The sequence below is a fragment of the Cucurbita pepo genome, chromosome 9 (genome assembly GCF_057944985.1).
Source record: "Cucurbita pepo subsp. pepo isolate OVF chromosome 9, ASM5794498v1, whole genome shotgun sequence".
Taxonomy (NCBI): Eukaryota; Viridiplantae; Streptophyta; class Magnoliopsida; order Cucurbitales; family Cucurbitaceae; genus Cucurbita; species Cucurbita pepo.
In genome coordinates, this window is record NC_141806.1 from 4,480,084 (window position 1) to 4,552,172 (window position 72,089).

The 72,089-nt window shown below is 39.0% G+C and overlaps 13 non-coding genes across 13 annotated transcripts; 6 read left to right on the forward strand and 7 right to left on the reverse strand.

Moving 5' to 3' along the window:
• Window positions 1-9,598: 9,598 nt before the first annotated feature.
• TRNAK-UUU (transfer RNA lysine (anticodon UUU)) lies at window positions 9,599-9,670 on the reverse strand. The gene has a single exon. It is a non-coding gene; the product is annotated as a tRNA-Lys (tRNA).
• Window positions 9,671-9,841: 171 nt separating this feature from the next.
• TRNAK-UUU (transfer RNA lysine (anticodon UUU)) lies at window positions 9,842-9,913 on the reverse strand. Its single transcript has one exon. It is a non-coding gene; the product is annotated as a tRNA-Lys (tRNA).
• A 1,475-nt stretch (window positions 9,914-11,388) lies between these two features.
• Window positions 11,389-11,460, forward strand: TRNAH-GUG (transfer RNA histidin (anticodon GUG)). Its single transcript has one exon. It is a non-coding gene; the product is annotated as a tRNA-His (tRNA).
• Window positions 11,461-17,454: 5,994 nt separating this feature from the next.
• On the forward strand, window positions 17,455-17,526 carry TRNAH-GUG (transfer RNA histidin (anticodon GUG)). The gene has a single exon. It is a non-coding gene; the product is annotated as a tRNA-His (tRNA).
• Window positions 17,527-34,138: 16,612 nt separating this feature from the next.
• Window positions 34,139-34,210, reverse strand: TRNAK-UUU (transfer RNA lysine (anticodon UUU)). Its single transcript has one exon. It is a non-coding gene; the product is annotated as a tRNA-Lys (tRNA).
• A 282-nt stretch (window positions 34,211-34,492) lies between these two features.
• Window positions 34,493-34,567, reverse strand: TRNAK-UUU (transfer RNA lysine (anticodon UUU)). Its single transcript has one exon. It is a non-coding gene; the product is annotated as a tRNA-Lys (tRNA).
• Window positions 34,568-34,741: 174 nt separating this feature from the next.
• On the reverse strand, window positions 34,742-34,813 carry TRNAK-UUU (transfer RNA lysine (anticodon UUU)). Its single transcript has one exon. It is a non-coding gene; the product is annotated as a tRNA-Lys (tRNA).
• A 7,781-nt stretch (window positions 34,814-42,594) lies between these two features.
• Window positions 42,595-42,666, forward strand: TRNAH-GUG (transfer RNA histidin (anticodon GUG)). The gene has a single exon. It is a non-coding gene; the product is annotated as a tRNA-His (tRNA).
• Window positions 42,667-42,757: 91 nt separating this feature from the next.
• On the forward strand, window positions 42,758-42,829 carry TRNAH-GUG (transfer RNA histidin (anticodon GUG)). Its single transcript has one exon. It is a non-coding gene; the product is annotated as a tRNA-His (tRNA).
• A 21,562-nt stretch (window positions 42,830-64,391) lies between these two features.
• TRNAK-UUU (transfer RNA lysine (anticodon UUU)) lies at window positions 64,392-64,463 on the reverse strand. The gene has a single exon. It is a non-coding gene; the product is annotated as a tRNA-Lys (tRNA).
• Window positions 64,464-64,634: 171 nt separating this feature from the next.
• TRNAK-UUU (transfer RNA lysine (anticodon UUU)) lies at window positions 64,635-64,706 on the reverse strand. Its single transcript has one exon. It is a non-coding gene; the product is annotated as a tRNA-Lys (tRNA).
• A 1,315-nt stretch (window positions 64,707-66,021) lies between these two features.
• On the forward strand, window positions 66,022-66,092 carry TRNAH-GUG (transfer RNA histidin (anticodon GUG)). The gene has a single exon. It is a non-coding gene; the product is annotated as a tRNA-His (tRNA).
• Window positions 66,093-66,181: 89 nt separating this feature from the next.
• On the forward strand, window positions 66,182-66,253 carry TRNAH-GUG (transfer RNA histidin (anticodon GUG)). The gene has a single exon. It is a non-coding gene; the product is annotated as a tRNA-His (tRNA).
• Window positions 66,254-72,089: the final 5,836 nt, after the last annotated feature.

Sequence of the window (72,089 nt, forward strand, 5' to 3'; positions counted from 1 at the left end):
TATAAACATTTAGCCAATATTCCTCGTATTATGTCTCTCTTGTTCGTTGTGATCAAGATCATTTTGTCTCTCTTGTTCTTTGTGTTCATCTTGATAGAGTGTGTGTTATTGTACAATCCTAACAGGCCCATAACCCATAGGTCCCAAAGATCAAAACTTCATTCTAATACCACCCATTGAAAGGAAGGAAAGAAAATCTACTAATTGAAGGAATAAATGAAAATCTCGAGGGATTGGGAGGGTTTTAAGAATTTTATTGAAAGAAACTGATGAGTATGGAGGTGTTATTTGATCACCATCTATGAGTATCGAGTGACTCCAACTTTTTCTTCTAAAAGATTTACCGTAGATCATGAATGCAAGAAAACAATCTACGATCAGGCAAACAATCAGGCGCCATTGAACTTTTATATATAATAAGATTGTCCGTAAAAAATTCATCGACCTTTTAATAGTTTAAATACTCATTCTATTACATTTCGTGTTGGGAAATGCTCAACTTTCCACCAAAGTTTGCTCGGTTTCCACCACAAATTTCTCTAAATTTCTCGAGATGATACGATCATGTTACTATGTAGAAAATGGTAAATGGTTTACTAGCTTATCTTAACCTTAAACCGTTAAGATAGACTCTCATAGTACTTTATTAATATATGATATGGACGATATAACTTGGTGACGGTTAGAGGCTTGCTAGCATATCCTTAATCACGAACCATCAATACGAGATCAACATCGGTATTGAATGATGAGTTGATAGATGAGCCCCAAGAGACTAGATTATGATGAATGATGAACTAAATATCAATTTAGTTGTAGTTTAATGGTGAGAATTTCATGTTGTGGGCATAGAAGCTTGTTGTCTAAAACCTGAGCTCGAATCCCAACAACCACATTTGTTTTTCATTATTTTAACGAACAATATAATGTGGAGATAATTAGAGGTTTGGTAGCTTATCTTTAATATGCTAAATATCAAAGTAGATGCAGTAGTAAAGTAGATGCGGTAGTTTAGTGGTGAAGATTACAAGTTGTGGTCTCAATGAGTTTTTTTATTTTTTATTTTTTATTTATGTTATGATCATGTTACTTTAGAAGGAAACAATAAAGGGTTTGCTAGTTTATGCTTAACCGTTTATCAACCCATTTGCCTTTTGGCTACAAACCATTCAACCATATTAACATAACTCGGCTCTCATGAGCAAACCCGTCAAGAAAATTAGAAGTTTGTTGGTTTATCCTTAATCACGAAAATGATGAATGGTGACTGAATATCCAAGTGGTTGTAGTTCAGTGGTGAGAATTTTACGTTGTGGTCGTGGAGACCTAGGCTCGAATCCCAACCCCATTTGTTTTTTTTAGCTACAAACCATTGAAACATTTAACATAACTCAAAACCACTACGAGCTTTTATGAACAAACTGGTGAAGCAAATTAGATGTTTTTTTGTTTATCTTTAATCATGAAAATGATGTGACGGTTAAATATCCAAGTGGCTGTAGTAGTTTAGTGGTGAGAATTCCACATTGTTGCCATGGAGACTTGGGCTTGAATCCTAGTTTAACGATGAGTTCGAGAGACATTTGACATTTGTTTTCTAATTCTCAATAGTACAAGGATGAAACATAGACATCCGTGTTCCACTTCAAATAGAGTTCACAACCCAATTTTTTTGCTTGGATTAGACACATGCCTTTTTTTTCGCTACAACCGCAAGTAGTACATTTTTAATGGTCCGATATGGTTCGTGTTCCATCTCGAATAGAGTTCATACCCCAACCTTCTATTTTCATGTTTGTATTAGACACATGCCTTTTTAATGATTAGTTGTAGATTATGAAGAATGATGGGTTAAATACCGAAGTGCTTGTAGTTTAGTGATGAGAATTCCACGTTGTGGTTGTGAGACCTGGGCCTAAATCCCAACCGCCACACACATAACATTGTTTTGCTTTTTAGCTACAACACAAGTATGACATTCATAATGGTCTGGTGGTATGGACTACTTCAATCCTAGTGGGCTAAATATCGCGGCTGTAGTTTAGTGGTGAGAATACCACGTTGTTGCGCCCGTGGAGACCTGGGCTTGAATCCATGCACCCATATTTGAGGTTTGTTTTCTAATTTTCAATAACATAAGGATGAAACATAGACACATAAGTTTTAACAAAGCCATCACACATGAAACATTGTTTTTCTTTTAGCTACAACCGATGGTATGACATTCGTAATGGTCCGGTATGGTTCTTGTTCTACCTCGAATAGAGTTCACAACCCAACCCTCTATTTTCTTATTGGATTAGACACATGCGTTTCTAATGATGAGTTGTAAATTATGAAGAATGATTTGCAACCTATCGAAATGGCTGTAGTTTAGTGGTGAGAATTCCACATTGTTGTGGCTGTGGAGACCGGGGCTTGAATCCATGCACCCACATTTGAGATTTATTTTCTAATTCTCAATAACATAAGATGAAACATAGAAACACAAATTTTAATAAAGCGATCAGACATGAAACATTGTTATGCTTTTAGCTACAACCGCTGGTATGACATTCGTAATGGTTCGGTATGGTGCTTGTTTCACCTTGAATAGAGTTCACAACTCAATGATTATCTGTTGTAGATTATGAAGAATGATGGGCAACATATCGAAATGGCTATAGTTTAGTGGTGAGAATTCGACGTCGTGGCTGTAGAGACTTGGGCTCGAATCCGAGCAGCCACATTTGACATTCATAAGTATGACATTGGTAATCATTTAATGTGGTCCTTGTTCCACCTCGAATAGAGTTCACAACCATTAGATTGGACACATGCCAATGAGTTGATAAATGAGCCCCAAGAGTCTATATTATGATGAATGTTTGGTTAAATATCAAAGTGGTCGTAGTTTAGTGGTAAGAATTCCACGTTGTAGCTATGCTGTGAAGACTTGAGCTTGAATCCGAACAGCCACATTTGTTTTTTATGCCCACAAGTTATGAGATGATACAATCATGTTACTATGCAGAAAATAGTAAATGGTTTACTAGCTTATCTTAACCTTAACCGTCAAGATGGGCTCTCATCGTACTCTATTGATATATGATATGAACAATATAATATGGAGACAGTTAGGTGCTTGCTAGCATATCCGTAATTTTGAACCGTTAAAGACGAGATCAACATTGGAATTGAATGACAAGATTGTAAATAAGCCCAAAAAACTAGACTATAATGAATGATTGGCTAAATATCAAACTAGTTGTGACCATGGAAGCTTGGGGTGGACAATTAGTACCCACTTTTGTTTTTAATTCTCAAAAACATTACTTCTACTTCTTTTTGAATTAAATATGTTGCCATTTGAAAGTGAAATTGAGTTTGATGAAATAAATTTTTAAAGCTATTTTCTTAAAAATAACAAATGCCCATGAGTTAGGTGATGATATTGTTAGACGAACACGACTCTCCACAATGGTATGATATTGTCCACTTTGAGCATAAGCTCTCATGGCTTTGCTTTGGGTTTCCCCAAAAGGCCTCATACCAATTGAGTTAGTATTCCTCACTTATAAACCCATGATCATTCCCTAAATTAGTCGATGTGGGACTTCCATCATCCAACACCTCCCCTCGAACAAAGTGCGCCTTCCCTTAATCGAGGCTCGACTCCTTTGGAGTCTTAGTCATTTTTGACTGCCTTCGAGGAGGGGCTTGGCTCCTTTTCTTTAGGAGTTCTTTGTTCGATATTTGAGGATTTGAGGATTTATCAATCTATTGGCACGACTAAGTTTAGGGCATGGCTCTGATACCATGTTAGACGAACACGACTCTCCACAATGGTATGATATTGTCCACTTTGAGCATAAGCTCTCATGGCTTTGCTTTGGGTTTCCCCAAAAGGCCTCATACCAATGGAGTTAGTATTCCTCACTTATAAACCCATGATCATTCCCTAAATTAGTCGATGTGGGACTTCCATCATCCAACAGATATGATTATGTTAGTAGGAAATCATAAAGAGTTCGTTAGTTTATTTTAACCATAAACCATCATATTCTTAAAAATAACACGTATGTATCATGGGAATTTTTTAGCTACAAACTATTCAACCATATTAACATAACTAAAAAGAAACACTAAATTCAAATAAAGTTCACAATTCAACTTTCTATTTTTTGCTTTTTGGATTGGATCAGAATGAGTTACGAGATGATATGAAACTTATGGAAATAATTAGAAGTTTTCTTGTTTATCCCTCAATCATGAGACGTTAAGACGAGATCAACATTGGTACTAAATATTGAAGTGGTTGTAGTTTAGTGGTGAGAATTCCACGTTGTGGTCGTGGAGACTTGGGTTTGTGAGGTATTTTTACGGCAACTCTATTGCCACGTTTGCGACCATGCCCACAACCTTTACTTTCATTTTTGTGGTCGTCATGTCCCTTCGTACCTGAAAATGAAGAATCAACCACATCTTTCTTTTTTGTTCATGCAAAGTCACTCCTCATGTGTGAGTAAGACATGCTTCTCCTCATGGGTGAGTAAGACATGCTTCTCCTCATCTTTATCTTCATAGCCACAAAGTCTCTCCTCATGGACCCTAAGACGACCAATGACCTCCTCAACCAACATGTTCTTAAGGTCGTTAATTTTCTCGATGGAGGTAACAATCTGCATGAATCTCGAGGGAACATCTCGAATGAACTTCTTTAGGATGAAGATCTTTTACACCTTGTCACGTAACGAACGGATGCTAGTGACGATTTTCGTCAATTTCATGGCAAATTCGAACCCTTTTTCTTAAGACACACTTGTTAGAAAACAAGAAAAATAGTCCGTCTATGCGATGATCTTATACGATTTTCTAGATTGCATACATTGAAATGGAACTTATTGGAAAAGGTAAGACAGAAAATTCGAAAGCAGTATCCATTTGAAAAAAATTTGATCCTGTAATTGAGAGTATGAAAAGGGAGGAACTTTGAGTGAAGGAATCCGACTTTCATTAGGATCCTAACTTAGAAGTTAACATACATGTTTATCGACATGTATGTTTATCGGTCCAGTAACAGACTTAGAAGTTAAAAATTGCGCCTAAAGATAAAATTGCGCAATGGCAGAAGTGGCCAACAAGCCAAATCTTGATGGCCAACAACTAAATCTTGGGCCTAAAGATAAAATGGTCGAAGTGGCCAACAAATCTTAATCTTACGCCTAAAGACGACCAACAAACAAATCTTACGCCTAGAGATAAAATTGTAGAAGTGGCCAACAAAAATCTTAATCTTGGCCTAAAGATGGCCAACAAACAAATGTTGGGCCTAGAGATAAAATTAAGCAATGGTAAAGTGGCCAACAAATCTTGACGGCCAACAAACAAACAAAACTGGATTTTTTATCAGGGAGATTATAGCTTCGTTGTCTACATAAAGCATTGGTGGATCGCCCTCTTTTCCGATGAGTTTTTTCAACAGTCGCGCAAGCCAGACCCCTTGTGTTGCGCCGTCGAAGCGGTGATGTACCCTGCCTCGCAAGAAGAAAAAGCAACTAACTTTTGTTAGTTGATTGCCGGAAGATCGCACTGCCTAAGATAAAGTAAATCATCCCAGTGGTGATCTTACGATCATCAACGTCACCCACCATGTTACTATCACTATAGCCGACCAGCTCAAGCTTCTCATTTCCTCTCCCTGCACAGTATTTCACACCCTAGCCTCTGGTTTCAGCCACATAGCGCAGGATGCGCTTGACAACCATAAGATGCTCCTCGTTAGGTGCTTCATAAACCTACTCACGTATCCAACGGAATAAGCGAGGTCAGGGAGTGTGTTTACCAGATAGCGCAGGCTCCCAAAAATACTGCGATAATTGGTGGCGTCGACTGTCATCGTAGTGCCGGCCTTACTTAGCTGGAGCTGGGCCACCATTTGTGTCCTTGTAGGGCTACTGTCTGCTAACCTAGCTGTGTCCAGCAGCTTCTTCGCATACGCACTTTAGCGATGGTGATGCCGACAGTACTCTATTGTACTTCGATGCCGAGGTAGTAGCTGAGCACGTCAAGATCGCTCATCTTCAAATTCTTTGACATCTCCCTCTTGAATCTTCTAAAAACTTCCATGTCACCTCCAATGATTATGAGGTTGTCGACGTACACTCCCACAATCAGCCGCCGCTCGCCGACATGCCATGCTTAGAGGCACAGCTCTTGAACTTCAGCGACAGCAGAGTATTATCGAGCTTTGCGTTCTAGGCTAGTGGTGCTTGCCAAAGCCCGTAGAGTGCCTCGTGCAGGCGCAGTTCCTTGCCGAAGTTGTCCTTGTCTAGGAAGCCAAGTGGTTGTCAGACGTAGACGGTCTCCTTGAGCTATCCGTTGAAGAAAGCGGACTTCATGTCCATGTGATGGACCTCCCAAGAGCAATGTGCCGCGATTGCCAGCAACAGGCGGACGGATTTCAACCTTGCAACTGGCACGAATACCTCTTTGAACTCCACTCCTTGCTTCTGGACATAGCCCTTCGCCACTAGACCGGCCTTATACTTCAACTTCTCCCTCTTCGTTTCGTTTTAGTTTGATACCCACTTTATCCCTATGGCTCGGTGTCCTGATGGGATGTCCTCCAGACTCCACGTCTTGTTCTTAGTGAGAGATGTCATCTCTTCCTTCATTGCCTTCAGCTAGCACGGGTTCCTTCCTGCTTCGGCGAACGAGTTCGGTTCATCCGCGCGAATGGCATGCGGTTTAGCCACTTCTTCTAAGAGCTCGCGCGCCGCCAGTCCCTATGGTTCATCTCCTCCCAGTAGGTCTTCAATCCTTCGGTATCTGGCTGCCAGACCATCATCGTGATTGGCATCCAGCGTCGAGTCCGTAGTACGTGGTGTTAGGAACTCAACTGGTTAAGGGGGCGTAGTAGAAGTTGTGGTAAGTGTAGGTGTAGGCGTGTCCGGTACAACTGTTGTGACGGTGATAATGCCCGACGCTGTGCTCCTCCTTCTCTCAGCTCAATAACGAGGTAATCCATCGTGAATTGATTTGGGTTTTGGTCTGCCTCGGTCACATTGTTCCACCGCTAGAAGGTGTTCTAGTCAAACACGACGTCGCGCGATAAGTGAGCTCACCCCCCGCAGGATCATAGAGCCTGTACGCCTTGCTCCTGGGTTCGTAGCCGATGAAGATGACCTTCAGCCCCCAAGGATCAAGCTTATCGAGGTGGAGACGTGTGATCTTCATATATGTGACGCAGATGAACACTCAGAGATGATGTACCGCTTGCTTCTTGTTGTACCAGGCCTCGTGTGGCGTCTTCCCATCGATCGTATTGGCCACCAATTGAGGAGATAGACCCGTTGCTCTCGCTGGAGTTGTCGTGGAGCTTCAGGCGTGGAAGACATTCCTCCTCAGTTTGTCGTCCTTAAAGCGGATCTCCAAAAACTCCTTCCGCAACTGCTCGATGTTGGACTCCCGCACTCGCTACACACCAACCCGACGAGACTTGATCCCCTCCCAAGCCGATTGCGCAGTGCGCTTGGTGGAGAGAGATGCTAGCCTCTTTGGAGGCATAGAACGTAGTATGGCAGAAAATGCCAAGTAATCCTCCTGATACTCGATCGTTTCTTCTTCCTCAGGCTCGACAGCGTGCCACAACCCTTGTGCCTGTAGGTTAACGTGCATCGGGTACTGCAAAGAGGCGGTCATCTCCTTGATCACTCGCTCGATGACAACTCGACGTCCGTCTTCGCGGTGTCGGCCTCTTGGTGGCGGTGATGGAGACGTCGACACTCGGTGGCGGCATGGAGGAGTGCGACATCACCGCTTGTTTAGTGGTGAGAATTCTACGTTGTGGCCGGCTATGAACCATTGAAGCATATTAACATAACTGCAAACCACAACAAGCTTTTATGAACAAACTGGTGAAGCATATTAGAATTTTTTTGTTTATCCTTAATCATGAAAGTGATGAATGATGACTAAATATTCAAGTGGTTGTAGTTTAGTGGTGAGAATTCCACGTTGTGGCCGTGGAGACCCGGGCTTGAATCCCAGTAATTGATGAATGTTGGCCACATCTATTGTTTTTAGCTACGAACCATTGAGGCATATTAACATCACTCAAAAGTGAAGAAAATTAGAAGTTTTTTTTTGTTTATCCATAATCATGAAATTGATGAATGTTGGCTAAATATCCAAGTGGTTGTTGTAGTTTAGTGGTGAGAATTCCACGTTGTGGTTGTGAAGACCTGGACTCAAATCCCAATAACCACAACTATTTTTTTAGCTGCAAACAATTGAAGCTAATATAACTCAAAACCACTCCAAGCTACAAATTAAGCTAAATATCCAAGTGAGACCTAGACTCAAATACCAATAGTCACATTTGCTTTTTCTAGCTATGAATCATGAACAGACGGGTGAAGCAAATAGAAATTTTTTTGTTTATCCTTAATCATGAAAGTGATGAATGATTGCTAAACATCCAAGTGGTTGTAGTTTAGTGGTGAGAATTCCACGTGGTGGCCATGGAGACTTGGACTCAAGTCCAAGCAGCCACATCTGCCTTTTTTAGTTACAAACTATTGAAGCATATTAACATAACTCAAAACCAGTTCACAACTCAACCCTCTATTTTTCTCCTTGGATTAGACACATGCTTTCTAATGATTAGTTGTAGATTAGGAAGAATGATGGGTGAAGTTTAGTGGTGAGAATTCTAAGTGTGGTTGTGACGACCTGGGCTCAAATCCTAATAGCCACACACACATAACATGGTTTTGATTTAAGCTACAAAACACAAGTATGACATTCGTAATGGTATGGACCACTTCAATCCTAATCCGCTAAATATCGAAGTGGTTGTAGTTTAGTGGTGAGAATAACATGTTGTTGTGATCATGGAGACCTCGGCTTGAATCCATGCACCAACATTTGATTGTATCTTACAGTCTTTCTCATGATTAGTTGTAGATTATGAAGAATGATGAGCAACATATCGAAATGTCTATAGTATAGTTTAGTGGTGAGAACTCCACGTTGTGGCCGTAGAGGCTTGTAAGTAAGACATTTTTAATTGTCACCCAGTATTGTCCTTGTTCCATCTCGAAGTATTGTATTGATGTATGATATGAAAATTATAATGTGGGAATATCCAGGGGCTTGCTAACTTACCCTTAATCATGAACAATCAAAATAAGGTCAACGAGCCCCTTGGTGGTAAGAATTACAGGGTTTGCTAGCTTATCTTAACCATATCCGTCAAAGATGGGCACTGTTTGGTGCCCAGTTAACATGCATGTTTATGGACCATGTTGCAACATACGGGATACATGAACGTTATATTCCCGTCCCTTTTCAAAGTTAAGGGGTGCATAGTTACCCTATTCCCCTCCCTTTTCAAAGTTAAGGGGTGCATAGTTACCCTATTCCCCTCCCTTTTCAAAGTTAAGGGGTGCATAGTTACCCTATTCCCCTCCCTTTTCATGAACGTTATATTCCCCTCCCTTTTCAAAGTTAAGGGGTGCATAGTTACCCTATTCCCCTCCCTTTTCAAAGTTAAGGGGGGTGCATAGTTACACTTTCGAGAGTCAAATAAGTATCTTCTTACTGGGTAATGTTGCACCATCTGTGGGGATCAAACCCACGACCACGTGGTTAAAAGCCACACGCTCTACTACTGAGCTAAGATGGCTTGTCACAGCAAAGGTAGCACATGTTATCCCCACTTGTTAGAGAGAGTTATGAAAGAGTGAGTATTTGCTTATTGGTATGTTATAAAGTATTTGCTTATTGGTATGTTATAAAGACTAGTCATTGAGTTTTTTTTGCAGCTATTTATAATTTATCCAACTAGGTATGGTTGCACTATCTATGGGGATTGAACCCACGACCACATGGTTAAAAGCCACGCGCTCTACCACTGAGCTAAGATGGCTTGTCACAACTATGGTAGCACATGTTATCGTCACATGTTAGAGACAGTTATTTGAGGCTGTAAAAATGTGACGATGAGAGTAAATCGTCGTGTCTCGAGATAAGGAGTCATTAAGTTCTTTTGCAAAAACCCACGACTATGTGGTTAAAAGTCACACGCTCTACCATTGAGCTAAGACGGAGACAATTCTCGAGATAAAGAGTCATTGGGTTCTTTTCACCTATGGGTAGCACATGTTGTGCCCACTTGTTAGAGAGAGTTCGTTGAGGCAGGAAAAAAGTGATGATGAGTAAACCGTGTGTCTTGCTAGGTTAAGGATGTGAGGGCTACAAATGAGTTGAGATTACTGGGTACATTTATGATGTGATGAAGGGCTACAAATGAGTTGAGGTTACTGGGTATATTTATATACTCTATGTCGTACCCATATTTTTATTAGATTGGTATATATTGATATGTCTTCAAGACTATTCTCGAGATAAAGAGTCATTGGGTCCTTTGTATCTATTTAATTTATAGCCGCATTTGTGGGGATCAAACCGGCAACCATGTAGTTAAAAGTTACACGCTTTATCACTGAGCTAAGATGACTTGTCACAACCATGTATGTAAGTCAGAGCATGAGTAACAAGTAGCATCACTTAGTGCCCATGAAATTGATGGCTTGAATATCTTCTTATATTTTGTTCCATCAGTAACTAGTAGCATCACTTAGTGCCCATGAAATCGATGGCTTGAATATCTTCTTATATTTTTTTCCATTAGGATAGATTATGGCTTCAAGCACTAGGAGAGAGACAAAGCATGATTGGGGTTTCGGACGAAGGGCTTAGATAGAGTCTGATCCCACACACGAGTTCTTCATATAGGGAGGAACCAAGAAAGTAGGTGGTCTTATTGTCCACACACTCTGCCATCTCTGATTCATGTTGTTACAACAAATAAGGGAAATTGAAACGACAAAGACAATGTCAGCATGTCAAAAGAGTCTAGATCCTTGAGGGACTTCCGTAAGTATCACCCACTTGGGTTGGATTGAAAGATGACTAACCCCAATGTTGTGGAGGCATTGATTGAGTCAAAGGATAAAATTTTAGGGTACTGGATCAAAAGATCTAGAGAAAGACTATTGATAGGATCTTAACGATACGTGATGAGTCAATCGCTCGGTTGTATCTGAAGGAAGCTTTCGTTTACAAATACAACCAAATGTCAGCCAATATCATCTACTTTTTTTTAGCTACAAACGGGCAAATTTGAAGTTTGTTGGTTTATCCTTAGTCATGAAAGTGATGAATGTCGGCTAAATATCCAAGTGGTTGTAGTTTAGGGGTAGAATTCTACGTTGTGGCCGTGGAGACCTGGGCTTGAATCCCAGCAGCCACATCTACCTTTTATAGCTACCAACGAGTAAATTTGAAGTTTGTTGGTTTATCCTTAATCATGAAAGTGATGAATGTCGGCTAAATATCCAAGTGGCTGTAGTTTAGTGGTGAGAATTCCATGTTGTGGCCGTGGAGACCTGGGCTCGAATCCCAGCAGCCACATCTACTTTTTATAGCTACCAACGAGCAAATTTGAAGTTTGTTGGTTTATCCTTAATCATGAATGTTGGCTAAATATTTTGTTGGTTTATCCTTAATCATGAAAGTGATGAATGTTGGCTAAATATCTAGGTGGCTATAAATATTTTGTTGGTTTATCCTTAATCATGAAAGTGATGAATGATGGCTAAATATCCAAGTGGTTATAGTTTAGTTGTGAGAATTCTACATTGTGGCCGTGGAGACCTAGGCTCGAATCTCGACAGCCACATTTGAGATATTTTTACGGCTCCTCTGTGCCACGTTTGCGACCACGCCCACAACCTTTACTTTCCTTTTTGTGGTTGCCATGTCCCTTCGTACCTAAAAATGAAGAAGCAACCACATTTTTTTTTTGTTCATGCGAGTCACTCCTCGTGTGTGAGTAAGACATGCTTCTCCTCATCTTTATCTTCATAGCCATGAAGTCTCTCCTCATGGACCTTAAGACGACTAACGACCACCTTAACCGACATGTTCTTAAGGTCGTTAATTTTCTCGATGGAGGTAACAATCTGCATGAATCTCGAGAGAACATCTCTAAGGAACTTCTTGACATGAAGATCTTTTCCACTTTGTCACGTAACGAACAGATGCTAGTGATGATTTTCGTCAGCTTCATGGCAAATCGAACATTTTTTCTTAAGACACACTTGTTAGAAAGCAAGCAAAGTAGTCTGTTTATGCGATGATCCTATACGATGTTCTAGATTGCAAACATTGAAATAGAGCTTATTAGAAAAGGTAAGATAGGAAATTCGAAAGCGGTATCCGTTTGAAAAAAATTATGATCCTGTAATTGACAATATGAAAAGGGAGGAACTTTGAGGGAAGGATCCAACTTTCATTAGGATCCTGACTTAGAAGTTAACATACATGTTTATCGATCCTATAACATACTTAGAATTTAACATTTTTTTATCCTGTATGTGCCTATAAGTTAAATCGACCATGTTGCATAGTTACTCTTTGTGAGTAATGGATACATGAGCGTTACTTCCCCTCCCTTTCGAGTGATGTAATGGATTGTATTTCTACTACTAGTACATAATCGTGCTAAATCAGAGGAAAAGAAAATATATATCTACGTTCTAGGTACTTTATGGATATCATCATCCCGTTGAGCATGTATGACTGTATGCATGATTGATTGTACATTGAATCCAAGTGGTTCAATCTCTGATCCTCTCTATAGAGAATAAGTAATAGAAGAAATTTCGGAGGAGAGTGAAAGCATCAATTTGGCTAGACGATGACTTATGATGGAATGTCTCCAGTAGACAGAGTGCATTAGAATTGTGAGATGATCTAAGGATATGGCTCTAGTACTCTTGATCGATCCAAACTCGATGAGTCAAAACAGAGGAACTTCAAAATGTGAATCCATGTTAAGACCGTCAAACCATCATAGAGATGACGAGCAAGTTAACACATGTACAATACCTTTCCGCTCTAGTACAATGTCGTTATGCTCTAGTACGATACCGTTAAGCTAGGCATGAGACTTCTTAAGGATGATGTGTGACTTGATAGTTTAAATGGATTACCCTGTATGGTGGATCCGTCATGTGGAGTCATTGGAGCTCGTACATATAAGGGGTAGCCCCGACCTTGGATAACTACATGTATGGGGATCGAACCCACAACCACATGGTTAAAGACTACACACACCTTACAACTGAGCTAAGATGGCTTGTCACGACCATGGTTGGTTGTACATGTTTGTAAGAGAGTGTCAAATGAGGTATTTTCTTACTGGGTAGGTGGGCCATTTGTGGGGATCGAACCCACAACCACATGGTTAAATGCAACGTGCTCTACCACAGAGATGGGATGGCTTGTCACAACCCTGGTAGCACATGTTTTCTCCACTTGTTAGAGAGAGTTATTTGAGGCAAAAAAAAAAAAAAAAGTGCTAGACGACGAGTAGATCTCAATGTGATAAAAGACTAGTCAATTTATAGTGCAATCTATGGGGATCAAACCCACAACCGCACGGTTAAAAGCCACGCTCTCTACCATTGAGTTAAGATGGCTTGTCACAGCAATGGTAGCACATGTTGTCCCCACTTGTTAGAGAGAGTTATTTGAGGTTGAAAACAAGTGACGATGAGAGTAAATCGTGGTGTCTCAAGATAAGGAGTCATTAAGTTCTTTTCAACTATGGTAGCACATGTTGTGCCCACTTGTTAGAGAGAGTTCGTGAGGCAGAAAAAAATAATGATGAGTAAACTGTTTGTCTTGCTAGGTTAAGGATGTGATGAGCCTACAAATGAGTTTGAGGTTACTAGGTATATTTTATATTCTATATCATACCCATATTTTTTATTAGATTGGTATATGTTGATATGTCTTCCAAACTATTTAATTTATAGCACCATTTGTGGGGATCAAACCTGTGACCATGTCGTTAAAAGTCACATGCTCTATCACTGAGCTAAGATGGCTTTTTACAACTATGTATGTAAGTCGTAGCTTGAGTAACTAGTAGCATCACTTAGTACCCCTGAAATTGATGCATGTTTTTTGTGACGCTAAGATAGCTTGATTGTGCTTTAATATCTTCTTATATTTTGTCCTCCCATATGGTGATGATGTCCATGGAGACCCTATGGTCTCTGATTCATGTTGCTACAACAAATGTGGAGAACTGATACGACAAAAACAATGTTAGCAAGTCAAGAGAGCCTAGGTACCTCAGGGACTTCTGTAAGTATCACCCGCTTGGATTGGATTGAAAGACGACTAACTCCAATGTTCTGGAGGCATCGATTGAGTCGAAGGATACAATTTTAGGAAGAGAAAGGCTACCCACAATATCTTAACGATAGGTGATGAGTCAATCATTCAGTTGTATCTGAAGGAAGCTTTCATCTACAAATACAACCAATTGTCAGCTAATATCAGAACTTATTACAACTCCATTTTTAAGGTTTTAAATCTCAAACCATGACTAAAAGAACAAGGCAATAATAGACAAGACAAACAAAAAAACAAAAAACAAAAAAAAAAAACAAAAAAAAACAAAAAAAACAAAAAAACAAAAAAAAAAAAGTAAAAATTTCACATGAGTTAAAATCATACCACATCATTCTTGAAATAAAAATCCAAAATAAAAAATACAAAAGAGACTTTGTTCACGTTAGTTTACAAACCAAAAATGGGAATGTCATACACAATAGTACAACAACCCATGAAAATATTGGCTAAACTGATGCCCTCGGTTGACATCCCTATGTAAAAGCACGGCTCCTCAACACTCTCCCACCTCGACCGGTAACCTGTGACTACTTGAAAAAAAATATGGGTGAGTATAAAAATACCCAGTAAGCAACAATATCACGGTGTTAATCATGTTTCGTTTCTACACGTAATAAAAATACTCACATTTAGATATCTACCTATGTATTCTCAAGTCATTTTCGAGACCGATTTACAGAATCGCAACTTTAGCCTTGACTTGATTCTACATGCAATAGAAATACTTTGCTTTAAGATAACTACCTGTGTAATCCCAAGTCTCTCTTTAGGACCAACTTATAGAATTGAGGTGTCAGCCATGACTCATTTCTACATGGAATAAAAGAGCTAATTATCTATGTGGTGTCAAGCCCTTACTTAGGACTAGTTTACGAAATTGAGACATCAACCTTGATCCGTCCCTCACACATTAGTAACTCAAATTTCTTTGGAGGTTTTGGTTACATCGTTCATAATACCAATAACCCTATAAGGCTTTCCAAATCAATCTTGCTAAGGAGGCTTACTAGGTTTTTAAGGCGTCTAGATGCTTTAAATATTGTCTATCGTTTTTAGGACATTCAGGACTAACATCATAGGGCTATCCCAACCTCTTGGTGCTCTTATATCTATACTTGTGATTGATGCTCACAATCCTTTGGGGCTTGGTACTCTAGAAGTATATTGTTCTAGGTCAACTAGAAAATCGCTCTAATTCTAGCGCCCTCAACTTAACTAGGAAGATACTCTTATCAATCATATAAAGAACGGAGAATATTTTCAAAATATTCGTTCAACTTTTTATAGAGATATTAATATAAATCACGTAAGGACGAAATATTCATGCAAACTCAACCGGAAAATAACATCTATCAATTGCCCAACGTACATATCACAATATCATATCCTCATTTCAATCACAACAAAAATCATTAAAGTAGGCATGTACCTAAATTCTCATCCCAGGGGCATTTCAGTCATTTTTCATAACATATATAGTGTTCTCATCCAAATAACCCTTCTAGAGTCTTAAACATGCATATTTTGAACACCTAAGGCAAGATATGTTTGTACGATAACACGTTCTAGTGTTCCCTAAAATATTACTTGCCTAAAGAATCTGTGGCTACTTACCAAGATCATACATGCCTTCACTTATTGGAGGCTCCAAATTTCTTGAAAATTCACTCATTGATTCTGATTCAAGTGACATTAAGGTCAAATTGCAACTGGGACGAAAAAATAGTGGATCGGGAGACAAAACGATTGTAAAACAATTCTCAATGTACATTCGAAGTTTACGCGCGCAACAATGCGTGGAGACTCATGTGCGAGCATATGGGCAGCACGCAGTCAACACTCGACTTTGAACCCCAACGAGCGCGACAATTACCCATGAATTTTCTAGTGGCAACATGTAGTGCTCACTAATAGGCGCTCTGATCAGGTCAAATCATGGATCTGGTGGTGGGTACTGAACTGAGTCGCACGCGGGTTGAAGGGTCACAATTTAGGGTCAAATTAGGTTAGGTCTAAGCGATGCGTCTCCCGTGGAAGTCTAATGCATTGTTCCAGTCAAATCATGACACCTGTCCACACGCTTGGCAGACGCATTACTCCTATAGTTCGACATCTTTCCACCGCTAGCTTCGCCGCGTTTCACTGCTCGATGTCTGACGCGTCAATCGAATGTTCCATCTACACAATTAATTTTTAGAATTTGAAGAATTTTATGATTTTTTCCAATTTTCTTTATATTTTCATTACTTTTCATAGCAAACTTGAATCAACTTGGTTCCTCCACCAAAGTATTAGAGTAAATAATCCATTATTACAAAGATGTTTTTCTTGTAGTTTATTTCCAACCATAGAAGAGATATTCTCATTCAAAATTGACCTACATTCTCATTCAAAATTACTGTTTCTCAACAAACACCAGAACTCCTTCTAATTCTATTCGACTCTAATTTTCATCACGAAAAATATGCAAAATACTTTCTAGATCAACCTACTAAATTTTGTAATATGAATCTCCTTGAATCTCCCATCTCTCAAGAAAAACTAAGAATGAAAAACTCAAAAACTTACCTTGAGTTCTTCCTTATTTCTTGATGCTTTTTGACGATTCAAGTGTCTAGACTTAATCTCCACAAGACTCAGACTTAATCTCCACAAGGCTTTAAGTAATATTCGTGGCCAAGGTTTTGTTGGAATCAAAATGGATGGCAATTACTCAAAATGAATGGTTGAATAACATCGTCTTGGGCAAACCAAGTAAGTGACTCCACTATTAGCTTGGTTGGATAAATTGTATTATATATGATGGCTCGTCCTATGGCTCCAGCATATGTCATATGTATGAATGATATGATATGCTATGCTATACTATACTATGTTATTTGATACTATGCTATGTTATGTTATGATAGGTTATACCATGTATAAAAGCTATATATGATGGGATCATGTCAAGATGGGTTAAAAATCCAAGAGGTTGTAGTTTAAGGGTGAGAATTTCATGTTGTGATTGTGATACCTACCTGGGCTTAAATCTCAACAGCCACATTTGATTTTTTTTTTATTTCTATAAACCATTGAAGCATATTAACCTAATTTAAACCACCCGATTGACTTTTATGAACAAATTGGTGAAGCAAATTAGAAGGTTGTTGATTTATCCTTAATCATGAAAGCCATGAATGATGGCTAAATATCCAAGTGGCTGTAGTTTAGTGGTGAGAATTCCACGTTGTGGCCGTGGAGACCTGAGCTCGAATCTCAGCAGCCACATCTACCTTTTATAGCTACCAAAGAGCACAAGTGGCTGTAGTTTAGTGGTGAAAATTCCACGTTGTGGCCGTGGAGACCTAGGCTCGAATCCCAGCAGCCACATCTACTTTTTATAGCTACCAACGAGCAAATTTGAAGTTTGTTGGTTTATCCTTAATCATGAAAGTGATGAATGTCGGCTAAATATCCAAGTGGTTGTAGTTTAGTGGTGAGAATTCCACGTTGTGGCCATGGAGACCTGGGCTCAAATCCCAGCAGCCACATTTGCAAGGAGATGCTACTGAAGGAAAGAATTAGAAGTTTGCTTGTTTATCCCTCGAGACATGGACTTGAATCCCAGCAAAAATCAAATTTAGGAACGTATTCTTAAACATAACTATAAGTGTTCCCACTTGTTTGAGAGGCAAAAAAAAAAAAAAAAAACATGACAATGAGAGTAAACCTTGTAGGCCTTCAAATGATAATTGTGCTTGCTGGGTATAATGTTCTAAAGACTAGTCGTTGAGTTTAATTTATAGCTCCAACTAAAGGGATTGAACACACGGCCACATGGTTAAAAGTCACTCACTCTACCACTGAGCTAAGATGGCTTGTAACAACCCTAATAGCACATGTTGTCCCACTTGTTAGAAAGAGTTATTTGCTTTCTAGCGCTATATGTGGGGATCAATCAAACCCACCACCACGTGGATAAAAGCAACCCGCTCTACCACCAAGCTGAGATGGCTTGTCACAACCATGGTAGCACATGTTTTCCCCACCTGTTAGATAGAGTTATTTGAGGCAGAAAAAAGCGATGATGAGTGTAAACCATGGTGCCTTCGCTAGGCCAATGATGGACAAAGCCACGTGCTCTACCACTGAGCTAAGATTGCTTGTCACAACCTTGCTAGCATGTGTTGTCCCTGTTGGGTTTTATGTCCTAAAACTCATAGTTTGTAAACAAAAACATATTCTATTTTCAATAAAGTTATTATTGTTGTTTATTCAGTAAAGATTGTTATTGAATAAAGTGAACTTTACGATCATTAATCTCAATCCAATAAACTAAGAACACTCTGACTATAGTATGATTACTTGAACTATATGTAGAGACATAAGAGTGGATCAAGTTCAAGTATATAGTCAAAATGATTTATAGTATAAGGATAAGGCTGAGTACCTTATTCTGGGGACACTATGGATGCGGCCCACTTTTGTATATGATATAAACAATGTGATCACTAAATTGTACATGTGGAGGCATGTGAGTGGGGGCATCCTATGCAATGAGTATTGCATAAGATCGAACCATGAAGAAAACCACTCTCACTTTATAATGTCGTTTACTGTTGAGACTGATTTTCTTTTCATTCGATAACCTAGGTAACTCGGTTTTAATCCTGAGCTAACCATGAACTCCTGTTTATTCGGAATTATCCTTAGATTTGCATGGGTGAGAGTGACTCTAGTTCGCCGACTCAATAGGCCTCCCATTTCAGGGGCAAGACTGGGTGAATGGCTGGGGACGTGGGGTGCAAGATGGAATTCACTCCTACCCACTTTTAGGGATAGAAGAAAGGTAGTTCCCTTAAGCACTGACTCCAGGTCTTGAACAAGGGGCCCCACCCTCTCATTGTCCTGAGAGGGATTCGGTTTACTGGTTGGACCACAAACCAATTGTTCATTACAGAATCAGTGAGACATAAGGAACAAGAAGTAACTTTAGGGGTAAAATGGTAAATTGACCCAGCTCTAGTTACGAACAACCTGTGAAGGATCGACTTACTAATCATGGTTATATCAAATGGACAGAAATATATCTATAGTGAGGGGAGTGCAACTACTAGGCTATAGTGGAGTGTCCTAGTAGTTAACGAATGTTGGTTAACAAGGTTGATGAGTTTAGCCGGTTAATCTTGGATCGTTGGAGCCCATGATCTATAGGTCCATTAGGTCCCTTTGCTAGCTCATATCGGACTAAACCATAGAACAGTGTGACGAGTGAGTTCGAAGTCTTCGAATTCAAATTAGGGAATATGCGCTACATATATACGATATATTTAACCGCATTTTTGTTTTATTTACGAATTAAACAAAAGGAGAGAATCTGAGATATTTAAATAAGATTTAAATATCTTAATCAATTATGTGTCGGAATTGATTGGGATTGGCATTTGAATTAATATTAAATATTAATTAAATAGTTTAATTAATCATTTAATGTTACTTTAATTTGAAATTCATTATTCAAATTAATTGTTGAATTAAAATGAAGAAAGTCAAAATGTTGACTTCATTTAATGTAAAAATCCATGTTAGTGGAATTTTGAGGTGTCAAAATTTGGTTTAACCAAACTTGCATGCTTGCTAAATAAACCCCACAAGTTTGAGTGGAATTTTGAGTGTCAAAATTTGGTTAACTCAAACATGCATGCTTGCCACATAATCCCACACATTTGAGTGGAATTTTAAGTGTCAAAATTTGGTGATATCAAATTTGCATGAACATGCAAACATGACTCTTTAAATAGAGTGATCATGGTGCATGGAAGGTCTTCTTCTTATTGGTGAAAAACCTTGAGAAAAACCTCTCACAAACACTCTCTTCATATATACAAAATCCCTCCCAAGTTTAGTCACTCACCGGATTCCACAATCCCGTTCTAAGGTCGGAGGATAGTGGAGAAGACACTAGTGGTGGTTCGAAACCGGTTCGTGAGGAAAAACAAGTTTGAACTACAAAAGATTAGTATTCAAACTCATTAAGTTTTAATACTTATGAACATGCTAGTTATTTACTATAATTGATGTTCTAAAAGTGCCTAAGATCCAAATTGCTTCCGTATGTGTTATATTAACACCATCCGTCCCCACTTGTTAGATAGAGTTATTTAAATGAGTATTGCTTATTGGGTATATTTTTATACCCATATTTTGTATTAGGTTGGTGGTATATATTGATAGTCCTAAAGACTATTCTCGAGACAAAGAGTCGTTGGGTTCTTTGCAGATATTTTTAATTTATATAGCACAATCCGTGGGGATCGAATCCACGACCACGTGGTTAAAATCCACGTGCTCTATCACTGAGCTAAGACTGCTTATCAAAACAATTGTAGCACATGTTGTCCCCACTTGTTAGAGAGAGTTTTTTTAGGCACAACAAAGTAAAGATGAGTAAACCCTAGTGTCTTGCTAGGTCAAGGATGTGATGAAAGCCTACAAATGAGTTGTGCCTACTAGATATATTTATATACTCTATATCATGCCCATAGTTCAAAGATTGGAATTGAAAAGTTTGTTGGATTCGATTTCGGTATTTGGAAGATGCAAATTGAAGATAATTTGTACCAGAAATATCTTCACGAACCCCTATTGGGGGTGAAGTCGGATACCTGACCACGGAACAGTGGAAGTTCAAGAATCGTGAGGCTCCCAGATTGATTTGGTTGACATTGGCCATTCACGTAGCATTCAACATAATCAAGGAAAAGAAAACGTCAAATCTATTGAAGGCACTGTCAAATATGTACGAAAAATCGTCGACTATGAACAAGGTGTATTTGATGCGAAAATTGTTCAATCTTCAAATGTATGAAAGGTGGATCTCTTGCGGATCATATAAATGAATTCAATATGATTGTAAGCCAATTGAGCTTTGTGGAAATTAATTTCGAAAGTGAAATTAAAGCATTGATTTTGATGCCATCTTTACACGAGTCGTGGGATACAGTAGTTGCCGCAATTAGTAGTTCTCGAGGATATGAGAAACTGATGTTCGATGAAATTTGAGATATATTTCTCAGCGAAAGTATTCGAAAACGAGAAATTGAGAATTCATCTGGTGGTGCTCTCAGTGTTGACCAAACGGAAAGAAGTAAATGAAGTGTCAAAAAAATCGATCAAAATCAAAGAACTGGGAAAATTTTTAAAACAGACCAAATGTAACGAGTTGGAGTTATTGTATAAGACCAAAGAGGAAGCATGTTCACAAACTAGAAGATGATGATGATTCTATAAATTCAGCTGAAGACATTAGGGATGCTCTAATCCTCCGCGCGTACAGTCTGATTGAATCCTGAATTTTGGATTTAGGTGCATCTTTTCATTCATCTCCAAATAAAGAGCTCTTTCAAAATTTCAAGTCTGGAAATTTTGAGAAGGTGTATCTTGCGACAACAAAGATTTTGAGATTGAAGGAAAAGGGGATGTCCGCATAAAAACTCTGACAGAAAATCAGTGGACATTAAAGGATGTCAGATATAATTCGTGTCTCACGAAGAATCTGATCTCTATTGGTCAATTGGATAGCACAGGTTATGCAACAGAGTTTGGGAAGAGTTCATGGAAGATTTTGAAGGGTGCTATGGTGGTAGCACGTGGCATAAAATCTGGAAACTTATACACCACTGCAGCGTATATGAACATGGTTGTTGTTGCTAAGAGTGCTTCAAATTCAAGTATATGGAATAATAGACTTGGACATGTGAGCGCCAAAGAAATGAAGATGCTGGTGCGAAAGGAGTTTTAGAAGATCTGAAATTTGTTGATATGGGTTCTTATGAGAACTACATTATGAGCAAACAAAAACGAGCTAGTTTCACAAAAATTACCAGAGAATTAAAGAAAGTATGGTTAGAAATAGTCAATATAGACGTTTGGGAACCATCTCCAGTTTCATCCCTTGGCGGATCAAAGTTCTACATCACCTTGATCAATAATTTCAGCAGTAAGGTGTGCATTTATTTCCTGAAACACAAGTCAGATGTGTTTGCTACATTCTGGAAGTGGAAAGTTGAAGTTGAAAATCAAATCGGCTTGAAGAGTAAATATCTGAAGTCTAACAATAGAGGAGAGTACAACAAGTCATAATTCAAAGCATTTTGTGCAGCTCAAAGAATTAGATTAGCGAAGGCAATTCCCAGTAAAGCAAGACAAATTGATGTTGTTGAAAGAATAAATTGAACATTGAATGAGCGAACAAGGAGTAAGAGAATTCATTCTTGATTGCCAAAGACATTTTGGGCTGATGCCGTAAATATAGCAGTCTACTTGAATAATAGAGGGTCGTCAGTAACCATGGAGTTCAAGTTGCCATAAGAAGTATGGATAGGAAAAGAACTCAAGTACTGTCACTTGAGAACTTTTAGTTGTATTGCGTATGTTCGTATTGATCCAGAGAAGAATGACAAACTTGACGCTGAGGCTGTAAAGTGCTACTTCATAGGCTATGGGCCTTACAAGTTTGAGTACAGGTTTTGGGATGCCAAGAATAGAAAAGTTCTGAGACATTGTGACGTGATCTTTCATGAAATGTCATGTATAAGAACAAAAAGAAGAAAGGTTCTAAGACAACGAAGCAAGTGAGAGTGGAGGTTGAGTTGTTGAAAGATTCACCTAGTGATGAGCAGATACTCAAGAAACTCCTTAGACGGTTGCTGAGGAACCAGAGGTGGAGCAAGTGACAGCAGGTGTTGAAAAGATCATCTAGAACTATCATTTACAAATATATGTATTGTAACGATTCAGATTTTCCATTTTTGCCTTATCTGGTTAAAATTTTATTTTTATTTCTGTAAAGGACAAGATATTATGTTATGCATTTATTCCGGTCGAAAAGATGCAATTTTAAACGAAGAAGTTATTAGAAATTGTAACGGTTTGGGTTTATGGAATAAAATAAAATCAAATAAGGAGAGAATAAATAATTAAATGTAATCTCCCCGTAAATCAAGGGATTTACTGTGAGACTTTTATTACGGAAGAGAAACATTCCTATTTCTTTAAATTTCCTTATCCTAGAAACCCTAGTATCCCTTATTGGTAAATGTCTTGAGATTAGTTTTATATTCCTATGCCCAACCTTTTACATCCCTTGAAAATGATCCTCTCCAAACTTTCCTCCGGAACGTTGGGGTTGCTCTTCGGAGGAAGAATCGAGTAGAAGTAAGGCATTGATGTTGGGATCATTGTGTCAAAGAAGGTTGGCCGTCAGAAATTGGTGTTGAGGACGTTGTGGGATTGTCGGCGCGTCGCTGGAATCGGGGAGGCGGAAACTAGAGTTTCGTCGCTTGTCGGGTAAGGAAGGCAAGGTTTTTGGAATAGGGTCGAGCTGCAAACGCACACCCAGCAGCTTTGGTAGCTTCGCACGCGTACACAGTGCGGGTCGGCTCGCATGTGTACGAAATCGGCTCGGTTCCGTCAATTCCCGCAGCTCGACTTGGCGGCTTAGTTGGCCGGTTCGGTAGCTAGGCTTAGCGGCAAGGTATCACTATAATATATCAATTCCAAGGTTTTTGGCCCTTCCGAAGCTGTTTCTGCCCTTAGTTTTACCATCCGAGGTCAGTATGGTTCCTATACGTTAAAGACAGATAAGGTCGGGGGGTTTATTTTGATAAATAGCATGAGGTTTAGCTAGGGTATGTTATGAAATGTTCCTAAGTTTTTATGTGGTTATCATAGGACGTATTTAACCGCTGGGATTAGCTCGTTGTGAGTGACTTCAACCAAGACCATCGAGGTAAGTGACCTTACTGTTGGAGTTAGCTTACTACGTGTTGTATGATGATGCGTGCCCTGTGGCCCCTGCATGCATCATATTTATGTCATATGATTATGTGATGTATAGATTGTGTATGTTATGTGATGTATGAATTATGTTGACGGTTGACTGTTTATGTTATGTGAAGTCATGAATGAGATGTTAGTATTATATGCCATGAATATGTTGATCGATGCCATAGATAAACGTAGAATTATCGAGTCATATCATGAGATGTTTATGCAACTGGAATGTTTATGTAATATGTCATGTAATGTAAGTCATGTGAGATGCCATGTGATGTAAGAAACGTAAATGCGATGTGAGCACTGCTTATGTAATGCCATGTTAGATACGTTAAGGGACCTCATGCATATATGTATGTCACGTGCATCAGGATTCTTCCCCTTTATGTTACGGAAGAATGAAATACGATATTTAGGTTCGCCATGATATCATGCGGGCCCTTTTCTGTTCTGTGGTGTCCGGCTACGTGTAACACGTTGTGCCCGACCAAGTCAGGCCCAGGGGGTATGTTTACGAGCCCGCCTGGTGGGTCCATGTTCACGTACATGGGCCGTGTGTGAAGGAGTACCACACACCCAACCCTGCCCAGAATAGGAAAGCGCCCAAGGCTATGAAAAGTTTATGAAAAGTTAGGTCCCGCTCATATGTTGCATGTGTTTGCATTCCTAACTCCAACAGTGGGGTGACTTACTGAGTATTTCATAAAATACTCAAGCCATGTACTACCTACTTTTTTTAGAGGCTTGCTAGCATATCCTTAATCACGAACCATCAAGATGAGATCAACAACGGTATTGAATGATGAGTTGATAGATGAGCCCCAAGAGACTAGATTATGATGAATGATGAACTAAATATCTATTTAGTTGTAGTTTAATGGTGAGAATTTCATGTTGTGGGCATGGAAGCTTGTGTTGTCTAAAACCTGAGCTTGAATCCCAACAACCACATTTGTTTTTCATTATTTTAACGAACAAGCTTATCTTTAATCTGCTAAATATCAAAGTAGATGTAGTAGTTTAGTGGTGAAGATTACACGTTGTGGTCTCAATGAGTTTTTTATTTTTTTATTTTTATTTTTTTTTTTAATGTTATGATCATGTTACTTTAGAAGGAAACAATAAAGGGTTTGCTAGTTTATGCTTAACCGTTTATCAACCCATTTGCTTTTTGGCTACAAACCATTCAACCATATTAACATAACTCGGCTCCCATGATCAAACCCGTCAAGAACATTAGAAGTTTGTTCGTTTATCCTTAATCACGAAAATGAAGAATGGTGACTAAATATCCAAATGGTTGTAGTTTAGTGTTGAGAATTTTACGTTGTGGTCGTGGAGACCTAGGCTCGAATCCCAACCCCATTTGTTTTTTTCAGCTACAAACCATTGAAACATTTAACAGAACTCAAAACCACTACGAGCTTTTATGAACAAATTGGTGAAGCAAATTAGACGTTTTTTTGTTTATCCTGAATCATGAAAATGATGTGACGGTTACATATCTAAGTGGCTGTTGTAGTTTAGTGGTGAGAATTCCACATTCTTGCCATGGAGACTTGGGCTTGAATCCTAGTTTAACGATGAGTTCGAGAGACATTTGACATTTGTTTTCTAATTCTCAATAGCACAAGGATGAAACGTAGACATCCGTGTTCCACCTCAAATAGAGTTCACAACCCAATTTTTTTGCTTGGATTAGACACATGCCTTTCTTTTCGCTACAACCGCAAGTAGTACATTTTTAATGGTCCGATATGGTTCGTGTTCCATCTCGAATAGAGTTCATACCCTAACCTTCTATTTTCATGTTTGTATTAGACACATCCTTTTTAATGATTAGTTGTAGATTATGAAGAATGATGGGTTAAATACCGAAGTGCTTGTAGTTTAGTGATGAGAATTCCACGTTGTGGTTGTGAGACCTGGGCCTAAATCCCAACCGCCACACACATAACATTGTTTTGCTTTTTAGCTACAACACAAGTATGAAATTCATAATGGTCTGGTGGTATGGACTACTTCAACCCTAGTGGGCTAAATATCGCAGCTGTAGTTTAGTGGTGAGAATACCACGTTGTTGCGCCCGTGGAGACCTGGGCTTGAATCCATGCGAATCCATGCACCCACATTTGAGATTTGTTTTCTAATTTTCAATAACATAAGGATGAAATATATTGAGTTTGACGAAATAAATTTTTAAAGCTATTTTCTTAAAAATAAAACATGCCCATGAGTTAGGAGATGATATGATTATGTTAATAGGAAACCGGAAAGGGTAGGGTTCGTTAGTTTATTTTAACCATAAACCATCATATTCTTAAAAATAACACGTATATATCATGGGAATTTTTTAGCTACAAACTGTTCAACCATATTAACATAACTCAAAAGAAACACTAAATTCAAATAGAGTTCACAATCCAACTCTCTATTTTTTGCTTTTTGGATTGGATCAAAATGAGTTAGGAGATGATACGAAACTTAAGGAAATAATTAGAAGTTTTTGTGTTTATCCCTCAATCATGAGACGTTAAGAAGAGATCAACATTGGTACTAAATATTGAAGTGGTTGTAGTTTAGTGGTGAGAATTCCACGTTGTGGTCGTGGAGACTTGGTTTGTGAGGTATTTTTACGGCTCCTCTATTGCCACGTTTGCGACCATGCCCACAACCTTTACTTTCCTTTTTGTGGTCGTCATGTCCCTTCGTACCTGAAAATGAAGAATCAACCACATCTTTCTTTTTTGTTCATGCAAGTAACTCCTCATGTGTGGGTAAGACATGTTTCTCCTCATCTCTATCTTCATAGCCACAAAGTCTCTCCTCATGGACCCTAAGACGACCAACGACCTCCTCAACCGACATGTTCTTAAGGTCGTTAATTTTCTCGATGGAGGTAACAATCTGCATGAATCTCGAAGGAACATCTCGAATGAACTTCTTTAGGATGTTGTCCCCACTTATTAGAGAGAGTTTTTTTAGGCACAAAAAAGTGATGATGAGTAAACCCTGGTGTCTTGCTAGGTCAAGGATGTGATGAAAGCCTACAAATGAGTTGTGCCTACTAGATATATTTATATACTCTATATCATGCCCATAGTTCAAAGATTAGAATTGAAAAGTTTGCTGGATTCGATTTCGGTATTTGGAAGATGCAAATTGAAGATAATTTGTACCAGAAATATCTTCACGAACCCCCATTGGGGGTGAAGTCGGATACCTGACCACGGAACAGTTGAAGCTCAAGAATCATGAGGCTCCGAGATTGATTTGGTTGACATTGGCCATTCACGTAGCATTCAACATAATCAAGGAAAAGAAAACGTCAAATCTATTGAAGGCACTATCAAATATGTACGAAAAATCGTCGACTATTAACAAGGTGTATTTGATGCGAAAATTGTTCAATCTTCAAATGTATGAAAGGTGGATCTCTTGCGGATCATATAAATGAATTCAATATGATTGTAAGCCAATTGAGTTTTGTGGAAATTAATTTCGAAAGTGAAATTAAAGCATTGATTTTGATGCCATCTTTACACGAGTCGTGGGATACAGTAGTTGCCGCAATTAGTAGTTCTCGAGGATATGAGAAAATGATGTTCGATGAAATTTGAGATATATTTCTCAGCGAAAGTATTCGAAAACGAGAAATTGAGAATTCATCTGGTGGTGCTCTCAGTGTTGACCAAACGAAAAGAAGTAAATGAAGTGTCAAAAAAATCGATCAAAATCAAAGAACTGGGAAAAATTTTAAAACAGACCAAATGTAATGTGTTGGAGTTGTGGAGAAAAATGTCACTTTCAGACAATTGTATAAGACCAAAGAGGAAGCATGATCACAAACCAGAAGATGATGATGATTCTATAAATTCAGCTGAAGACATTAGGGATGCTCTAATCCTCAGCGCGTACAGTCTGATTGAATCCTGGATTTTGGATTTAGGTGCATCTTTTCATTCATCTCCAAATAAAGAGCTCTTTTGAAATTTCAAGTCTGGAAATTTTGAGAAGGTGTATCTTGTGACAACAAAGATTTTGAGATTGAAGGAAAAGGGGATGTCAGCATAAAAACTCCGATAGAAAATCAGTGGGACATTAAAGAATGTCAGATATAATTCGTGCCTCACGAAGCACCTGATCTCTATTGGTCAATTGGATAGCAGAGGTTATGCAACAGAGTTTGGGAAGAGTTCATGGAAGATTTTGAAGGGTGCTATGGTGGTAGCACGTGGCATAAAATCTGGAAACTTATACACCACTGCAGGGTATATGAACATGTTTTTTGTTGCTAATATTGAGTTTGATGAAATACATTTTTAAAGCTATTTTCTTAAAAATAAAACATGCCCATGAGTTAGGAGATGATATGATTATGTTAGTAGGAAACCGTAAAGGGTAGGGTTCGTTAGTTTATTTTAACCATAAACCATCATATTCTTAAAAATAACACGTATGTATCATGGGAATTTTTTAGCTACAGACTGTTCAACCATATTAACATAACTCAAAAGAAACACTAAATTCAAATAGAGTTCACAATCCAACTCTCTATTTTTTGCTTTTTGGATTGGATCAAAATGAGTTACGAGATGATACGAAACTTAAGGAAATAATTAGACGTTTTTGTGTTTATCCCTCAATCATGAGACGTTAAGAAGAGATCAACATTGGTACTAAATATTGAAGTGGTTGTAGTTTAGTGGTGAGAATTCCACGTTGTGGTCGTGGAGACTTGGGTTTGTGAGGTATTTTTACGGCTCCTCTATTGCCACGTTTGCGACCATGCCCACAACCTTTACTTTCCTTTTTGTGGTCGTCATGTCCCTTCGTACCTGAAAATGAAGAATCAACCACATCTTTCTTTTTTGTTCATGCAAGTCACTCCTCATGTGTGAGTAAGACATGTTTCTCCTCATCTCTATCTTCATAGCCACAAAGTCTCTCCTCATGGACCCTAAGACGACCAACGACCTCCTCAACTGACATGTTCTTAAGGTCGTTAATTTTCTCGATGGAGGTAACAATCTGCATGAATCTTGAGGGAACATCTCGAATGAACTTCTTTAGGATGAATATCTTTTACACCTTGTCACGTAACGAATGGATGCTAGTGACGATTTTCGTCAATTTCATGGTAAATTCGAACCCTTTTTCTTAAGACACACTTGTTAGAAAACAAGAAAAAGAGTCCGTCTATGCGATGATCCTATACGATTTTCTAGATTGCATACATTGAAATGGAACTTATTGGAAAAGGTAAGACAGAAAATTCGAAAGCAGTATCCATTTGAAAAAAATTTGATCCTGTAATTGAGAGTATGAAAAGGGAGGAACTCTGAGGGAAGGAATCCGACTTTCATTAGGATCCTGACTTAGAAGTTAACATACATGTTTATCGACATGTATGTTTATCGGTCCTGTAACAGACTTAGAAGTTAAAAATTGCGCCTAAAGATAAAATTGCGCAATGGCAAGAGTGGCCAACAAGCCAAATCTTGATGGCCAACAACCAAATCTTGGGCCTAAAGATAAAATGGTCGAAGTGGCCAACAAATCTTAATCTTACGCCTAAAGACGACCAACAAACAAATTTTACGCCTAGAGATAAAATTGTCGAAGTGGCCAACAAAAATCTTAATCTTGGCCTAAAGATGGCCAACAAACAAATCTTGTGCCTAGAGATAAAATTAAGCAATGGCCAAAGTGGCCAACAAATCTTGACGGCCAACAAACAAACAAAACTGGATTTTTGATCAGGGAGATTATAGCTTCGTTGTCCACGTAAAGCATTGGTGGATCGCCCTCTATGAGTTTTTCCAACAGTCGCGCAAGCCAGACCCCTTGTGTTGCACCGTCGAAGCGGTGATGTACCCTGCCTCGCAAGAAGAAAAATCAACTAACTTTTGTTTAGTTGATTGCCGGCAGATCGCGCTACCTAAGATAAAGTAAATCATCCCAGTGGTGATCTTACGATCAGCAACGTCACCCACCATATTACTATCACTGTAGCCGACAAGCTCAAGCTTCTCATTTCCTCTCCCTGCACAGTATTTCACACCCTAGCCTCTGGTTTCAGCCACATAGCGCAGGATGCGCTTGACAACCACAAGATGCTCCTCGTTAGGTGCTTCATAAACCTACTCACGTATCCAACGGAATAAGCGAGGTCAGGGCGTGTGTTTACTAGATAGCGCAGGCTCCCAAAAATACTGCGATAATTGGTGGCGTCGACTATCATCATAGTGCCGGCCTTACTCAGCTGGAGCTGGGCCACCATTTGTGTCCTTGTAGGGCTACTTTCCGCTAACCCAGCTGTGTCCAGCAGCTTCTTCGCATACGCATTTTGGCGATGTTGATGCTGACAGTACTCTATTGTACTTCGATGCCGAGGTAGTAGCTGAGCATGTCGAGATCGCTCATCTTCATATTCTTTGACATCTCCCTCTTGAATCTTCCAAAAACTTCCATGTCGCCTCCAATGATTATGAGGTTGTCGACGTACACTCCCACAATCAGCCGCCGCTCGCTGACATGCCATGCTTAGAGGCACAACTCTTGAACTTCAGCGACAACAGAGTATTGGCGAGCTTTGCGTTCTAGGCTAGTGGTGCTTGCCAAAGCCCATAGAGTGCCTTGTGCAAGCGTAGTTCCTTGCCGAAGTTGTCCTTGTCTAGGAAGCCAAGTGGTTGTCAGACGTAGACGGTCTCCTTGAGCTATCCGTTGAAGAAAGCGGACTTCATGTCCATGTGTTGGACCTCCCAAGAGCAATGTGCCGCGATTGCCAGCAATAGGCGGACGGATTTCAACCTTGCAACTGGCACGAATACCTCTTTGAAGTCCACTCCTTGCTTCTGGACATAGCCCTTCGCCACTAGACCGGCCTTATACTTCAACTTCTCCCTCTTCGTTTCGCTTTAGTTTGATACCCATTTTAGCCCTATGGCTCGGTGTCCTGATGGGATGTCCTCCAGACTCCACGTCTTCCTTCATTGCCTTCAGCTAGCACGGGTTCCTTCTTGCTTCGGCGAAGGAGTTCGATTCATCCGCGCGAATGGCATGCGGTTTAGCCACTTCTTCTAAGAGCTCGCGCGCCGCTAGTCCCTATGGTTCACCTCCTCCCAGTAGGTCTTCAATCCTTCGGTATCTGGCTGCCAGACCATCATCGTGATTGGCATCCAGCGTCGAGTCCGTAGTACGTGGTGTTACGAACTCAACTGGTTAAGGGGGCGTAGCAGGAATTGTGGTAAGTGTAGGCGTAGGCGTGTCCGGTACAGCTGTTGTGACGGTGATAATGCCCAATGCTGTGCTCCTCCTTCTCCCAGCTCAATAACGAGGTAATCCATCGTGAATTGATTTGGGTTTTGGTCTACCTCGGTCACATTGTTCCACCACTAGAAGGTGTTTTAGTCAAACACGACGTCGCGCGATAAGTGAGCTCGCCCCCCCGTAGGATCATAGAGCCTGTACGCCTTGCTCCTGGGTTCGTAGCCGATGAAGACGACCTTCAGCCCCCAAGGATCAAGCTTATCGAGGTGGAGACGTGTGATCTTCATATATGCGATGCAGATGAACACTCAGAGATGATGTACCGCTTGCTTCTTGTTGTACCAGGCCTCGTGTGGCGTCTTCTCGTCGAGGCTTCGCATTGGCGACCGATTGAGGAGATAGACCCGTTGCTCTCGATAGAGTTGTCGTGGAGCTTCAGGCGTGGAAGACATTCCTCCTCAGTTTGTCGTCCTTAAAGCGGATCTCCAAAAACTCCTTCCGCAACTGCTCGATGTTGGACTCCCGCACTCGCTACACACCAACCCGGCGAGACTTGATCCCCTCCCAAGCTGATTGCGCGGTGCGCTTGGTGGAGAGAGATGCTAGCATCTTTGGAGGCACAGAACGTAGTATGGCAGCAAATGCCAAGTAATCCTCCTGATACTCGATCGTTTCTTCTTCCTCCGGCTCGACAGCGTGCCACAACCCTTGCGCCTATAGGTTGACGTGCATCGGGTACTGCAAAGAGGCGGTCATCTCCTTGATCACTCGCTCGATGACAACTCGACGTCCGTCTTGCGGTGCCGGCCTCTTGGTGGCGGTGATGGAGACGTCGACACTCGGTGGCGGCATGGAGGAGTGCGACATCACTGCTTGTTTAGTGGTGAGAATTCTACGTTGTGGCCGGCTATGAACCATTGAAGCATATTAACATAACTGCAAACCACAACGAGCTTTTATGAACAAACTGGTGAAGCATATTAGAATTTTTTTGTTTATCCTTAATCATGAAAGTGATGAATGATGACTAAATATTCAAGTGGTTGTAGTTTAGTGGTGAGAATTCCACGTTGTGGCCGTGGAGACCTAGGCTCGAATCCCAACAGCCACATCTATTATTTTTAGCTACGAACCAATTAAGGCATATTAACATAACTCAAAAGTGAAGAAAATTAGAAGTTTTTTTGTTTATCCTTAATCATGAAAGTGATGAATGTTGGCTAAATATACAAGAGGCTGTTGTAGTTTAGTGGTGAGAATTCCACATTGTGGATGTGGGAATTTGGACTCGAATCCTAGTAGCCACAACTACTTTTTTTAGCTGCAAACAATTGAAGCATATTAATATAACTCAAAACCACTACTAGCTACAAATTAAGCTAAATATCCAAGTGAGACCTAGACTCAAATACCATTAGTCACATTTGCTTTTTCTAGCTATGAACCATGAACAAACGGGTGAAGCAAATAGAAATTTTTTTGTTTATCCTTAATCATGAAAGTGATGAATGATTGCTAAACATCCAAGTGGTTGTAGTTTAGTGGTGAGAATTCCCGTGGTGGCCATGGAGACCTGGACTCAAGTCCAAGCAGCCACATCTGCCTTTTTTAGTTACAAACTATTGAAGCATATTAACATAACTCAAAACCAGTTCACAACTCAACCCTCTATTTTTCTCCTTGTATTAGACACATGCTTTCTAATGATTAGTTGTAGATTAGGAAGAATGATGGGTGAAGTTTAGTGGTGAGAATTCTAAGTGTGGTTGTGACGACCTGGGCTCAAATCCTAATAGCCACACACACATAACATGGTTTTGATTTAAGCTACAAAACACAAGTATGACATTCGTAATGGTATGGACCACTTCAATCCTAATCCGCTAAATATCGAAGTGGTTGTAGTTTAGTGGTGAGAATAACATGTTGTGATCATGGAGACCTCGGCTTGAATCCATGCACCAACATAGTTTAGTGGTGAGAATAACATGTTGTGATCATGGAGACCTCGGCTTGAATCCATGCACCAACATTTGATTGTATCTTACAGTCATTCTCATGATTAGTTGTAGATTATGAAGAATGATGAGCAACATATCGAAATGTCTATAGTATAGTTTAGTGGTGAGAACTCCACGTTGTGGCCGTAGAGACTTAGGCTCGAATTCAACCCTAATCCGCTAAATATTGAAGTGGTTGTAGTTTAGTGGTGAGAATAACATGTTGTTGTGATCATGGAGACCTCGGCTTGAATCCATGCACCAACATTTGATTGTATCTTACACGTCTTTCTCATGATTAGTTGTAGATTATGAAGAATGATGAGCAACATATCGAAAGGTCTATAGTATAGTTTAGTGGTGAGAACTCCACGTTGTGGCCGTAGAGACTTAGGCTCGAATTCGAGCAGCCACATTTGACATTCGTAAGTAAGACATTTTTAATCGTCATCCAATATTGTCCTTGTTCCATCTCGAAGTATTGTATTGATGTATGATATGAAAATTATAATGTGGGAATATCCAGGGGTTTGCTAACTTACCCTTAATCATGAACAATCAAAATAAGGTCAACGAGCCCCTTGGTGGTAAGAATTATAGGGTTTGTTAGCTTATCTTAACCATATCCGTCAAGATGGGCACTGTTTGGTGCCCAGTTAACATGCATGTTTATGGACCATGTTGCAACATACGGGATACATGAACGTTATATTCCCCTCCCTTTCCAAAGTTAAGGGATGCATAGTTACCCTTTCGAGAGTCAAATAAGTATCTTCTTACTGGGTATGTTGCGCCATCTGTGGGGTTCAAACCTACGACCACGTGGTTAAAAGCCACACGCTCTACTACTGAGTTAAGATGGCTTGTCACAGCAAAGGTAGCACATGTTATCCCCACTTGTTAGAGAGATATGAAAGAGTGAGTATTTGCTTATTGGTATGTTATAAAGACTAGTCATTGAGTTTTTTTTTGCAGCTATTTATAATTTATAACTTGCCATTTGTGGGCATAGAACCGCTTTGTCACATATGGAAGCACATGTTGTCCCCACGTGGAAGAGAGAGTTGAGGCTAGTATGGTTGCACCATCTCGCTATCACATATGTTGTCCCCACGTGCAAGAGAGAGTTAAAAACTAGGTATGGTTGCACCCATCTGTGGGGATTGAACCCACGACCACATGGTTAAAAGCCACATGCTCTGCCACTGAGGTAAGATGACTTGTCACAACTATGGTAGTACATATTCCCACTTGTTAGGGGGAGTTATTTGAGGCAAAAAAAAAAAAAAAAAAAAAATGACGGTGAGAGTAGATATCAAGCCTTCACAAAAAAAAAGAGTATTTACGAAGACTAGTCTCATTGAGTTGTTTGGAAGCTATTTATATAATTTAAGCGCCATCTATGGGGATCGAACCCACGACCACGTGGTTAAAAGTCACATGCTCTACCACTGAGCTAAGATGACTTGTCACAACAATGGTAGCACATGTTACCATCACATGTTAGAGACAGTTATTTGAGGCTGAAAAAAATGTGACGATGAGAGTAAATCGTCGTGTCTCGAGATAAGGAGCCATTAAGTTCTTTTGCAAAAACCCACGACGCTCTACCATTGAGCTAAGACGGAGACAATTCTCAAATAAAGAGTCATTGGGTTCTTTTCAGCTATGGTAGTACATGTTGTGCCCACTTGTTAGAGAGAGTTCGTGGAGGCTGGAAAAAAGTGATGATGAGTAAACCGTGTGTCTTGCTAGGTTAAGGATGTGATAAAGGGCTACAAATGAGTTGAGATTACTGGGTACATTTATGATGTGATGAAGGGCTACAAATGAGTTGAGGTTACTGGGTATATTTATATACTCTATGTCGTACCCATATTTTTATTAGATTGGTATATATTGATATGTCTTCAAGACTATTCTCGAGATAAAGAGTCATTGGGTCCTTTGTATCTATTTAATTTATAGCCGCATTTGTAGGGATCAAACCCGCAACCATGTGGTTAAAAGTCACACGCTTTATCACTGAGCTAAGATGACTTGTCACAACCATGTATGTAAGTCACAGCATGAGTAACAAGTAGCATCACTTAGTGCCCATGAAATTGATGCATGTTTTTTTGTGATGCTAAGATACCTTGATTGTGCTTGAATATCTTCTTATATTTTGTTCCATTATGATAGATTATGGCTTCAAGCACTAGGAGAGAGACAAAGCATGATTGGGGTTTCGGACGAAGGGCTTAGATAGAGTCTGATCCCACACACGAGTTCTTCATATAGGGAGGAACCTAGAAAGTAGGTGGTCTTATTGTCCACACACCCTGCCATCTTTGATTCATGTTGTTACAACAAATAAGGGAAATTGAAACGACAAAGACAATGTCAGCATGTCAAGAGAGTCTAGATCCTTGAGGGACTTCCGTAAGTATCACCCACTTGGGTTGGATTGAAAGATGACTAACCCCAATGTTGTGGAGGCATTGATTGAGTCAAAGGATAAAATTTTAGGGTACTGGATCAAAAGATCTGGAGAAAGACTATTGATAGCATCTTAACAATACGTGATGAGTCAATCGCTCGGTTGTATCTGAAGGAAGCTTTCGTTTACAAATACAACCAAATGTCAGCCAATATCATCTACTTTTTTTAGCTACAAACGGGCAAATTTGAAGTTTGTTGGTTTATCCTTAGTCATGAAAGTGATGAATGTCAGCTAAATATCCAAGTGGTTGTAGTTTAGCGGTGAGAATTCCACATTGTGGCCGTGGAGACCTGGGCTCAAATCCCAGCAGCCACATCTACCTTTTATAGCTACCAACGAGCAAATTTGAAGTTTGTTAGTTTAGTGGTGAGAATTCCACGTTGTGGCCGTGGAGACCTCGGCTTGAATCCCAGCAACCACATCTACCTTTTTTATAGCTACCAACGAGCAAATTTGAAGTTTGTTGGTTTATCCTTAATCATGAAACATATAAACATGAATCAAACACAAAACATTGATCTCCTTAGATTAGAATGAGAAACTTGGAAAGAATTAGAAGTAAACATGAATCAAACACAAAACATTGATCTCCTTAGATTAGAATGAGAAACTTGGAAAGAATTAGAAGTAAACATGAATCAAACACAAAACATTGATCTCCTTAGATTAGAATGAGAAACTTGGAAAGAATTAGAAGTAAACATGAATCAAACACAAAACATTGATCTCCTTAGATTAGAATGAGAAACTTGGAAAGAATTAGAAGTAAACATGAATCAAACACAAAACATTGATCTCCTTAGATTAGAATGAGAAACTTGGAAAGAATTAGAAGTAAACATGAATCAAACACAAAACATTGATCTCCTTAGATTAGAATGAGAAACTTGGAAAGAATTAGAAGTTTGCTTGTTTATTCCTCAAACATGAGTCGTCAAGACGAGACCCACCTTGGCGTTCACTTTGTCTTCTCCATCTACGAACAGGTTCCTCCTCACTGCACTTCTTGTTGCAGTATTCTAACTCATATACTTATATTTTTTACCAGAGTAATACTTAATCATGCTCTTATTCTTCTAGTGAATCATATCGTCATGGGTTTGTGAGATATTTTTACGGCTCCTCTGTGCCACGTTTGCGACCACGCCCACAACCTTTACTTTCCTTTTTGTGGTTGCCATGTCCCTTCGTACCTAAAAATGAAGAAGCAACCACATTTTTTTTTTGTTCGTGCGAGTCACTCCTCGTGTGTGAGTAAGACATGCTTCTCCTCATCTTTATCTTCATAGCCATGAAGTCTCTCCTCATGGACATTAAGACGACTAACGACCACCTTAACCGACATGTTCTTAAGGTCGTTAATTTTCTCAATGGAGGTAACAATCGGCATGAATCTCGAGAGAACATCTCTAAGGAACTTCTTGACATGAAGATCTTTTTCACTTTGTCACGTAACGAACAGATGCTAGTGATGATTTTCGTCAGCTTCATGGCAAATCGAACATTTTTTCTTAAGACACACTTGTTAGAAAGCAAGCAAAGTAGTCTGTTTATGCGATGATCCTATACGATGTTCTAGATTGCAAACATTGAAATAGAGCTTATTAGAAAAGGTAAGATAGGAAATTCGAAAGCGGTATCCGTTTGAAAAAAATTATGATCCTGTAATTGACAATATGAAAAGGTAGGAACTTTGAGGGAAGGATCCAACTTTCATTAGGATCCTGACTTAGAAGTTAACATACATGTTTATCGATCCTATAACATACTTAGAATTTAACATTTTTTCATCCTGTATGTGCCTATAAGTTAAATCGACCATGTTGCATAGTTACTCTTTGTGAGTAATGGATACATGAGCGTTACTTCCCCTCCCTTTCGAGTGATGTAATGGATTGTATTTCTACTACTAGTACATAATCGTGCTAAATCAGAGGATAAGAAAATATATATCTACGTTCTAGGTACTTTATGGATATCATCATCCCGTTGAGCATGTATGACTGTATGCATGATTGATTGTACATTGAATCCAAGTGGTTCAATCTCTGATCCTCTCTATAGAGAATAAGTAATAGAAGAAATTTCGGAGGAGAGTGAAAGCATCAATTTGGCTAGACGATGACTTATGATGGAATGTCTCCAGTAGACAGAGTGCATTAGAATTGTGAGATGATCTAAGGATATGGCTATAGTACTCTTGATCGATCCAAACTCGATGAGTCAAAACAGAGGAACTTCAAAATGTGAATCCATGTTAAGACCGTCAAACCATCATAGAGATGACGAGCAAGTTAACACATGTACAATACCTTTTCGCTCTAGTACAATGTCGTTATGCTCTAGTACGATACAGTTAAGCTAGGCATGAGACTTCTTAAGGATGATGTGTGACTTGATAGTTTAAATGGATTACCCTGCATGGTGGATCCGTCCTGTAGATGGGTGTTAATCATGTGGATAGTCATTGGAGCTGGTACATATAAGGGGTGGGGCGATGGGTGTTAATCATGTGGATAGTCATTGGAGCTGGTACATATAAGGGGTAGCCCCAGCCCCGACCTTGGACAACTACATGGCCAACGGGATTGAGGCAGAAAAAAGTGATGATGAGTAAGCCATACCCATATATGTTGTATTAGGTTGGGTATATACTGGGTATGTTAGGTACGTTCTAAAGACTAGTCATGTACATGGTTGTACATGTTTGTAAGAGAGTGTCAAATGAGGTATTTTCTTACTGGATATGTGCGCCATTTGTGGGGATCGAGAACCCACAACCACGTGGTTAAATGCCACGTGCTCTACCACTGAGTTGGGATGGCTTGTCACAACCCTAGTAGCACATGTTTTCTCCACTTGTTAGAGAGAGTTATTTGAGGCAAAAAAAAAAAAAAAAAAAAAAAAAAAAGTGCCAAACGACAAGTAGATCTCAATGTTCTAAAAGACTAGTCAATTTATAGTGCAATCTATGGGGATCAAACGCACAACCACACGGTTAAAAGCCACGCTCTCTACCATTGAGCTAAGATGGCTTGTCGCAACAATGGTAGCACATGTTGTCCCCACTTGTTAGAGAGAGTTATTTGAGGTTGAAAACAAGTGACGATGAGAGTAAATCGTGGTGTCTCAAGATAAGGAGTCATTAAGTTCTTTTCAACTATGGTAGCACATGTTGTGCCCACTTGTTAGATTGGTATATGTTGATGTGTCTTCCAGACTATTTAATTTATAGCACCATTTGTGGGGATCAAACCTGTGACCATGTCGTTAAAAGTCACACGCTCTATCACTGAGCTAAGATGGCTTTTTACAACTATGTATGTAAGTCATAGCTTGAATAACTAGTAGCATCACTTAGTACCCCTGAAATTGATGCATGTTTTTTGTGACGCTAAGATAGCTTGATTGTGCTTTAATATCTTCTTATATTTTGTCCTCCCATATGGTGATGATGTCCATGGAGACCCTACGGTCTCTGATTCATGTTGCTACAACAAATGTGGAGAACTGATACGACAAAAACAATGTTAGCAAGTCAAGAGAGCCTAGGTACCTCAGGGACTTCTGTAAGTATCACCCGCTTGGATTGATTGAAAGACGACTAACCCCAATGTTCTGGAGGCATCGATTGAGTCGAAGGATACAATTTTATGAAGAGAAAGACTACCCACAATATCTTAACGATAGGTGATGAGTCAATCACTCAGTTGTATCTGAAGGAAGCTTTCATCTACAAATACAACCAATTGTCAGCTAATATGAGAACCTATTACAACTCCATTTTTAAGGTTTTAAATCTCAAACCATGACTAAAAGAACAAGGCAATAATAGACAAGACAAACAAAAAAACAAAAAACAAAAAAAAAAAACAAAAAAAAAAACAAAAAAAAAAAAAAAAAAAAAAAAGAGTAAAAATTTCACGAGTTAAAATCATACAACATCATTCTTGAAATAAAAATCCAAAATAAAAAATACAAAACAAACTTTGTTCACGTTAGTTTACAAACCAAAAATGGGAATGGCATACACAATAGTACAACAACCCATGAAAATATTGGCTAAACTGATGCCCTCGGTTGACATCCCTATGTAAAAACACGGCTCCTCAACACTCTCCCACCTCGACCGGTAACCTGTGACCACTTGAAAAAAAATATGGGTGAGTATAAAAATACCCAGTAAGCAACAATATCACGGTGTTAATCATGTTTCGTTTCTACACGTAATAGAAATACTCACATTTAGATATCTACCTATGTATTCTCAAGTCATTTTCGAGACCGATTTACAGAATCGCAACTTTAGCCTTGACTTGTTTCTACATGCAATAGAAATACTTTGCTTTAAGATAACTACCTGTGTAATCCCAAGTCTCTCTTTAGGACTAGTTTACGAAATTGAGACATCAACCTTGATCCATCCCTCACACATTAGTAACTCAAATTTCTTTGGAGGTTTTGGTTACATCGTTCATAATACCAATAACCCTATAAGGCTTTCCAAATCAATCTTGCTAAGGAGGCTTACTAGGTTTTTAGGGCGTCTAGACGCTTTAAATATTGTCTATCGTTTTTAGGACGTTCAGGACTAACATCATAGGGCTATCCCAACCTCTTGGTGCTCTTATATCTATACTTGTGATTGATGCTCACAATCCTTTGGGGCTTGGTACTCTAGAAGTATATTGTTCTAGGTCAACTAGAAAATCGCTCTAATTCTAGCGCCCTCAACTTAACTAGGAAGATACTCTTATCAATCACATAAAGAACGGAGAATATTTTCAAAACATTCGTTCAACTTTTTATAGAGATATTAATATCAATCACGTAAGGACGAAATATTCATGCAAACTCAACCGGAAAATAACATCTATCAATTGCCCAAGGTACATATCACAATATCATATCCTCATTTCAATCACAACAAAAATCATTAAAGTAGGCATGTACCTAAATTCTCATCCCAGGGGCATTTCAATCATTTTTCATAACATATATAGTGTTCTCATCCAAATAGCCCTTCTAGAGTCTTAAACATGCATATTTTAAACACCTAAGGCAAGATATGTTTGTACGATAACACGTTCTAGTGTTCCCTGAAATATTACTTGCCTAAAGAATCTGTGGCTACTTACCAAGATCATACATGCCTTCACTTATTGGAGGCTCCAAATTTCTTGAAAATTCACTCATTGATTCTGATTCAAGTGACATTAAGGTCAAATTGCAACTGGGACGAAAAAATAGTGGATCGGGAGACAAAACGATTGTAAAACAATTCTCAATGTACATTCGAAGTTTACGCGCGCAACAATGCATGGAGACTCATGTGCGGGCATATGGGCAGCACGCAGTCAACACTCGACTTTGAACCCCAACGAGCGCGACAATTACCCATGAATTTTCTAGTGGCAGCATGTACTGCTCACTACTAGGCGCTCTGATCAGGTCGAATCATGGATCTGGTGGTGGGTACTGAACTGAGTCGCACGCGGGTTGAAGGGTCACAATTTAGGGTCAAATTAGGTTAGGTCTAAGCGATGCGTCTCCCGTGGAAGTCTAATGCATTGTTCCAGTCAAACCATGACACATTTCCACACGCTTGGCAGACGCATTACTCCTATAGTTCGACATCTTTCCACCGCTAGCTTCGCTGCGTTTCACTGCTCGATGTCTGACGCGTCAATCGAATGTTCCATCTGCACAATTAATTTTTAGAATTCGAAGAATTTTATGGTTTTTTCCAATTTTCTTTATATTTTCATTACTTTTCATAGCAAACTTGAATCAACTTGGTTCCTCCACCAAAGTATTAGAGTAAATAATCCATTATTACAAAGATGTTTTTCTTGTAGTTTATTTTCAACCATAGAAGAGATATTCTCATTCAAAATTGACCTACATTCTCATTCAAAATTACTGTTTCTCAACAAACACCAGAACTCCTTCTAATTCGATTCGATTCTAATTTTCATCACGAAAAATATGCAAAATACTTTCTAGATCAACCTACTAAATTTTGTAATATGAATCTCCTTGAATCTCCCATCTCTCAAGAAAAACTAAGAATGAAAAACTCAAAAACTTACCTTGAGTTCTTCCTTATTTCTCGATGCTTTTTGACGATTCAAGTGTCTAGACTTAATCTCCACAAGGCTCAGACTTAATCTCCACAAGGCTCTAAGTAATATTCGTGGCCAAGGTTTTGTTGGAATCAAAAAAGATGGCAATTACTCAAAATGGATGGTTGAGTAACATCATCTTGGACAAACCAAGTAAGTGACTCCACTATTAGCTTGGTTGGATAAATTGTATTATATATGATGGCGCGTCCTATGGCCCCAGCATATGTCATATGTATGAATGATATGATATGCTATGCTATACTATACTATGTTATTTGATACTATGCTATGTTATTTGATACTATGCTATGTTATTTGATACTATGCTATGTTATGTTATGATATGTTATACCATGTATAAAAGCTATATATGATGGGATCATGTCAAGATGGGTTAAAAATCCAAGAGGTTGTAGTTGAAGGGCGAGAATTTCATGTTGTGATTGTGGATACCTACCTGAGCTTAAATCCCAACCGCCACATTTGATTTTTTTTATTTCTATAAACCATTGAAGCATATTAACCTAATTCAAACCACGCGATTGACTTTTATGAACAAATTTGTGAAGCAAATTAGAAGTTTGTTTATTTTATCCTTAATCATGAAAGCCATGAATGATGGCTAAATATCCAAGTGGCTGTAGTTTAGTGGTTAGAATTCCACGTTGTGGCCGTGGAGACCTGGGCTCGAATCCCAGCAGCCACATCTACTTTTTTTATAGCTACCAACGAGCAAATTTGAAGTTTGTTTGTTTATCCTTAATCATGAAAGTGATGAATGTTGGCTAAATATCTAAGTGGCTGTAGTTTAGTGGTGAGAATTCCACGTTGTGGCCGTGGAGACCTGGGCTCGAATCCCAGCAGCCACATCTACTTTTTATAGCTACCAACGAGTTTGTTGGTTTATCCTTAATCAAGAAAGTGATGAATGTCGGCTAAATATCCAAGTGGAAGGAGATGCGGAGATGCTACTGAAGGAAAGAATTAGAAGTTTGCTTGTTTATCCCTCAATCATGAGAAGTTTGCTTGTTTATCCCTCAATCATGAGACGTCAAGAACAGATCAACGTTGGTACTAAACATTGAAGTCGTTTTAGGTTTAGTAGTGAGAATTCCATGTGGGTGCCCTCGAGACAATGTTGTCCCCACTTGTTAGAGAAGACTTATTTGAGGCAAAAAACAAAAAAAAAAAAAAAAAAACATAACAATGAGAGTAAATCTTGTAGGCCTTCAAATGATAATTGCTTGCTGTGGGTATATTGTTCTAAAGAGACTAGTCATAATTGCTTGCTGTGGGTATATTGTTCTAAAGACTAGTCATTGGAGTTTAATTTATAGCGCCAACTAAAGGGATTGAACACACGGCCACATGGTTAAAAGTTACTCACTCTACCACTAAGCTAAGATGGCTTGTAACAACCTTAATAGCACATGTTGTCCCACTTGTTAGAAAGAGTTATGTTGTCCCACTTGTTAGAAAGAGTTATTTGAGGCAGAAAAAAAGTGACACATGAGAGTAAATTGGGGTGTATTTGCTAGAAAAATGATGCAAGAGCCTACACAATGAGTATTTGTAGTTGTTTAATTTCTAGCGCTATATGTAGTTGTTTAATTGCTATCTCCAAGAAATTACTACGAGGATCGTCCTCCAAAAATAAGTCTGGACCTTCAACTTCTAAAAGTGTTTTGATGAAGAAGAAGGGTAAAGGGAAAAATAAGATTCCTACTAACCGCAAACACAAGGTTTAAAAAGCAGATAAAGGAAAATAACCGCAAACACAAGGTTCAAAAAGCAGATAAAGGAAAATAACCGCAAACACAAGGTTCAAAAAGCAGATAAAGGAAAATGTTTCCATTGCAACGAAAACGGGCACTGGAAGAGAAACTGCCCAAAATACCTTGCAAAGAAGAAAGCCGAAAAGACACAACAAGGTAAATATGATTTACTCGTTGTAGAAATATGTTTAGTAGAGTATGACAACTCAACTTGGATACTAGATTCAGGGGCGACTAATCATATTTGTTCTTTTTACCAGGAAACTAACCCCTTTTGAATGCTTGCGGACGGCGAGATAACACTCAAGGTTGGAACAGGAGAGGTTGTCTCAGCAAGATTAGTAGGAAATTTAAAGTTGTTTTTTGGAGATAGATTCATTATATTAGATAATGTACTTTTTGTTCCTGAAATAAAAAGAAATCTAATATCTATCTCTTGTTTGTTAGAACAATTGTATAAAGTATCTTTTGAAATCAATGAAGTGTTCATTTGCAAAAAAGTTATTCATATTTGTTCTGCAAAACTAGAAAACAACTTATATATGGTAAAACTGAGCGAAACAAAAGCTATTTTAAACACCAACATGTTTAAAACAGCTGAAACTCAAAATAAACGACAAAAGATTTCTCCTAATACCTATCTTTGGCACTTAAGACTATGCCACATTAATCTCAATAGGATTAAGAGATTGGTTAAAAGAGAACTTCTAAATGAGTTAGAAGACAACTCTTTACCTCCATGTGAGTCTTGTCTTTAGGGTAAAATGACTAAACGATCATTTTCCGAAAAAGGTTATAGAGCCAAATAAACCTTAGAACTCGTACATACAGATCTCTATGGTCCAATGAATGTCAAAGCACGAGGAGGGTATGAATATTTCATCAGTTTTATTGATGATTATTCAAGGCATGGCTATCTTTACCTAACGCATCACAAGTTCAAAGCTCTTGAAAAATTCAGAGAGTATAAGACTGAGGTTGAGAATCTATTAGGTAAAACTATTAAAACACTTCGATCAGATCGAGGAGGAGAGTACATGGACTTAAGATTTTAGAACTATATGATAGAACATGGAATAAGGTCTCAACTCTCAGCCCCTAGTACGCCTCAACAAAATGGTTTATCAGAAAGGAGAAATAGAACTCTATTAGACATAGTTCGGTCTATGATGAGTTTCGCTCAATTACTCGATCCGTTTTGGGGATATGCAGTGGAGACTGCTACATACATTTTGAACATGGTTCCTACTAAGAGTGTTTCAGAAACACCTTATGAGTTATGGAAAGGGCATAAAGGTAGTTTACGTCACTTCAGAATTTGGGGATGTCCAGCACATGTGTTGTTGCAAAACCCCAAGAAATTAGAACGTCGTTCAAAATTATGTCTATTCGTAGGATACCCCAAAGAGACGAAAGGTGGTTTGTTTTATGACCCTCAAGAAAATAGAGTGTTTGTATCAAAAAACGCTACATTCTTAGAGGAAGACCACGTAAGAAATCATCAATCTCGTAGAAAACTAGTATTAAGTGAGATTTCTAAAGAAGCTACTGATAAAACAACAAGAGTTGTTGATCAAGCTGGTCCTTCAACAAGAGTTGTTGATGGAGCTGACACTTCTGGTCAATCACATCCTTCTCAAGATTTGAGAATGCCTCGACGTAGTGGGAGGGTTATAACTCAACCCGATCGTTACTTGGGTTTGGCAGAAACTCAAGTCATCATACCTGATGATGGCGTTGAGGATCCATTGACCTATAAACAGGCAATGAATGATGAAGATAGAGATCAGTGGATTAAAGCCATGAATCTTGAAATGGAGTCAATGTACTTCAATTCAGTCTGGGAACTTGTAGATCAACCAGATGGGGTAAAACCTATTGGTTGCAAATGGATCTATAAGAAGAAACGAGACCAAACCGGTAAGGTACAGACCTTTAAAGCTCGACTAGTAGCAAAGGGTTATACCCAAAGAGAGGGGGTGGACTATGAAGAAACCTTCTCTTCTGTTGCTATGCTTAAATCGATTAGAATACTCTTGTCTATTGCCACATTTTATGATTATGAAATTTGACAAATGGATGTTAAGACAGCCTTTCTAAACGGCAATCTTGAAGAGAGTATCTATATGGCTCAACCAGAGGGGTTCATTGAACAGGATCACGAGCAAAGGGTTTGCAAGCTTAAAAGATCCATTTATGGGTTGAAGCAAGCATCTCGATCCTGGAATATAAAGTTTGGTACTTCGATCAAATCTTATGGCTTTAAACAGAACGTTGACGAACCTTGTGTTTATAAAAGAATAGTCAACTCTACAGTAGCTTTCCTGGTGTTGTACGTTGACGATATCCTACTCATTGGAAATGATGTGGGATTTCTGACTGACATTAAGCATTGGCTAGCGACACAATTCCAAATGAAAGATTTGGGAGAGGCTCAGTTTGTTCTTGGAATTCAAATTGTTCGGAATCGCAAGAACAAAATACTAGCATTGTCTCAGGCATCGTACATCGACAAAATGATTCGATATAAGATGCAGGACTCCAAGAAAGGATTATTACCTTTCAGGCATGGAGTTCATTTGTCGAAGGAACAAAGTCCTAAGACACCTCAAGAAGTTGAGGATATGAGACACATTCCCTATGCATCAGCGGTCGGTAGTCTGATGTATGTCATGCTATGTACCCGACCCGACATATGCTATGCTGTGGGAATTGTCAACAGATATCAGTCCAATCCGGGACGTGCTCATTGAACTGCCATTAAGAATATCCTCAAGTATCTTATGAGAACGAGGGACTATATGCTAATGTACGGTGCTAAGGATCTGATCCTTACAGGGTACACTGACTCAGATTTTCAGACCGATGTAGATTCGAGGAAATCGACATCAGGATCTATCTTCACTCTGAACGGAGGAGCAATAATATGGAGAAGCATAAAGAAAGGTTGCATTGCTGATTCCACCTTGGAGGCTGAGTATGTTGCTGCTTGTGAAGCAGCGAAAGAATCTGTATGGCTTCGGAAGTTCTTAACTGATTTGGAAGTCGTTCCAAATATGCATCTTCCCATCACTCTTTATTGTGATAACAGTGGAGCAGTTGCAAATTCAAAAGAACAAAGAAGCCATAAGCGAGGAAAACATATTGAGCGCAAATATCATCTCATAAAGGAGATTGTGCAACGATGAGATGTGATCGTCACACAGATAGCTTCAGAGCACAACATTGCTGATCCATTTACAAAGCCCCTCACGGCTAAAGTGTTTGAAGGGCACCTAGTGAGTCTAGGACTACGAGTTATGTAATCTAGGGCAAGTGGGAGAAATGGCATGAGTATGTGATGCCCTAGTTTATTGTATTTCTCTCTACTCAACGTTATAAAACTTCACTAGAGTTTTAGTCCAAGTGGGAGTTTGTTAGGTTTTATGTCCTAAAACTCATAGTTTGTAAACAAAAACATATTCTATTTTCAATAAAGTTATTATTGTTGTTTATTCAGTAAGGATTGTTATTGAATAAAGTGAACTTTACGATCATTAATCTAAATCCAATAAACTAAGAACACTCTAGCTATAGTATGATTACTTGAACTATATGTAGAGACATAAGAGTGGATCAAGTTCAAGTATATAGTCAAAATGATCTATAGTATAAGGACAAGGCTGAGTACCTTATTCTGGGGACACTATGGATGCGACCCACTTTTGTATATGATATAAACAATGTGATCACTAAATTGTACATGTGGAGGCATGTGAGTGGGGGCATCCTATGCAATGAGTATTGCATAAGATCGGACCATGAAGAAAACCACTCACTTTATAATGTCGTTTACTGTTGAGACTGATTTTCTTTTCATTCGATAACCTAGGTAACTCGGTTTTAATCCTAAGCTAACCATGAACTCCTGTTTATTCGGAATTATCCTTAGATTTGCATGGGTGAGAGTGGCTCTAGTTCGCCGACTCAATAGGCCTCCCATTTCAGGGGTAAGACCGGGTGAATGGCTGGGGACGTGGGGTGCAAGATGGAATTCACTCCTACCCACTTTTAGAGGTAGAAGAAAGGTAATTCCCTTAAGCACTGACTCCAGGTCTTGAACAAGGGGCCCCACCCTCTCATTGGCCTGAGATGGATTCGGTTTACTGGTTGGACCACAAACCAATTGTTCATTAGAGGATCAGTGAGACATAAGGAACAAGAAGTAACTTTAGGGGTAAAACGGTAAATTGACCCAGCTCTAGTTACGAACAACCTATGAAGGATCGACTTACTAATCATGGTTATATCAAATGGACAGAAATATATCTATAGTGAGGGGAGTGCAACTACGAGGCTATAGTGGAGTGTCCTAGTAGTTAACGAATGTTGGTTAACAAGGTTAATGAGTTTAGCCGGTTAATCTTGGATCGTTGGAGCCCATGATCTATAGGTCCATTAGGTCCCTCTGCTAGCTCATATAGGACTAAACCATAAAACAGTGTGACGAGTGAGTTCGAAGTGTTCGAATTCAAATTAGGGAATATGCGCTACATATATACGATATATTTAACCGCATTTTTGTTTTATTTACGAATTAAACAAAAGGAGAGAATCTGAGATATTTAAATAAGATTTAAATATCTTAATCAATTATGTGTCGGAATTGATTGGGATTGACATTTGAATTAATATTAAATATTAATTAAATAGTTTAATTAATCATTTAATGTTACTTTAATTTGAAATTCATTATTCAAATTAATTGTTGAATTAAAATGAAGAAAGTCAAAATGTTGACTTCATTTAATGGAAAAATCCATGTTAGTGGAATTTTGAGGTGTCAAAATTTGGTTTAACCAAACTTGCATGCTTGCCAAATAAACCCCACAAGTTTGAGTGGTATTTTGAGTGTCAAAATTTGGTTAACTCAAACATGCATGCTTGCCACATAATCCCAAACATTTGAGTGGAATTTTAAGTGTCAAAATTTGGTGATCTCAAATTTGCATGAACATGCAAACATGACTCTTTAAATAGAGTGATCATGGTGCATGGAAGGTCTTCTTCTTCTTGATGAAAAACCTTGAGAAAAACCTCTCACAAACACTCTCTTCATATATACAAAATTCCTCCCAAGTTTAGTCACTCACCGGATTCCACAATCCCGTTCTAAGGTCGGAGGATAATGGAGAAGACACTAGTGGTGGTTCGAAACCGGTTCGTGAGAAAAAGGAAGTTTGAACTACAAAAGGTTAGTATTCAAACTCATTAAGTTTTAATACTTATGAACATGCTAGTTATTTACTATAATTGATGTTCTAGAAGTGCCTAAGATCCAAATTGCTTCCGCATGTGTTATATTAACACCATCAGTCCCCACTTGTTGTTAGATAGAGTTATTTAAATGAGTGTTGCTTATTGGGTATATTTTTATACCCATATTTTGTATTAGGTTGGTGGTATATATTGATAGTCCTAAAGACTATTCTCGAGACAAAGAGTCGTTGGGTTCTTTGCAGATATTTTTAATTTATATAGCACAATCCGTGGGGATCGAATCCACGACCACGTGGTTAAAAGCCACGCGCTCTATCACAGAGCTAAGACTGCTTATCAAAACAATTGTAGCACATGTTGTCCCCACTTGTTAGAGAGAGTTTTTTTACGCACAAAAAAGTGATGATGAGTAAACCCTGGTGTCTTGCTAGGTCAAGGATGTGATGAAAGCCTACAAATGAGTTGTGCCTACTAGATATATTTATATACTCTATATCTTGCCCAAAGTTCAAAGATTGGAATTGAAAAGTTTGCTGGATTCGATTTCGGTATTTGGAAGATGCAAATTGAAGATAATTTGTACCATAAATATCTTCACGAACCCCTATTGGGGGTGAAGTCGGATACCTGACCACGGAACAGTTGAAGCTCAAGAATCGTGAGGCTCCCAGATTGATTTGGTTGACATTGGCCATTCACGTAGCATTCAACATAATCAAGGAAAAGAAAACGTCAAATCTATTGAAGGCACTATCAAATATGTACGAAAAATTGTCGACTATTAACAAGGTGTATTTGATGCGAAAATTGTTCAATCTTCAAATGTATGAAAGGTGGATCTCTTGCGGATCATATAAATGAATTCAATATGATTGTAAGCCAATTGAGTTTTGTGGAAATTAATTTCGAAAGTGAAATTAAAGCATTGATTTTTATGCCATCTTTACACGAGTCGTGGGATACAGTAGTTGCCGCAATTAGTAGTTCTCGAGGATATGAGAAAATGATGTTCGATGAAATTTGAGATATATTTCTCAGCGAAAGTATTCGAAAACGAGAAATTGAGAATTCATCTGGTGGTGCTCTCAGTGTTGACCAAACGGAAAGAAGTAAATGAAGTGTCAAAAAAATCGATCAAAATCGAAGAACTGGGAAAAATTTTAAAACAGACCAAATGTAATGTGTTGGAGTTGTGGAGAAAAATATCACTTTCAGACAATTGTATAAGACCAAAGAGGAAGCATGATCACAAACCAGAACATGATGATGATTCTATAAATTCAGCTGAAGACATTAGGGATGCTCTAATCATCAGCGCGTACAGTCTGATTGAATCCTGGATTTTGGATTTAGGTGCATCTTTTTATTCATCTCCAAATAAAGAGCTCTTTTGAAATTTCAAGTCTGGAAATTTTGAGAAGGTGTATCTTGTGACAACAAAGATTTTGAGATTGAAGGAAAAGGGGATGTCCGCATAACTTCGACAGAAAATCAGTGGGACATTAAAGAATGTCAGATATAATTCGTGTCTCACGAAGCACCTGATCTCTATTGGTCAATTGGATAGTAGAGATTATGCAACAAAGTTTGGGAAGAGTTCATGGAAGATTTTGAAGGGTGCTATGGTGGTAGCACGTGGCATAAAATCTGGAAACTTATACACCACTGCAGGGTATATGAACATGGTTGTTGTTGCTAAGAGTGCTTCAAATTCAAGTATATGGAATAATAGACTTGGACATGTGAGCGCCAAAAAAATGAAGATGCTTGTGCGAAATGAGTTTTAGAAGGTCTGAAATTTGTTGATATGGGTTCTTATGAGAACTACATTATGAGCAAACAAAAACGAGCTAGTTTCACAAAGATTACTAGAGAATTGAAGATAGTATGGTTAGAAATAGTCAATATAGACGTTTGGAAACCATCTCTAGTTTCATCCCTTGGCGGATCAAAGTTCTACGTCACCTTGATCAATAATTTCAGCAGTAAGGTGTGCATTTATTTCCTGAAACACAAGTCTGATGTGTTTGCTACATTCTGGAAGTGAAAAGTTGAAGTTGAAAATAAAATCGGCTTGAAGAGTAAATGTCTGAAGTCTAACAATAGAGGAGAGTACAACAAGTCATAATTCAAAGCATTTTGTGCAGCTCAAAGAATTAGATTAACGAAGGCAATTCCCAGTAAAGCAAGACAAATTGATGTTGTTGAAAGAATAAATTGAACATTGAATGAGCGAACAAGGAGTAAGAGAATTCATTCTTGATTGCCAAAGACATTTTGGGTTAATGTCGTAAATATAGCAGTCTACTTGAATAATAGAGGGTCGTCAGTAACCTTGGAGTTCAAGTTGCCAGAAGAAGTATGGATAGGAAAAGAACTCAAGTACTATCACTTGAGAACTTTTAGTTGTATTGCGTATGTTCGTATTGATCCAGAGAAGAATGACAAACTTGACGCTGAGGCTGTGAAGTGCTACTTCATAGGCTAGAACAATGACAAACTTGACGCTGAGGCTGTGAAGTGCTACTTCATAGGCTATGGGCCTTACATGTTTGAGTACAGGTTTTGGGATGCCAAGAATAGAAATGTTCTGAGACATTGTGACGTGACCCTTCATGAAATGTCATGTATAAGAACAAAAAGAAGAAAGGTTCTAAGACAACGAAGCAAGTGAGAGTTGAGGTTGAGTTGTTGAAAGATTCACCTAGTGATGAGCAGATACTCAAGAAACTCCTTAGACGGTTGCTGAGGAACCAGAGGTGGAGCAAGTGACAGCAGGTGTTGAAAAGATCATCTAGAACTATCATTTACGAAGATATGTATTGTAACGATTCAGATTTTCCATTTTTGCCTTATCTAGTTAAGATTTTATTTTTATTTCTGTAAAGGACAAGATATTATGTTATGCATTTATTCCCATCGAAAAGGTGTAATTTTAAACGAAGAAGTTATTAGAAATTGTAACGGTTTGGGTTTATGGAATAAAATAAAATCAAATAAGGAAAGAATAAATAATTAAATGTAATCTTCCCGTAAATCGAGAGATTTACTGCGAGACTTTTATTACATAAGAGAAACATTCATATTTCTCTAAATTTCTTTATCCTAGAAACCTAGTATGCCTTATTGGTAATGTCTTGAGATTAGTTTTATATTCCTATGTCCAACCTTTTACATCTCTTGAAAAGGATCCTCTCCAAACTTTCCTCTGGAAACGTTGGGGTTGCTCTTCGGAGGAAGAATCGAGTAGTAGTAAGGCATTGATGTTGGGATCATTGTGTCAAAGAAGGTTGGCCGTCTCGGTGTTGAGGACGTTGTGGGATTGTCGGCGCGTCGCTGGAATCGGGAAGGCGGAAACTAGAGTTTCGTCGCTTGTCGGGTAAGGAAGGCAAGGTTTTTGGAATAGGGTCGAGCTGCAGACGCGCACCTAGCAACTTCGGCAGCTTCGCATGCGTACACAGTGCGGGTCGGCTCGCACGTGTACGAAATCGGCTCGGTTCCATCAATTCCCGCAGCTCGACTTGGCGGTTTAGTTGGCCAGTTCTGTAGCTAGGCTTAGCAGCAAGGTATCACTATAATATATCGATTCCAAGGTTTTTGGCCCTTTCGAAGCTGTTTCTGCCCTTAGTTTTACCATCCGAGGTCAGTATGGTTCCTATACGTTAAAGACAGATTAGGTCGGGGGGTTTATTTTTTATAAATAGCATGAGGTTTAGCTAGGGTATGTTATGAAAGGTTTCTAAGTTTTTATGTGGTTTTCATAGGACGTATTTAACCGCCGGGATTAGCTCGTTGTGAGTGACTTCAACCAAGACCATCGAGGTAAGTGACCTTACTGTTGGAGTTAGCTTACTACGTGTTGTATGATGGTGCGTGCCCTGTGGCCCCTGCATGCACCATATTTATGTCATATGATTATGTGATGTATAGATTGTGTATGTTATGTGATGTATGAATTATGTTGACGGTTGACTGTTTATGTTATGTGAAGTCATGAGATGTTAGTATTATATGCCATGAATATGTTGATCGATGCCATAGATAAACGTAGAATTATCGAGTCATATCATGAGATGTTTATGCAACTGGAATGTTTATGTAATATGTCATGTAATGTAAGTCATGTGAGATGCCATGTGATGTAAGAAACGTAAATGCGATGTTAGCACTGCTTATGTAATGCCATGTTAGATACGTTAAGGGACCTCATGCATATATGTATGTCACGTGCATCAGGATTCTTCCCCTTTATGTTACGGAAGAATGAAATACGATATTTAGGTTCGCCATGATATCATGCGGGCCCTTTTCTGTTCTGTGGTGTCCGGCTACGTGTAACACATTGTGTCCGACCAAGTCAGGCCCAGGGGGTATGTTTACGAGCCCGCCTGGTGGGTCCATGTACACGTACATGGGCCGTGTGTGAAGGAGTACCACACACCCAACCCTGCCTAGAATAGGAAAGCGCCCAAGGCTATGAAAAGTTTATGAAAAGTTAGGTCCCGCTCATATGTTGAATGTGTTTGCATTCCTAACCCCAACAGTGGGGTGACTTACTGAGTATTTCATAAAATACTCAAGCCATGTGCTACCAATATTTTTCAGGTAAAGGAAAGGCGTCAATGTACGGTTGACAGCGGAGCTGAGGCCACCATGGAAGTTGGAGACATGATATTTTTAGGAGTTTACTTTTATTAGACTGTTTTAAGTTATAGCATTGAGTATTGTTTTAGTTGGATTTATTTTGAATTCAGTATTGAAGGTTTATTTTCGGAGTTTAGGTTTTATTTTGGATTCATGAATATTTATGAAAGACTCTTTCAAGGTTATTTATGATGAGCTTCCGCTTAATGAGATATGTATGCATGGGTGACGTCACTAATTAGGTTATAGAGAATTAGGGGCGTTACATGTATTCACCTTCATTACATTATCTGTTGCTGGCTGATGAAGAGGAATCAGAGTCCCTTGGTGATGCCCTACAGTTGGAGGATACAACAAAGTGAGAGCAAGTCATGGATGATGAGATGTCTAAGCTTCAGAAATGTGTTGCTCTTACATCTAATGAGGCTGAGAAGGTGGCAATAGCTGAAGCTGTAAAGGAGATGATATGGATAACAGAGTATTTAGAAGAATTGGACAAGAAGCAGCACGAGAAAATTATTTATATAGATAGTTAAAGTGTCATACAGTTGGTGAGGAACCCGGTCTATCATTCAAAGACAAAATACAGAACGCAATATCATTTCACTCGCAGGTTAGTGGAAGATGATATGTGTTTGGAGAAGATAAGGAGTGAAAAGAATCTAACAAACATGTTGGCAAAATGTGTTGACGTTGGAACATGGAGGTTGTGCAAAGCCTCAATTGGTATGGTGCAGTGAAAACGTCGTTTGAGAATGAAATTCTTGGTTGACTGGATCAGTCTCCGGAGAATTTTTGGATGTAGAGCCTGCTGCCATATATAAATTATTCAATTGTCATAGTTAGTAAAACTATACGTGGAAAATACAGAGTAAACGACTATTTCTACTAAAAAGCTGGTAAAGAAATATAGAGTAGATATTTATATACAGTAGGTGGTTATATCCGTTAAACTATATATATATAGTAAACGACAACCATATATATACCCATGAGACAGTGCTTAACTTGTATTCTCTATTGGTGTACATACCTAAAGTTATCAATATAAACATTTAGCCAATATTCCTCGTATTATGTCTCTCTTGTTCGTTGTGATCAAGATCATTTTGTCTCTCTTGTTCTTTGTGTTCATCTTGATAGAGTGTGTGTTATTGTACAATCCTAACAGGCCCATAACCCATAGGTCCCAAAGATCAAAACTTCATTCTAATACCACCCATTGAAAGGAAGGAAAGAAAATCTACTAATTGAAGGAATAAATGAAAATCTCGAGCGATTGGGAGGGTTTTAAGAATTTTATTGAAAGAAACTGATGAGTATGGAGGTGTTATTTGATCACCATCTATGAGTATCGAGTGACTCCAACTTTTTCTTCTAAAAGATTTACCGTAGATCATGAATGCAAGAAAACAATCTACGATCAGGCAAACAATCAGGCGCCATTGAACTTTTATATATAATAAGATTGTCCGTAAAAAATTCATCGACCTTTTAATAGTTTAAATACTCATTCTATTACATTTCGTGTTGGGAAATGCTCAACTTTCCACCAAAGTTTGCTCGGTTTCCACCACAAATTTCTCTAAATTTCTCGAGATGATACGATCATGTTACTATGTAGAAAATGGTAAATGGTTTACTAGCTTATCTTAACCTTAAACCGTTAAGATAGACTCTCATAGTACTTTATTAATATATGATATGGACGATATAACTTGGTGACGGTTAGAGGCTTGCTAGCATATCCTTAATCACGAACCATCAATACGAGATCAACATCGGTATTGAATGATGAGTTGATAGATGAGCCCCAAGAGACTAGATTATGATGAATGATGAACTAAATATCAATTTAGTTGTAGTTTAATGGTGAGAATTTCATGTTGTGGGCATGGAAGCTTGTTGTCTAAAACCTGAGCTCGAATCCCAACAACCACATTTGTTTTTCATTATTTTAACGAACAATATAATGTGGAGATAATTAGAGGTTTGGTAGCTTATCTTTAATATGCTAAATATCAAAGTAGATGCAGTAGTAAAGTAGATGCGGTAGTTTAGTGGTGAAGATTACAAGTTGTGGTCTCAATGAGTTTTTTTATTTTTTATTTTTTATTTATGTTATGATCATGTTACTTTAGAAGGAAACAATAAAGGGTTTGCTAGTTTATGCTTAACCGTTTATCAACCCATTTGCCTTTTGGCTACAAACCATTCAACCATATTAACATAACTCGGCTCTCATGAGCAAACCCGTCAAGAAAATTAGAAGTTTGTTGGTTTATCCTTAATCACGAAAATGATGAATGGTGACTGAATATCCAAGTGGTTGTAGTTCAGTGGTGAGAATTTTACGTTGTGGTCGTGGAGACCTAGGCTCGAATCCCAACCCCATTTGTTTTTTTTAGCTACAAACCATTGAAACATTTAACATAACTCAAAACCACTACGAGCTTTTATGAACAAACTGGTGAAGCAAATTAGATGTTTTTTTGTTTATCTTTAATCATGAAAATGATGTGACGGTTAAATATCCAAGTGGCTGTAGTAGTTTAGTGGTGAGAATTCCACATTGTTGCCATGGAGACTTGGGCTTGAATCCTAGTTTAACGATGAGTTCGAGAGACATTTGACATTTGTTTTCTAATTCTCAATAGTACAAGGATGAAACATAGACATCCGTGTTCCACTTCAAATAGAGTTCACAACCCAATTTTTTTGCTTGGATTAGACACATGCCTTTTTTTTCGCTACAACCGCAAGTAGTACATTTTTAATGGTCCGATATGGTTCGTGTTCCATCTCGAATAGAGTTCATACCCCAACCTTCTATTTTCATGTTTGTATTAGACACATGCCTTTTTAATGATTAGTTGTAGATTATGAAGAATGATGGGTTAAATACCGAAGTGCTTGTAGTTTAGTGATGAGAATTCCACGTTGTGGTTGTGAGACCTGGGCCTAAATCCCAACCGCCACACACATAACATTGTTTTGCTTTTTAGCTACAACACAAGTATGACATTCATAATGGTCTGGTGGTATGGACTACTTCAATCCTAGTGGGCTAAATATCGCGGCTGTAGTTTAGTGGTGAGAATACCACGTTGTTGCGCCCGTGGAGACCTGGGCTTGAATCCATGCACCCATATTTGAGGTTTGTTTTCTAATTTTCAATAACATAAGGATGAAACATAGACACATAAGTTTTAACAAAGCCATCACACATGAAACATTGTTTTTCTTTTAGCTACAACCGATGGTATGACATTCGTAATGGTCCGGTATGGTTCTTGTTCTACCTCGAATAGAGTTCACAACCCAACCCTCTATTTTCTTATTGGATTAGACACATGCGTTTCTAATGATGAGTTGTAAATTATGAAGAATGATTTGCAACCTATCGAAATGGCTGTAGTTTAGTGGTGAGAATTCCACATTGTTGTGGCTGTGGAGACCGGGGCTTGAATCCATGCACCCACATTTGAGATTTATTTTCTAATTCTCAATAACATAAGATGAAACATAGAAACACAAATTTTAATAAAGCGATCAGACATGAAACATTGTTATGCTTTTAGCTACAACCGCTGGTATGACATTCGTAATGGTTCGGTATGGTCCTTGTTTCACCTTGAATAGAGTTCACAACTCAATGATTATCTGTTGTAGATTATGAAGAATGATGGGCAACATATCGAAATGGCTATAGTTTAGTGGTGAGAATTCGACGTCGTGGCTGTAGAGACTTGGGCTCGAATCCGAGCAGCCACATTTGACTTCATAAGTATGACATTGGTAATCATTTAAGGAGTTCCTTGTTCCACCTCGAATAGAGTTCACAACCATTAGATTGGACACATGCCAATGAGTTGATAAATGAGCCCCAAGAGTCTATATTATGATGAATGTTTGGTTAAATATCAAAGTGGTCGTAGTTTAGTGGTAAGAATTCCACGTTGTAGCTATGCTGTGAAGACTTGAGCTTGAATCCGAACAGCCACATTTGTTTTTTATGCCCACAAGTTATGAGATGATACAATCATGTTACTATGCAGAAAATAGTAAATGGTTTACTAGCTTATCTTAACCTTAACCGTCAAGATGGGCTCTCATCGTACTCTATTGATATATGATATGAACAATATAATATGGAGACAGTTAGGTGCTTGCTAGCATATCCGTAATTTTGAACCGTTAAAGACGAGATCAACATTGGAATTGAATGACAAGATTGTAAATAAGCCCAAAAAACTAGACTATAATGAATGATTGGCTAAATATCAAACTAGTTGTGACCATGGAAGCTTGGGGTGGACAATTAGTACCCACTTTTGTTTTTAATTCTCAAAAACATTACTTCTACTTCTTTTTGAATTAAATATGTTGCCATTTGAAAGTGAAATTGAGTTTGATGAAATAAATTTTTAAAGCTATTTTCTTAAAAATAACAAATGCCCATGAGTTAGGTGATGATATGTTAGACGAACACGACTCTCCACAATGGTATGATATTGTCCACTTTGAGCATAAGCTCTCATGGCTTTGCTTTGGGTTTCCCCAAAAGGCCTCATACCAATGGAGTTAGTATTCCTCACTTATAAACCCATGATCATTCCCTAAATTAGTCGATGTGGGACTTCCATCATCCAACACCTCCCCTCGAACAAAGTGCGCCTTCCCTTAATCGAGGCTCGACTCCTTTGGAGTCTTAGTCATTTTTGACTGCCTTCGAGGAGGGGCTTGGCTCCTTTTCTTTAGGAGTTCTTTGTTCGATATTTGAGGATTTGAGGATTTATCAATCTATTGGCACGAGGATTTATCAATCTATTGGCACGACTAAGTTTAGGGCATGGCTCTGATACCATGTTAGACGAACACGACTCTCCACAATGGTATGATATTGTCCACTTTGAGCATAAGCTCTCATGGCTTTGCTTTGGGTTTCCCCAAAAGGCCTCATACCAATGGAGTTAGTATTCCTCACTTATAAACCCATGATCATTCCCTAAATTAGTCGATGTGGGACTTCCATCATCCAACATATATGATTATGTTAGTAGGAAATCATAAAGAGTTCGTTAGTTTATTTTAACCATAAACCATCATATTCTTAAAAATAACACGTATGTATCATGGGAATTTTTTAGCTACAAACTATTCAACCATATTAACATAACTAAAAAGAAACACTAAATTCAAATAAAGTTCACAATTCAACTTTCTATTTTTTGCTTTTTGGATTGGATCAGAATGAGTTACGAGATGATATGAAACTTATGGAAATAATTAGAAGTTTTCTTGTTTATCCCTCAATCATGAGACGTTAAGACGAGATCAACATTGGTACTAAATATTGAAGTGGTTGTAGTTTAGTGGTGAGAATTCCACGTTGTGGCCGTGGAGACTTGGGTTTGTGAGGTATTTTTACGGCTCCTCTATTGCCACGTTTGCGACCATGCCCACAACCTTTACTTTCATTTTTGTGGTCGTCATGTCCCTTCGTACCTGAAAATGAAGAATCAACCACATCTTTCTTTTTTGTTCATGCAAAGTCACTCCTCATGTGTGAGTAAGACATGCTTCTCCTCATGGGTGAGTAAGACATGCTTCTCCTCATCTTTATCTTCATAGCCACAAAGTCTCTCCTCATGGACCCTAAGACGACCAATGACCTCCTCAACCAACATGTTCTTAAGGTCGTTAATTTTCTCGATGGAGGTAACAATCTGCATGAATCTCGAGGGAACATCTCGAATGAACTTCTTTAGGATGAAGATCTTTTACACCTTGTCACGTAACGAACGGATGCTAGTGACGATTTTCGTCAATTTCATGGCAAATTCGAACCCTTTTTCTTAAGACACACTTGTTAGAAAACAAGAAAAATAGTCCGTCTATGCGATGATCTTATACGATTTTCTAGATTGCATACATTGAAATGGAACTTATTGGAAAAGGTAAGACAGAAAATTCGAAAGCAGTATCCATTTGAAAAAAATTTGATCCTGTAATTGAGAGTATGAAAAGGGAGGAACTTTGAGTGAAGGAATCCGACTTTCATTAGGATCCTAACTTAGAAGTTAACATACATGTTTATCGACATGTATGTTTATCAGTCCAGTAACAGACTTAGAAGTTAAAAATTGCGCCTAAAGATAAAATTGCGCAATGGCAGAAGTGGCCAACAAGCCAAATCTTGATGGCCAACAACTAAATCTTGGGCCTAAAGATAAAATGGTCGAAGTGGCCAACAAATCTTAATCTTACGCCTAAAGACGACCAACAAACAAATCTTACGCCTAGAGATAAAATTGTAGAAGTGGCCAACAAAAATCTTAATCTTGGCCTAAAGATGGCCAACAAACAAATGTTGGGCCTAGAGATAAAATTAAGCAATGGTAAAGTGGCCAACAAATCTTGACGGCCAACAAACAAACAAAATTGGATTTTTTATCAGGGAGATTATAGCTTCGTTGTCCACATAAAGCATTGGTGGATCGCCCTCTTTTCCGATGAGTTTTTTCAACAGTCGCGCAAGCCAAACCCCTTGTGTTGCGCCGTCGAAGCGGTGATGTACCCTGCCTCGCAAGAAGAAAAAGCAACTAACTTTTGTTAGTTGATTGCCGGAAGATCGCACTGCCTAAGATAAAGTAAATCATCCCAGTGGTGATCTTACGATCATCAACGTCACCCACCATGTTACTATCACTATAGCCGACCAGCTCAAGCTTCTCATTTCCTCTCCCTGCACAGTATTTCACACCCTAGCCTCTGGTTTCAGCCACATAGCGTAGGATGCGCTTGACAACCATAAGATGCTCCTCGTTAGGTGCTTCATAAACCTACTCACGTATCCAACGGAATAAGCGAGGTCAGGGAGTGTGTTTACCAGATAGCGCAGGCTCCCAAAAATACTGCGATAATTGGTGGCGTCGACTGTCATCGTAGTGCCGGCCTTACTTAGCTGGAGCTGGGCCACCATTTGTGTCCTTGTAGGGCTACTGTCTGCTAACCTAGCTGTGTCCAGCAGCTTCTTCGCATACGCACTTTAGCGATGGTGATGCCGACAGTACTCTATTGTACTTCGATGCCGAGGTAGTAGCTGAGCACGTCAAGATCGCTCATCTTCAAATTCTTTGACATCTCCCTCTTGAATCTTCTAAAAACTTCCATGTCACCTCCAATGATTATGAGGTTGTCGACGTACACTCCCACAATCAGCCGCCGCTCGCCGACATGCCATGCTTAGAGGCACAGCTCTTGAACTTCAGCGACAGCAGAGTATTATCGAGCTTTGCGTTCTAGGCTAGTGGTGCTTGCCAAAGCCCGTAGAGTGCCTCGTGCAGGCGCAGTTCCTTGCCGAAGTTGTCCTTGTCTAGGAAGCCAAGTGGTTGTCAGACGTAGACGGTCTCCTTGAGCTATCCGTTGAAGAAAGCGGACTTCATGTCCATGTGCTGGACCTCCCAAGAGCAATGTGCCGCGATTGCCAGCAACAGGCGGACGGATTTCAACCTTGCAACTGGCACGAATACCTCTTTGAACTCCACTCCTTGCTTCTGGACATAGCCCTTCGCCACTAGACCGGCCTTATACTTCAACTTCTCCCTCTTCGTTTCGTTTTAGTTTGATACCCACTTTATCCCTATGGCTCGGTGTCCTGATGGGATGTCCTCCAGACTCCACGTCTTGTTCTTAGTGAGAGATGTCATCTCTTCCTTCATTGCCTTCAGCTAGCACGGGTTCCTTCCTGCTTCGGCGAACGAGTTCGGTTCATCCGCGCGAATGGCATGCGGTTTAGCCACTTCTTCTAAGAGCTCGCGCGCCGCCAGTCCCTATGGTTCACCTCCTCCCAGTAGGTCTTCAATCCTTCGGTATCTGGCTGCCAGACCATCATCGTGATTGGCATCCAGCGTCGAGTCCGTAGTACGTGGTGTTAGGAACTCAACTGGTTAAGGGGGCGTAGTAGAAGTTGTGGTAAGTGTAGGTGTAGGCGTGTCCGGTACAACTGTTGTGACGGTGATAATGCCCGACGCTGTGCTCCTCCTTCTCTCAGCTCAATAACGAGGTAATCCATCGTGAATTGATTTGGGTTTTGGTCTGCCTCGGTCACATTGTTCCACCGCTAGAAGGTGTTCTAGTCAAACACGACGTCGCGCGATAAGTGAGCTCACCCCCCGCAGGATCATAGAGCCTGTACGCCTTGCTCCTGGGTTCGTAGCCGATGAAGATGACCTTCAGCCCCCAAGGATCAAGCTTATCGAGGTGGAGACGTGTGATCTTCATATATGTGACGCAGATGAACACTCAGAGATGATGTACCGCTTGCTTCTTGTTGTACCAGGCCTCGTGTGGCGTCTTCCCATCGATCGTATTGGCCACCAATTGAGGAGATAGACCCGTTGCTCTCGCTGGAGTTGTCGTGGAGCTTCAGGCGTGGAAGACATTCCTCCTCAGTTTGTCGTCCTTAAAGCGGATCTCCAAAAACTCCTTCCGCAACTGCTCGATGTTGGACTCCCGCACTCGCTACACACCAACCCGGCGAGACTTGATCCCCTCCCAAGCCGATTGCGCAGTGCGCTTGGTGGAGAGAGATGCTAGCCTCTTTGGAGGCATAGAACGTAGTATGGCAGAAAATGCCAAGTAATCCTCCTGATACTCGATCGTTTCTTCTTCCTCAGGCTCGACAGCGTGCCACAACCCTTGTGCCTGTAGGTTAACGTGCATCGGGTACTGCAAAGAGGCGGTCATCTCCTTGATCACTCGCTCGATGACAACTCGACGTCCGTCTTCGCGGTGTCGGCCTCTTGGTGGCGGTGATGGAGACGTCGACACTCGGTGGCGGCATGGAGGAGTGCGACATCACCGCTTGTTTAGTGGTGAGAATTCTACGTTGTGGCCGGCTATGAACCATTGAAGCATATTAACATAACTGCAAACCACAACAAGCTTTTATGAACAAACTGGTGAAGCATATTAGAATTTTTTTGTTTATCCTTAATCATGAAAGTGATGAATGATGACTAAATATTCAAGTGGTTGTAGTTTAGTGGTGAGAATTCCACGTTGTGGCCGTGGAGACCCGGGCTTGAATCCCAGTAATTGATGAATGTTGGCCACATCTATTGTTTTTAGCTACGAACCATTGAGGCATATTAACATCACTCAAAAGTGAAGAAAATTAGAAGTTTTTTTTTGTTTATCCATAATCATGAAATTGATGAATGTTGGCTAAATATCCAAGTGGTTGTTGTAGTTTAGTGGTGAGAATTCCACGTTGTGGTTGTGAAGACCTGGACTCAAATCCCAATAACCACAACTATTTTTTTAGCTGCAAACAATTGAAGCTAATATAACTCAAAACCACTCCAAGCTACAAATTAAGCTAAATATCCAAGTGAGACCTAGACTCAAATACCAATAGTCACATTTGCTTTTTCTAGCTATGAATCATGAACAGACGGGTGAAGCAAATAGAAATTTTTTTGTTTATCCTTAATCATGAAAGTGATGAATGATTGCTAAACATCCAAGTGGTTGTAGTTTAGTGGTGAGAATTCCACGTGGTGGCCATGGAGACTTGGACTCAAGTCCAAGCAGCCACATCTGCCTTTTTTAGTTACAAACTATTGAAGCATATTAACATAACTCAAAACCAGTTCACAACTCAACCCTCTATTTTTCTCCTTGGATTAGACACATGCTTTCTAATGATTAGTTGTAGATTAGGAAGAATGATGGGTGAAGTTTAGTGGTGAGAATTCTAAGTGTGGTTGTGACGACCTGGGCTCAAATCCTAATAGCCACACACACATAACATGGTTTTGATTTAAGCTACAAAACACAAGTATGACATTCGTAATGGTATGGGACCACTTCAATCCTAATCCGCTAAATATCGAAGTGGTTGTAGTTTAGTGGTGAGAATAACATGTTGTTGTGATCATGGAGACCTCGGCTTGAATCCATGCACCAACATTTGATTGTATCTTACAGTCTTTCTCATGATTAGTTGTAGATTATGAAGAATGATGAGCAACATATCGAAATGTCTATAGTATAGTTTAGTGGTGAGAACTCCACGTTGTGGCCGTAGAGGCTTGTAAGTAAGACATTTTTAATTGTCACCCAGTATTGTCCTTGTTCCATCTCGAAGTATTGTATTGATGTATGATATGAAAATTATAATGTGGGAATATCTAGGGGCTTGCTAACTTACCCTTAATCATGAACAATCAAAATAAGGTCAACGAGCCCCTTGGTGGTAAGAATTACAGGGTTTGCTAGCTTATCTTAACCATATCCGTCAAAGATGGGCACTGTTTGGTGCCCAGTTAACATGCATGTTTATGGACCATGTTGCAACATACGGGATACATGAACGTTATATTCCCCTCCCTTTTCAAAGTTAAGGGGTGCATAGTTACCCTATTCCCCTCCCTTTTCAAAGTTAAGGGGTGCATAGTTACACTTTCGAGAGTCAAATAAGTATCTTCTTACTGGGTAATGTTGCCAGGGTTTGCTAGCTTATCTTAACCATATCCGTCAAAGATGGGCACTGTTTGGTGCCCAGTTAACATGCATGTTTATGGACCATGTTGCAACATACGGGATACATGAACGTTATATTCCCCTCCCTTTTCAAAGTTAAGGGGTGCATAGTTACCCTATTCCCCTCCCTTTTCAAAGTTAAGGGGGGTGCATAGTTACACTTTCGAGAGTCAAATAAGTATCTTCTTACTGGGTAATGTTGCACCATCTGTGGGGATCAAACCCACGACCACGTGGTTAAAAGCCACACGCTCTACTACTGAGCTAAGATGGCTTGTCACAGCAAAGGTAGCACATGTTATCCCCACTTGTTAGAGAGAGTTATGAAAGAGTGAGTATTTACTTATTGGTATGTTATAAAGTATTTGCTTATTGGTATGTTATAAAGACTAGTCATTGAGTTTTTTTTGCAGCAATTTATAATTTATCCAACTAGGTATGGTTGCACTATCTATGGGGATTGAACCCACGACCACATGGTTAAAAGCCACGCGCTCTACCACTGAGCTAAGATGGCTTGTCACAACTATGGTAGCACATGTTATCGTCACATGTTAGAGACAGTTATTTGAGGCTGTAAAAATGTGACGATGAGAGTAAATCGTCGTGTCTCGAGATAAGGAGTCATTAAGTTCTTTTGCAAAAACCCACGACTATGTGGTTAAAAGTCACACGCTCTACCATTGAGCTAAGACGGAGACAATTCTCGAGATAAAGAGTCATTGGGTTCTTTTCACCTATGGGTAGCACATGTTGTGCCCACTTGTTAGAGAGAGTTCGTTGAGGCAGGAAAAAAGTGATGATGAGTAAACCGTGTGTCTTGCTAGGTTAAGGATGTGAGGGCTACAAATGAGTTGAGATTACTGGGTACATTTATGATGTGATGAAGGGCTACAAATGAGTTGAGGTTACTGGGTATATTTATATACTCTATGTCGTACCCATATTTTTATTAGATTGGTATATATTGATATGTCTTCAAGACTATTCTCGAGATAAAGAGTCATTGGGTCCTTTGTATCTATTTAATTTATAGCCGCATTTGTGGGGATCAAACCGGCAACCATGTAGTTAAAAGTTACACGCTTTATCACTGAGCTAAGATGACTTGTCACAACCATGTATGTAAGTCAGAGCATGAGTAACAAGTAGCATCACTTAGTGCCCATGAAATTGATGGCTTGAATATCTTCTTATATTTTGTTCCATCAGTAACTAGTAGCATCACTTAGTGCCCATGAAATCGATGGCTTGAATATCTTCTTATATTTTTTTCCATTAGGATAGATTATGGCTTCAAGCACTAGGAGAGAGACAAAGCATGATTGGGGTTTCGGACGAAGGGCTTAGATAGAGTCTGATCCCACACACGAGTTCTTCATATAGGGAGGAACCAAGAAAGTAGGTGGTCTTATTGTCCACACACTCTGCCATCTCTGATTCATGTTGTTACAACAAATAAGGGAAATTGAAACGACAAAGACAATGTCAGCATGTCAAGAGAGTCTAGATCCTTGAGGGACTTCCGTAAGTATCACCCACTTGGGTTGGATTGAAAGATGACTAACCCCAATGTTGTGGAGGCATTGATTGAGTCAAAGGATAAAATTTTAGGGTACTGGATCAAAAGATCTAGAGAAAGACTATTGATAGGATCTTAACGATACGTGATGAGTCAATCGCTCGGTTGTATCTGAAGGAAGCTTTCGTTTACAAATACAACCAAATGTCAGCCAATATCATCTACTTTTTTTTAGCTACAAACGGGCAAATTTGAAGTTTGTTGGTTTATCCTTAGTCATGAAAGTGATGAATGTCGGCTAAATATCCAAGTGGTTGTAGTTTAGGGGTAGAATTCCACGTTGTGGCCGTGGAGACCTGGGCTCGAATCCCAGCAGCCACATCTACCTTTTATAGCTACCAACGAGTAAATTTGAAGTTTGTTGGTTTATCCTTAATCATGAAAGTGATGAATGTCGGCTAAATATCCAAGTGGCTGTAGTTTAGTGGTGAGAATTCCATGTTGTGGCCGTGGAGACCTGGGCTCGAATCCCAGCAGCCACATCTACTTTTTATAGCTACCAACGAGCAAATTTGAAATTTGTTGGTTTATCCTTAATCATGAATGTTGGCTAAATATTTTGTTGGTTTATCCTTAATCATGAAAGTGATGAATGTTGGCTAAATATCTAGGTGGCTATAAATATTTTGTTGGTTTATCCTTAATCATGAAAGTGATGAATGATGGCTAAATATCCAAGTGGTTGTAGTTTAGTTGTGAGAATTCTACATTGTGGCCGTGGAGACCTAGGCTCGAATCTCGACAGCCACATTTGAGATATTTTTACGGCTCCTCTGTGCCACGTTTGCGACCACGCCCACAACCTTTACTTTCCTTTTTGTGGTTGCCATGTCCCTTCGTACCTAAAAATGAAGAAGCAACCACATTTTTTTTTTGTTCATGCGAGTCACTCCTCGTGTGTGAGTAAGACATGCTTCTCCTCATCTTTATCTTCATAGCCATGAAGTCTCTCCTCATGGACCTTAAGACGACTAACGACCACCTTAACCGACATGTTCTTAAGGTCGTTAATTTTCTCGATGGAGGTAACAATCTGCATGAATCTCGAGAGAACATCTCTAAGGAACTTCTTGACATGAAGATCTTTTCCACTTTGTCACGTAACGAACAGATGCTAGTGATGATTTTCGTCAGCTTCATGGCAAATCGAACATTTTTTCTTAAGACACACTTGTTAGAAAGCAAGCAAAGTAGTCTGTTTATGCGATGATCCTATACGATGTTCTAGATTGCAAACATTGAAATAGAGCTTATTAAAAAAGGTAAGATAGGAAATTCGAAAGCGGTATCCGTTTGAAAAAAATTATGATCCTGTAATTGACAATATGAAAAGGGAGGAACTTTGAGGGAAGGATCCAACTTTCATTAGGATCCTGACTTAGAAGTTAACATACATGTTTATCGATCCTATAACATACTTAGAATTTAACATTTTTTTATCCTGTATGTGCCTATAAGTTAAATCGACCATGTTGCATAGTTACTCTTTGTGAGTAATGGATACATGAGCGTTACTTCCCCTCCCTTTCGAGTGATGTAATGGATTGTATTTCTACTACTAGTACATAATCGTGCTAAATCAGAGGAAAAGAAAATATATATCTACGTTCTAGGTACTTTATGGATATCATCATCCCGTTGAGCATGTATGACTGTATGCATGATTGATTGTACATTGAATCCAAGTGGTTCAATCTCTGATCCTCTCTATAGAGAATAAGTAATAGAAGAAATTTCGGAGGAGAGTGAAAGCATCAATTTGGCTAGACGATGACTTATGATGGAATGTCTCCAGTAGACAGAGTGCATTAGAATTGTGAGATGATCTAAGGATATGGCTCTAGTACTCTTGATCGATCCAAACTCGATGAGTCAAAACAGAGGAACTTCAAAATGTGAATCCATGTTAAGACCGTCAAACCATCATAGAGATGACGAGCAAGTTAACACATGTACAATACCTTTCCGCTCTAGTACGATACCGTTAAGCTAGGCATGAGACTTCTTAAGGATGATGTGTGACTTGATAGTTTAAATGGATTACCCTGCATGGTGGATCCGTCATGTGGATAGTCATTGGAGCTCGTACATATAAGGGGTAGCCCCGACCTTGGATAACTACATGTATGGGGATCGAACCCACAACCACATGGTTAAAGACTACACACACCTTACAACTGAGCTAAGATGGCTTGTCACGACCATGGTTGGTTGTACATGTTTGTAAGAGAGTGTCAAATGAGGTATTTTCTTACTGGGTAGGTGGGCCATTTGTGGGGATCGAACCCACAACCACATGGTTAAATGCAACGTGCTCTACCACAGAGATGGGATGGCTTGTCACAACCCTGGTAGCACATGTTTTCTCCACTTGTTAGAGAGAGTTATTTGAGGCAAAAAAAAAAAAAAAAAGTGCTAGACGACGAGTAGATCTCAATGTGATAAAAGACTAGTCAATTTATAGTGCAATCTATGGGGATCAAACCCACAACCGCACGGTTAAAAGCCACGCTCTCTACCATTGAGTTAAGATGGCTTGTCACAGCAATGGTAGCACATGTTGTCCCCACTTGTTAGAGAGAGTTATTTGAGGTTGAAAACAAGTGACGATGAGAGTAAATCGTGGTGTCTCAAGATAAGGAGTCATTAAGTTCTTTTCAACTATGGTAGCACATGTTGTGCCCACTTGTTAGAGAGAGTTCGTGAGGCAGAAAAAAATAATGATGAGTAAACTGTTTGTCTTGCTAGGTTAAGGATGTGATGAGCCTACAAATGAGTTTGAGGTTACTAGGTATATTTTATATTCTATATCATACCCATATTTTTTATTAGATTGGTATATGTTGATATGTCTTCCAAACTATTTAATTTATAGCACCATTTGTGGGGATCAAACCTGTGACCATGTCGTTAAAAGTCACATGCTCTATCACTGAGCTAAGATGGCTTTTTACAACTATGTATGTAAGTCATAGCTTGAGTAACTAGTAGCATCACTTAGTACCCCTGAAATTGATGCATGTTTTTTGTGACGCTAAGATAGCTTGATTGTGCTTTAATATCTTCTTATATTTTGTCCTCCCATATGGTGATGATGTCCATGGAGACCCTATGGTCTCTGATTCATGTTGCTACAACAAATGTGGAGAACTGATACGACAAAAACAATGTTAGCAAGTCAAGAGAGCCTAGGTACCTCAGGGACTTCTGTAAGTATCACCCGCTTGGATTGGATTGAAAGACGACTAACTCCAATGTTCTGGAGGCATCGATTGAGTCGAAGGATACAATTTTAGGAAGAGAAAGGCTACCCACAATATCTTAACGATAGGTGATGAGTCAATCATTCAGTTGTATCTGAAGGAAGCTTTCATCTACAAATACAACCAATTGTCAGCTAATATCAGAACCTATTACAACTCCATTTTTAAGGTTTTAAATCTCAAACCATGACTAAAAGAACAAGGCAATAATAGACAAGACAAACAAAAAAACAAAAAACAAAAAAAAAAACAAAAAAAAACAAAAAAAACAAAAAAACAAAAAAAAAAAAAGTAAAAATTTCACGAGTTAAAATCATACCACATCATTCTTGAAATAAAAATCCAAAATAAAAAATACAAAAGAGACTTTGTTCACGTTAGTTTACAAACCAAAAATGGGAATGTCATACACAATAGTACAACAACCCATGAAAATATTGGCTAAACTGATGCCCTCGGTTGACATCCCTATGTAAAAGCACGGCTCCTCAACACTCTCCCACCTCGACCGGTAACCTGTGACTACTTGAAAAAAAATATGGGTGAGTATAAAAATACCCAGTAAGCAACAATATCACGGTGTTAATCATGTTTCGTTTCTACACGTAATAAAAATACTCACATTTAGATATCTACCTATGTATTCTCAAGTCATTTTCGAGACCGATTTACAGAATCGCAACTTTAGCCTTGACTTGATTCTACATGCAATAGAAATACTTTGCTTTAAGATAACTACCTGTGTAATCCCAAGTCTCTCTTTAGGACCAACTTATAGAATTGAGGTGTCAGCCATGACTCATTTCTACATGGAATAAAAGAGCTAATTATCTATGTGGTGTCAAGCCCTTACTTAGGACTAGTTTACGAAATTGAGACATCAACCTTGATCCGTCCCTCACACATTAGTAACTCAAATTTCTTTGGAGGTTTTGGTTACATCGTTCATAATACCAATAACCCTATAAGGCTTTCCAAATCAATCTTGCTAAGGAGGCTTACTAGGTTTTTAAGGCGTCTAGATGCTTTAAATATTGTCTATCGTTTTTAGGACATTCAGGACTAACATCATAGGGCTATCCCAACCTCTTGGTGCTCTTATATCTATACTTGTGATTGATGCTCACAATCCTTTGGGGCTTGGTACTCTAGAAGTATATTGTTCTAGGTCAACTAGAAAATCGCTCTAATTCTAGCGCCCTCAACTTAACTAGGAAGATACTCTTATCAATCATATAAAGAACGGAGAATATTTTCAAAACATTCGTTCAACTTTTTATAGAGATATTAATATAAATCACGTAAGGACGAAATATTCATGCAAACTCAACCGGAAAATAACATCTATCAATTGCCCAACGTACATATCACAATATCATATCCTCATTTCAATCACAACAAAAATCATTAAAGTAGGCATGTACCTAAATTCTCATCCTAGGGGCATTTCAGTCATTTTTCATAACATATATAGTGTTCTCATCCAAATAACCCTTCTAGAGTCTTAAACATGCATATTTTGAACACCTAAGGCAAGATATGTTTGTACGATAACACGTTCTAGTGTTCCCTAAAATATTACTTGCCTAAAGAATCTGTGGCTACTTACCAAGATCATACATGCCTTCACTTATTGGAGGCTCCAAATTTCTTGAAAATTCACTCATTGATTCTGATTCAAGTGACATTAAGGTCAAATTGCAACTGGGACGAAAAAATAGTGGATCGGGAGACAAAACGATTGTAAAACAATTCTCAATGTACATTCGAAGTTTACGCGCGCAACAATGCGTGGAGACTCATGTGCGAGCATATGGGCAGCACGCAGTCAACACTCGACTTTGAACCCCAACGAGCGCGACAATTACCCATGAATTTTCTAGTGGCAACATGTAGTGCTCACTAATAGGCGCTCTGATCAGGTCAAATCATGGATCTGGTGGTGGGTACTGAACTGAGTCGCACGCGGGTTGAAGGGTCACAATTTAGGGTCAAATTAGGTTAGGTCTAAGCGATGCGTCTCCCGTGGAAGTCTAATGCATTGTTCCAGTCAAATCATGACACCTGTCCACACGCTTGGCAGACGCATTACTCCTATAGTTCGACATCTTTCCACCGCTAGCTTCGCCGCGTTTCACTGCTCGATGTCTGACGCGTCAATCGAATGTTCCATCTACACAATTAATTTTTAGAATTTGAAGAATTTTATGATTTTTTCCAATTTTCTTTATATTTTCATTACTTTTCATAGCAAACTTGAATCAACTTGGTTCCTCCACCAAAGTATTAGAGTAAATAATCCATTATTACAAAGATGTTTTTCTTGTAGTTTATTTCCAACCATAGAAGAGATATTCTCATTCAAAATTGACCTACATTCTCATTCAAAATTACTGTTTCTCAACAAACACCAGAACTCCTTCTAATTCTATTCGACTCTAATTTTCATCACGAAAAATATGCAAAATACTTTCTAGATCAACCAACTAAATTTTGTAATATGAATCTCCTTGAATCTCCCATCTCTCAAGAAAAACTAAGAATGAAAAACTCAAAAACTTACCTTGAGTTCTTCCTTATTTCTTGATGCTTTTTGACGATTCAAGTGTCTAGACTTAATCTCCACAAGGCTCAGACTTAATCTCCACAAGGCTTTAAGTAATATTCGTGGCCAAGGTTTTGTTGGAATCAAAATGGATGGCAATTACTCAAAATGAATGGTTGAATAACATCGTCTTGGGCAAACCAAGTAAGTGACTCCACTATTAGCTTGGTTGGATAAATTGTATTATATATGATGGCTCGTCCTATGGCTCCAGCATATGTCATATGTATGAATGATATGATATGCTATGCTATACTATACTATGTTATTTGATACTATGCTATGTTATGTTATGACAGGTTATACCATGTATAAAAGCTATATATGATGGGATCATGTCAAGATGGGTTAAAAATCCAAGAGGTTGTAGTTTAAGGGTGAGAATTTCATGTTGTGATTGTGGATACCTACCTGGGCTTAAATCTCAACAGCCACATTTGATTTTTTTTT